Here is a 72,089-nt window from a genome sequence, read left to right on the forward strand (position 1 = left end):
TTAAATGTGTAAAATTTCTACCTCAATATAAAATGTTCCAATTCAGCTATATGTTTTGTAGCTTTAAAATTCCCATTTGGAGAGTTTTGAAGCACAATGTACACTGTTATTATCTTCTTGTAGACACTGCAGTTTTCGACCATGAGATAGATGTTTGATATTTTATTAGAAAGGTGAAAGACTAATCATGTACAAGTGTCACTGGGCTATGCCAAAGCTTTACTTGTTGTGAAGAAAATGGAAAAAGGTGAGAATTTAAACCTCTAACGTGGTCATTTTACCTACCATTTTATAACATTAAAAGATAACAAAAAATGTCAATCTAGATAACATGCTATGAAATAGCTGCAAGTGTTAGAAGAATGTAACAGTTTTATTGATAAGTTAAAACTATATAATGGTTTTACTGTTTTAAGGGGTGGCCAGGGCTTGATATTGGTGGAATATTAGAATAAATAGTTATTTTAAAAAGTGCTATAGGAAAAATATTATTTTTTTTTGAAAAGTGACATGTCCAAAGCGGATACTTTGGTGTAAAGATGCATTATCACAAAAAGTGCTATACATTTTCGTTAGTCACTTAATAACTTCAGAGGAGGCGTGTGAGTGGAAAGACCAATCAGAAGATGCAATGTTTCCATTTCAGTCTTTTGCATTTATTTATTTTCTTATACAGTGCATTGAATGTTTGTTTGTAGGTGTGAAGGATGATCATTGGATGTGTATCAAATTTGTACAGTTTCTTTGAATCATCTTGCTATAAACTGTTTTGGAGCTGCTTTCCATATACAAAGGCCACAGTGTTTCTCTAAGCTACACATTTCTACTTTATTTACTAAGTGGCAGATGGATTTCTCTGCGCTTTGCCAACGTTTTATTTTAATGCCAATTGAAGACAAAGCCCATCAGGTTTTGTTTTTATTAAAATTGGCATTTTAAAAAAATTAGAGGAAAGCACAGAGAATCGACGGTTCGTCAGAACTGAAACTAAATAAATAAACTCCAGGGTCTTTTTAGGTGGGTATAAAGATAAAATATGGCTATCCATCCAAGGACACAGATTTTGTAGAATATTGTAGTGTGTGCATTGTCATGAGACACTCAGGGTTCCATTGAGCATATTGGGGTTCCATTGAGCATATTCTCTTAATTCGGGCTATGACAGAGGGCCAAGTTAGCTCCTGGGACTGTATCTTACAAGTAGAGATGGTCACTGACCCCCATGTTTTGGTTTTGGTTTTGGATCTGGATTACCTTCGGGTTTTGGTTTTGGCAAAACCGCCCTTGCGTGTTTTGGTTTTGGTTTTGTTTGGTTTTGCTTTGCAATTTTGTTTAAAAATCAATATTTTTTGGCCTAAATTAACCCAATTTAGTGCTCCACCTGTTTCTTGGATAAATAGGGTAATTCTAAAGCTAATAAATTATGAAAAAAACAGTTTAATCTCTGGTAGGCCGTCCTTAATTCTGCACACAAACCTGATTGTCTTCCTCTCCATCTTAGCCTATTGGCAATGCAGCCATCGTCTTTGGGTGTATATTACACCCTATATTTATAGCTAAATATATAAAGAAATGGACAAAGGCAGTTTGGTTTCGGTCTGCATCAGCCCCCCCTTCCCCTCCACTTGTAGTAAAATAGAAAAAAAACAGCCGGTATAGACTTTACAATATGAAACGAAATGGACAAAGGTAGTTTGGTGGCTATCTATCAGCCCCCCTTCCCCCCTTCCTCCACTTGTAGTTAAATAGAAAAGAAGCAGCCTGCAAAGGCTGTACAATATAAAACGAAATGGACAAAGGTAGTTTGGTGGCTGTCTATCAGACCCCCCCTCCACTTGTAGTTAAATAGAAAAGAAGCAGCCTGCATAGACTGTACAATATACATAGAAATGGACAAAGGCAGTTTGGTGTCAGTCTGTATCAGACCCCCCCTCCACTTGTAGTTAAATAGAAAAAATTCAGCCGCTATAGACTGTAGAATATAAATAGAAATGGACAAAGGCAGTTTGGTGTCTGTCTGTGTATGACACCCTACCCTTATCGTGAAATTGACAAAACAGCAGCCTTTCAAGACTGTACGTGATATAGAAATGCCCCAAGTCCCTTTCCTATTTGAGGGTAGATTCAACCTACACTTATACTTATACTTATAAGTATACTTATTTTTTTTGGGTGTGTTTTTTTCCCTGATTTAAAAAGTCTATGTACTTGTACATAGGCTTTACCAGATGACGTACAGGGAAGACTACCATCAGGACTGGTGCCAGCACCTGCTAGCTGATCCTACTCATATGTGGACTGCTTTGAATCCATTTTAATGAGCCCAAAGCACTTGTAGTGCAAAATATTCAATAGATAGTGATGCTAGATAAGACTTTATGCAGCCAGAAAAATTGTTGTTTCACACTGGGGAATATGAGACACCCCAAACCACTTGTAGTGCAAAAAATTCAATAGATAGTGCTGCTAGATATTACTTTTTGCAGCCAGAAAAATTATTGTTTCACACAGGGGAATATGAGACACCCCAAAGCACTTGTAGTGCAAAATATTTAATAGATAGTGCTGCTAGATATGACTTTTTGCAGCCAGAAAAATTATTGTTTCACACTGGGGAATATGAGACATCCCAGAGCACTTGTAGTGCAAAATATTCAATAGATAGTGCTGCTAAATATGACTTTTTGCAGCCAGAAAAAATATTGTTTCACACTGGGGAATATGAGACACCCCAGAGCATTTGTAGTGCAAAATATTCAATAGATAGTGCGGCTAGATATGACTTTTTGCAGCCAGAAAAATTATTGTTTCACACTGGGGAATATGAGACACCCCAGAGCACTTGTAGTGCAAAATATTTAATAGATAGTGCTGCTAGATATGACTTTTTGCAGCCAGAAAAAGCTCGGCTCGGTACTCGGATACCTAAAGTTCGGGTGGGTTCGGTTCTCGGGGAACCGAGCCCACCCATCTCTACTCACAAGTGATGTACAGTCTGACTCTCAAGCCGATTAATTTATCGGCACACCTGGGCATCAGGAGGTGCAGCCCGCAGCCCACTAAGTGCTAAGGAATGGAAAGGATCTGTCCATTTTTAAATTTGGATCCACTGAATAATTTTGCAGAGCAGGCTTGATTCAGTTGAGAATTGGTGGACAAAAAATATCCTGCTTCTAGTAGAATAAATCCATTCACTGCCAATTTCAAATCTAGACAAATTGATTTGCTCAGCAGTATTATTATTACTAGAGGCAATCCAAATAGATTACTGTAATTACAATTGCATAGGAGTTTACAAGGGATTTTAGTGTCTAGGTACCTGTTTATTAGCAGCAGGACTATAGATAAATTCTACCACAAATGGTGCAATCCATGAGGGCCACCTGGTTGCACTACAATAATCTTATAATTAATGTGCCATGAGACTGGCAGTTTGTCTTGACAACATGCTCCATCTGTGTACATATATTCGGAATAGAAATTATTTATAAACTCAGCTACTAAGTAAACAACGGCCACCTAAGCCATTATAATTTTAAGGCTGAACGTGACGACGGTAGAGCAACAGACAACTACAATATTATGCACTGTATTGCAGTTTAGTAAAACAACATCTAGGTGTTGCACAAATTTAGTTAAAAAATACAACAACATACATTGCCTAATGATCGAATGTATCTCTCACGAAAGTCATCTAAAGTATTTGTAGAATTGTTTGCATGAAAGCTGTGTTTTGTGTTCCCTTTTAGCTAAATGCTTATGAATTGTCCTCAGTCTCTTGCAAATGTTTCACTTATGTCAAAATACAACTGCTTAGAAGATGACTTATTTAACCATCTGTCACACACAAGCTTTCTATTTCACATGCTTTTGTGATAAAATAAAAATACATGTGTTATGCATACAAAATATTTAATGTGGAGAGAAAAAACATATTTGAAAAGAGACAATATCTCAAATATGAATTTTCATGGTGAGATTGCAAGTGTACAACTACTCCTACACTGTCACCAGTAATGAGTTGCTAAAGAAGCTAGGTGTAGTTTAGATAAAGCTTGTTATTTCTTATCATGTCTGTAAAAGTGGGCCATGATGTGTGTTAATTTATACAACTGCACTAATGTAACCTTCATTTTCTGAGTATATTTGTTTTGTTATTTTAACAGTAAACAGCTACTTTGAAATATACTTTAATTTACATTTAAAAGGTATTTTGATAATATATGAACATCATATTAATAAACTTTCAGATAATGTATCACAGAGAGAAATAGTTAAAAAAAATACCCATACTGTGGGTTTCCTTGCTATAGTGCCACCAGACCAGGCTGGCAAAGCCTAGTGCTGGTAGTAGTAAAATCGGGGGGACCCTACGCTTTTTGTCCTGCCGATTTTTCTAGTACCAGCCTGGGCTGGTAGTACTACTGTTGGTTAAGCTATTTGGGTGGGGGGGCTATACCGTTTTTTCTTTTACACTTAGTTCCATTTTTTTTAACATGTACTACCATTTTAAATAGTGCTTTATATCGACATTTTGACTATCGACTTTACAACTCTGTAGGCATTTTACATGTCGACATTTTACTGAGTCGACCTAATGACTGTCGACATTTTGGTGTATACATTTTACTGTCAACATTGCAACTACATCCCATATGCCCATACTCATTTGCTTTTATATTTGTGTTTGTGTGTGTTTGTGTTACATCAATGTATTTTTTACACTACTTTTTCCATTTAAGTACGTTCAAAGCATTTCATTGCACTTGAAAAAGTCCATTGATCTCTATGGGATGTCATTGTGTACATACTCACTATGGTTTAACAGTTTAACCAGCAATAATTTCAATGGAGTTGTGAGTTACATGTTGAAACTTCATTTAAATTAATGGATTATGGAAATAAATGGGCCACAGATTTCACTAGAGATACACAGCATTAGCAGTTGTCCCACATCAATATAGATTTAATTATTCACTATGTGTGATCAAAGTAGTTCCAAGAACTCATTTACTGACAGTCATTAATATATTATCTAGCAAGGGAAACTACATTTGGTTGGCTGAGCAGTTAAGGGGAGTTATCACTCCAGGGGTCCCAATAGATTTTTATTCCCCCACTAAGCACATCTCAGCAGGGCTGAGAAGAAACCTAGCACATTTCATTGTTGGTTTGGCAATCATTTATTTTGCTCCCCTCCTAGATGCTCCAGCACTGCATTGGCCAGGATAGTGAAGGTTCACATTATTATAGGGGTGCCCCATGCTGTGAGTTTCCCTGTTTTAGTGGAACCTGGGACCAGCTATATAGCACTGGTTGTGGTTATCTATTTTGCAAGCAGAATTTTTCCCATTCATTTCAGTAGCCCATTCATGCCAATGGGTTTCTACATGCAGTACACACCATTGAAATGAATGAGCTATTGAAATGAATAGCAAAATCTCTGTGCAGCTTATGTCTGAATTTATTTACAGATAGATTTGAACTTGTCTAGCACATTTCAATCTTGGGTATACCGCATGTAAACCACATATGAAATGTATAGCATTTATATGCAATTCACATTCCGTTTGCATTTGCATTTTTTAAGCAAATCAAAGTTAGTGAGTAACCGACCAAAGGCAACTATTGCAAGATGAATATACTTATAACAGCTTTATTACAGCAAAATATTTTTTTTTCAATACAGTCATTGTTTAATATATGATAAGAACTTTTCTTTTGAAAAAGTACATTGTGGTGGATGAAATCGATCAGGAACTAATTTTGCAGAGCATTGTCGCGGCCATTTAAGAATCTCCTCTGTTTCAACCAGAGAAGATGCTGTGAAATTTAAAGTATCCGGTGAGTATATCAACATGGGAGCAGCAGTATTAACAAAAGGACCTTTCTATACCTTGAGGGAGACCCTCATTGAGATCGGGGGTCACCGCAGGAGAAGCTTAGTGGACAGGAGAAGATTAGTGGATGAGAGACCTAAGACTTGTTAGCGATCCGTGAGCCTTTGAACTGTTGCTGTGAAGCATGTGCACTAAATTACACCTCCTGCTTCCCAGATTGCTCGGTTATCTTGTGAATGTAACCAGCTTTAACAATTATTTTTTTTTTAAGTCAATTGATTTTTTTCGTATATGATCTCACATGCTCATAGGACATGAGTCATTTAGAGAATTCAGCACAAACACATCAGTCAGTTGATTGACTGACATATTGGGACTCCATCATTTTCTATAAATAATGCAACTTTAAACCATCTACTTGTCTGTTAAGATCATATTGTTATTTCAATGTTCTCTGTGCGTGTCTAGTACTATTGTGCCTATATAAGCTCTAGCTGCAGGTGTAGCAGTGTGAACCAGCTGCTGCCATGGTGGACAGGGGGCCCCTCCTCACCTCTGCCATTATCTTCTACCTTTCCATGAACATTCATTTGATCATTTGCATTAAATGATCATGTTTATGGGGTATGTTTTGGTCATGTTGCTTTCATTTTTTTACAGTTCTTTGCTGGAATATATTATGAGACTGCAGCATAGTTCTTTTTTTTATTGTATTTTTCTATTATTCCTGTTACATCTACTCTTTCCTCACCTTGTCAAATGACTGATTCATTGATATTTTCCTTTGCAAACACTCTTTTTCAACCATACTATTAATAATACTATATATTCTCACAACTTCAAGGTATACATGCTACATAGCTGGCATTGCAGGTATCTTCCAGAATTGTAGCCTTTTTACTTTTTGATAAACATCAGTTTTACTTAATTTTTTCTCCGTAGTTCATAGTAGTAGGTTTGGAATGAATGCTCTCATGATTCACTTTTAATACAAACTTCTTAGTAAAGCACTGATATAACACTTGTATCTGCTATCACCTTTCACACCTGGCAAATTGCCTATTACCTATTAATTTAGAGTTGGGATTATTCTGTCCATATAAAAAATTATGTAGCACACAAGGTACAATTACTTTGAACAACTTGGAACATCTGTGATACTATTTTATGCTGATATTGCAGTTAATATTGCTAGAGATTAGGGAGCACAGATGTTCAAAATTGGTCACTTGACTTAATTAGGTACTAGATTTGTAACTGTATAGTTTTTTTCCCTCTCACAAATTATTAAGCAAGCAATAAAAAGGTCTATGATTCTTTTCATTGTGTTTAATAAATTATTTAAATCAATTGGATAATTATACTGCCACCTGAAATATCTGCATTTATGTCAGTTCTACATTTAGACAGAATATAGCCATTGAACTTTAAGTTGAATAGCTAATTCTGATTGAATATTTTAAATATTTTAATGCAATTTATATCAGTGGAAAAGGGGAAATCTGCAGCGTAAATGCACTTCAGAGACGCATGTTTCTACTTAGGCGCAAGTGCATACGATTTAACAGAAATCTGCTTGAATAAGTTGGTGCAAAATCTGAGAAGCTGCAAAAGTTTCCAGTTTCAGATGGCTGAAAAAAGGGGCATTTAGAGAATAAAGAAGAGGTTTAAATCCAATTTTTCGGCAAAACTTTTTCACATCATGGTAGATTGTTTGAGCAAACTCTCAAATCACTGCTCTGTCTTATGGACAACAAAGAGATAACCTGGAGAGCTACAAACAAGAGCAAATAACACTCATTTAATAAGCATAAAAAATTGGACTTGAACTGTTTCTTTATTCTTTAAATGCACCTTTTTTTGTGTTCACTCAGGTTGTATTTTTCTTATATTCAATTTTATTTGAAGATCTGAAACAATTAAGTGTGACAAATATATGCAAATATAGAAGCAATCAGGAAGGGTGCAAAAACTTTCACCCCACTGTATATCTTTTACTTTAAGGACATTGGGCCTGATTCATTAAGGATCTTAACTTGAGAAACTTCTTATTTCAGTCTCATGGACAAAACCATGTTACAATGCAAGGGGTGCAAATTAGCATCCTGTTTTGCACATAAGTTAAATACTGACTGTTTTTTCATGTAGCACACAAATACTTAATAGCTTATTTGTGCACTGAAATTTAAAGTTGATATTTGTGTGCTACATGAAAAAACAGTATTTAACTTATGTGCAAAACAGAATACTAATTTGCACCCCTTGCATTGTAACATGGTTTTGTCCAAGAGACTGAAATAAGAAATAAGAATTTTCTCAATTAAAATCTCAAAAACTGAATTAATAATATTCCCACCCAAAAGCTTACTGCCTGACATTTCTATTTCTGTTGATAACATGACCAAAAATCCCACCCCGCAAGCTCGTTGCCTAGGTGTAATCCTTGATTCACAACTGTCGTTTATTCCCCACATCAACTCTATATCTAAATCATGTTACATACACCTAAAAAACATTTCCAGAATACGCACATATCTGACACAAGACACTGCAAAAACATTAATTCATGCACTCATCTCCCGCATCGACTATTGCAATTTCCTCCTTACTGGTCTTCCCAAGGTCAGACTTGAACCCCTATAATCTATTTTGCACGCAGCGGCTAGATTGATTTTCCTTACAACCGTTATTCCTCTGCTGAGCCACTCTGTCAGTCTCTACATTGGCTGCCTGTATTTCAACGAATCCAATATAAAATTCTTCTACTAACATACAAGGCCATCAACAAAATTGCACCGACATACATTTCCTCACTTGTCTCGAAATATCTCCCTACTCGACACCTCCGTTCTGCACATGATCTACGTCTCTCCTCCACTCTCATCACATCCTCCCATTCTCGGTTACAGGATTTTTTCCGGGCTGCACCCACTTTGTGGAATTCCCTCCCATGCACAGTAAGACTTTCCTCTAGTCTTCAAACCTTCAAGCGTTCACTAAAAACCCACCTCTTCAGACAAGGTTATGATATTCCTCAACCATCATCTTAATTTCCCTAAGATTACCCTATTACCATCCTCTACACTGCTAATGCAAGACAACAGCCCTCTGACCAACATTGCCACACACACAGCACACTCAGTACTTTTACCTTTGCAGTCTAGCTGGTCAATTGTGCAATATGATGTAGCACATGCCCTTGTGTTTCTAACTCCCAATGTGCCATAGATTGTAAGCTTGCGAGCAGGGTTCTCTTACCTCTCTGTCTGTATGTATTACCCAGTATTGTCTTATCAATGTTTGTTCCCAATTGTAAAGTGCTACGGAATTTGCTGGCGCTATATAAATAAATGTTGGTGATGATGATGATGATGAAGTTAAGATCCTTAATGAATCAGGCCCATTGTGAGGATATGTGGATATATTTGAATCACTCGGGCGACCACAGAGGCAGATACAACTTGACAACAGGTGAGTTACATATCAACACAGTAATAGCTTAACAGACAGACTAATGGTTTCTACTTCAATTAACTGCCCAATAGAAATATGGACCAGACAGAACACTGGACTTGCTAACTGTCCAGCTGGACATGTCCATTTAAGTGTTAAGCATGAAAAGTTACATCTGTTTATCAATTTTAAAATGAAATACCAATTAAAATAGATCTGAATTTCAGCCCCCTCCCCCATTTTTATTATATATCACAAAAGACATATCCCAGAGCCTCTGAAAGGCTGCTGATGTGAGAGCATAAAGGCTATTCCCCATAAAATATCTGATCAGTACAGAACTTTCACACTGCCAAGCACACTGCAAGCCAAACTCTAAACCAAAAAACTCCAAACTGTTGGAGTTTTTTGGTGCAGAGTTTGCCCCCTATTGGCCATTCCAGTGCAATGTAATATACAGAAGCTGTGCCTGTCATGGTACAATATCTGTTTTCAGCAAGGAAACCGAACTTCCCATAAGGCATAATGTTTTAAATAAAGTCAGGTTTATTGAGAAATGATGAGATATGCAAGTTCAACTCAAATGTCCTGGTGACACAGCGCTATATACAACACAGTACAGTGGCAATTTAGCAAGCAAACAATATTTCTATGCAACTAAGTATGTGAACATTACATTAAATGAAAGAAAACATATTAATAAGGAACAAAGTAGAGCTATATTGAACTAAAGTTGTCAGTAGACTATATCTGTATAATATAGTGTTTATTGTTGAACATGCACTAGAAAACTAAAAGCTATTTACCAATTGGTTCAGTTTAAATTTTGCATCTAATGGGTAGATTCATTTCAGTGTGAGGTGCTGCCGAACATCACATTGACGTTCGAATGCGCATATTGCTGCCTCTTTATGGTAAAAAATTTCCACTCATTTTTCTGTGCACCTCTCTGGGATGCAGGAAAAATGAGTGGCATTTCAATGGAAGCGATGTGTTAATTTTAATCCACGGACAGTTTTAGAGACACATCACGTTGAATTAAATCTCCACAGTAGTACAATTTAATAAGCCATGCCGAGACTCAATTTTGCAGTAGTATAATCATGAAGTAGGGCCTCCTATAGATTACTAACATGCGTTCTGTAGTTCAGGTTTTGATATATGTAGAAGTCCAATTTAGAGAATTACTCTGAATTTACATTTTACATTGTGTTTTCTGTTCTGCATATGGAAAATGAGAAGGTAAAAAAAATGAAATACATTGACAGCATGTTCAATAATGACTAATTTTTGGCTAAATAAACAATGAAAACAAGATTTTCAAAAATGCAAACCTGGTAATTCTCCTGAGATAACATTTTTAGAAAATTCTTTATAAAGTTCATGGACAAATGGACTGTTCTAAAACTCAAAGGATAAGAGTGAATAACTGAGAGGACCTTCGTTATTTTTGCATATTTTTCATTGAGCAGCCAATATACACTTAACTTCCCGTCGGGTAGTTAATGTGTCACAATTTGTTTATCATTTTCTTAAAATTTTAGAAAACAGGGGGAGGATTTATTTACAGCACGTATTCTTATTGGAGATTTAGCAACAGCAAACTAAAGAAAGGCTGAAAACTTATCCATGCAAATTGGCATGGCAGAAGATTTTTATTCTAGACTGTGATTTTGTTTACATTTCTACTTTTTACTAGTTTTGAGAAGTGTAAAACATTAACAATGTTGTATATGGGGGCAGCACACAACTGTGCAAACTATCAGAGAGAAACATGCTCACAAGAGGCTTATTCTTCTCACTGTATAATGCAATGTCAATGATAAGTGCTGGCATCACATTTTAGAACAGAAATATCCACCCATAACCTCAAGCCCTACTTCTAAATAAGCTTTGTTGTGCGTGAGAAAACTACTAAAACTACCCCTGGTTTTATTTATTTATCTCCTAGATTCAGAAGGGATGGGGCAAATGAAATGACCCCCAGAATAGTGCTGGAAGCCTTAACCATCCCTCATCTGGTGCCAGGCAGGGATGAGGGCAGAATATAATCCATTCCCATGTTTAATAAAAGTGGTGGGGGAAGGGGTGAATAAATAGACCCCAACCAGAAGTGGAACAAGTGAGCTGTGTGCCCCAGTGCAGGGAGGTGGGGAGGAGGGAACTGTGGCTCGCAACCTGCTGCATCTGCCATGCAACGAGCCCCATTATCTTCATGGGCCCCGGTGCACGGCACCAGCAAAACAAATGGTAGTTCCACCACAGCAAAGTATTGTGGACCCTACCCAACCCCTGCAGGTGTATGGTGATAAAAAGTGCAGATTATTGGTCCCAATCCTAATGCTGAACTGTGGACACTCTATTCCCTTTGTTGGTGCCATGTGGGGGGTGGAACCATAAACACTGGAGGAGACTTTGAATGTCAACGCCAGTGTTCTACCCATCCGCGTTTCAATTTGGGAATGAGTAAACATATGTAACTTGTGGTTCTTTAACTACTGTGAAATTAAGATCCCCAATAAATGAATTCTGCGAATTGTTGTACCACAACAGTTGTAGAACTACAGGTTGTCCTTCCAAATAAATAAATAAAACAAATTAATCATGAAATTAAAGAACAAAAATACTTCATTAAAAAAAAAAAATCTTTAATAAACCCCAAAGTACTTACCTATGTTCTATGTATAGTTTGTCAAGGTTCCCAGTATGAAGACCAGAGAGTAGTGTAAATTAAAACAGATTGTCTTTATTTTAAACAAGGTTAAGACAGATAAATACTAGAAATGGTAACACAGCCAGCACAAGTCCATAGATATCACAGGCAAGTAATGCAGAGTTTAATGAAATAAGTAATGCAATAGCAGCAGATATTGGGAGTAGTATTTGCAGCAGCAGCAGGATAAAAATAGATGAATTAAATAGTTAAATAGTTGAATTAAATATGTAGTCTGTAGCAGAACTGCACAATCACATGTTATGGCTGAAATGCTGGGAAATCCACAGGAGGTAACAGCAGACTCAGAATATGGCAGAATGCTCAGGGGAACAGTCTAGAAATAATAGGAGTTGTAGGCTTACTGTCTTTTAGTAGAGACTGGTGATATCCAGATGTACCACGGTAGGAGTGCATCGGATGATGCTCAGCAAGCCGGGGTCAGAAGCCAGGAACTCCACAACAGTACAAAGGGGCAAACAGGAGCAAGGTCAAACTAAGCCATGGTTAAGGTCACAGTTAAAAGGTGCAAAACAGTTAGGCAATAGAAGTCAGATACACGGTGATCAATGTGGTACAGAAAACAGGAGTGCAGGTAGTAAGAGCAGCAACTGCAAACAAATAATGATTTGGCACCAATCTGCTGGAAAGGCAATCTTAATAAAGAACAGACACGGGTGATCAGGATCCAAAGAATGAAATGATAAGAGCCTAACCCCTTGCAGGCAGGTTCTGGTATAGGTAAATAAGCATCCACAGGAAAGATGCTGAACTGCAGATGGAGGCAGATGGTGACAATATCAAATTGAATCCATCATTCTTAGTTTGCATCAGATGTAAAATAAATAAATAGTTCTCACCCTGCCCCTAAAATGTATAAATTACTGTCCCTAGTTTTTGTTTTTTGTTGATTTTAGTGGCAGTGGCAGATCAGGGTTAAATTATATTTTAGTATGTTGTTTGTAATCTAAAAAGTTAATAAACATTTTTAATTTAAAAGCAAATGTATAAATCCTTTTTCTGAATACAACATAGTCTAAGGGTAAAATAAGAACAAAACATACTCATGGTGTTTGGTGAATGTTTAATCAGAAGACATGATTGGTACCACAAACTGGCTTTTAGGTTACTGTGGGGGATGTTACTCCATCTTTTGGTTGTAGCCATAAACCTCCACAGCTCTGACTATGGAGAATATTATAAAAAGCAAACGGTAAATTACTAGAAGTGACTAGAATTGTCCCTGACGTAAAGATTCCCTGTACAGACTGTCAAGATTGACTTTAACTGGTCCCCCTGCTATAATGCCAACAACCCCGGCTGGTTTGCCTAGTGCTAGTTATGTGAAAATCGGGGGGACCCCACGCAAATTTGTTCCCGATTTGCGCGTAACCAGAAGTAGTCTGGCAGCACTAGGGTTAATAGTGGTCGGATGGGGGACCCCAGACATTTTTTTTTTTGCACATTTATTTATTTTTAAACTTTTTACAGCCGCCGGACCTGTGGCTGTATAAACAGACAGTGTAACAGTGATGTGTTTACTAATCACACAGCTAGGAACAGTGTGTTGTATCTAGCGATTTCTAATGCAAACTCAGGGCCATCTTAACAACATTATGGGCCCCCGGGCAAAGCAGTTCACCGGGGCCCCTAGATATAGATATATAGATGTATACAGATACAGATATAGATATAGATAGATAGAGATAGAGATAGATACATGTACTTGCTCAGTGACCCTTGTAGGTTTTTTTTGCAGGTTTTTTTCTTTTGCAGGAATATTTATTCTCATTAAGAACCGTGCCTATGGGGCCCTTTTGCCCGTGGGGCGCCCGGGCAGCTGCCCATCGTGCCCAATGGAAAAGATGGCCCTGAGCAAACTTGGGAGAGTTTACTTAATCGCAGCTTCATACATTTGAGACTTGTATAGCCAGAGTGACAAACAGTTGGGACTTTTTATCTATCGATTTTTGAAATAGCGATTCTGACAGAAACACATCACTGGTGATTTTGCATGAAATCTCAGGCTCATACATCAGCGAGTTACAACTCTCCCTAGAAAATCGCTGGATTTTCAAAATATCAGCTTGATACATTTACCCCCTGAAATACAATAAAACCAATAACAGAAATTCTAATATGAAAGGATAGCACTAGAAATTAATATTAGTTTTTTCATAGTTCCCAGCAGCCATCCTATAATATCTAGATCAATATTATGTTCAGACAAGTAATTAGTGAAAAAAACACAGCTTTGCAAATCATTGTATAACCCACCCCCCAATAACATCCCATGGGGATCTCCTAAGCAAACACATGCATTCACATATTGACCTGTTACACACAGTAACTCATTTAGCACACAAGACATCACAGTAAATTAATTCCACAAAGCACAGGGACCAGAAAAACTGCAGAGATGGACAGAAATAAGTGTCTCAGTAAATATATAGTTCAATAAATCCATATAATGTCATTCAGGTTTGCAAAACCTGAGAAACATTAGAAGCTCGGTAATTCCTCTGTTATCTCATGTTTTCTATACAAGGACAGTATGTACCTAATTGATATTAATGGTTAATACAAGTGTAAACTATGCATTGCAAAAAGAAAAGCTATATGTAAGGAAACATCACATTGGCAAAATTGCACAGTGTCTAGATGCTTTGAATTTTTATAATGCTAGTTATGTCTTGATGTAGGCGAGTATACCTCATTCCCAGACTATTATGTGAATCTATGATGCCTCTTTATCGCCACAAGTGCACCTGCCTCTCACTCCTTCTAGCTAGCTCAAACTCTTTGCACCCATCACTCTGTGGGTTAGAATGTGGCAATGAGCTCTTGCACATGCAGGTTGGATGTCAGAAATCACAGGTCTAACATTGCAGTTTCTATCAATTGTTAAAATCAATAGGTACCAGATCATCCATTAATAATGTCTGACACTTTTATAACTGCAATGACCGGACCCACTGCCTGGATTTCATTATACAGACGGTGGGCTCAGCCATTGCCGCTTTAAAAGCGCTATTTTCAGTCTGCCCATTACAAGTCATGGGATTTGTTACTGTACATAATTGTGAAAGTTGCATTTTACATGTGGAAGTAATTAAATCTGTTGTAAATAGTGCCTGTTTGTTATATGGTAAGTACATATTTTGAGCTTGTCGCTTTTATGGTAATCAGTATTTTGTGGTACTTCTAATCTGAGTTGGCACTTTAAAATGCAGATAAATCCTATCACACCAATACATTTAAAGTCGTGCCTACAATGGTTGGTATATGAAACTATTTGGGCCTAAATTATAAGTAATCATCCAACAACTGTTTGCTCATAAGATTATGGAACACTGAAACAAATCCTATCCATATATATATATATATATATATATATATATACCTTTAATAAATATATTGATGGCCATTTTTAGTGTGCCACATTAAGTCTACGATACACATAAATGTATATATATATATATATATATATATATATATATATATATATATATATCTACTATATAAATGCCTAGTGGCGTGTGTGAAAAAAAAAAAACAAGCTGCAGCGCCACCTGCTGGGCAGAGTTATACACTGACCTATATATTTCTTGAAGGAGAAGTAACAGTTGGGAGTGGTTGGTGGTTGCCGGGGGTGACAGTGGGGAGTTTTTAACACCTTAAGTAGCTTGATGAAGGATGTGGCGATGAAGATGAAGGATGAGGTGATGGAGAAAAATGATGAGGTGGTGACACGTGGACAAAACCACGTTAAAAAAGGACGCTTGCGTCGGGAAGTAACGCTCTTCCCCTGAGGAGGCCTGGGCTAGGCCCAAATGCATGACAAGAACCTTTTTAACACCTTAAGTAGCTTGATTTGACTAGAATACATTAGTATCATGCACTGGTTAACTTGTTATATATATATATATCATACAATTAATGAGGCAAACTATAAATGGCCATCAATATATTTATTAAACAATAATCGATTCCTACCAAATCACATTTTAGTTGATGGTTACATTAGCTAGTACCTTTGACTGGCAGTAGAAAATGACTTGTAGATAGTTACAAGTCACATAGGTGGAGGAAGAATGAATTCACAATGAAAGTCCAAGAGGGATACAAATACACTGCTTGTGAAGAGTTGCCGTTAAGTATTTTCATATTGTGTTTTCAATTTGTATCTAATTGTAAATTTGTACATTTAACGTTCAGCAATGGAGAAATAGTTACACTATGCAAAAACCATTTACAATACATGGAAATAAGCAAGCTCTTCTACTGAATATAAAACAGGTGTTGTGCTTGCAAAGTAATTAAGTAAACAGAAGCAGTAGGTGAAATAGAAGTGTTTTATTTTAGTATTGTTCAAAATATTAACAGTGCATTTTTGCTTACTTCTCTGAACAAGTGGTTTTAAATAAGGGTTTTGAAGATCTAGTGGGAAAACGTTTGCCATCTATTGCAAAATTTGGCATTCCAGAGAGAAATGGCGCCATCAAATATTAAAAGGTTTTTAAAGAATAGGTCTGGTTTTCAGGACATTTTTAACTTACACTTACATTTCAAGTATACATTTATCGGCCTACTATGTCTAAATATATATAAAATTTAACAAAGTTTAAAAGAAGTGGAACTACACAAACTAAAAAACAAAAACAATATAAAATTCAATAGATGACAACCTCAATAAGCTGCTAATGATATTATTGGTGCATGTTCATGAAAAAAAAACATTAATATGTTGTCCATTTTAGGAAATTTTTGGAAATCCCCCCTGCATGCCTCATGTTTCCATCAGTCATAATCCATAAAACGCCATAATCCAAAATACTATTGTTTCCTGCTCTAAACCCCTTATCATGCATAGTCCCTGCTCTGAATTTCCTTGGTCCCTACTCAAATATCATTCATCCTCGATTTACATGATGATTTAGCGAAGAGAGGTTTATAGTAGGATGCATGAGTGACATACTTCATGCTATAAGGGACTCTCCTGCATATTTCTATTATCCATCTTCACTGATTTTTAACTCATTGTCCTCCATGCTACAAATATTTATCCTTCATATAAGTTTTCTTCAAGCACATTTTCTTCAGTTCTCCACCATCTGCCCAATTCCACCTTTCTCCATTCTCTCTGAACCCTACTTTATCTAGAATTCAGTGATTTTCAGATGGTTTAAGGCATAAGACTAAAATAGGAGAGGAATCATTGTATGTTTTATATATATATATATATATATATATATATATATATATATATATATAAATTTATATATATATATATATATATATATATATATATACACAAGTTAATCCGTGCATGATACTCATGCATTCTAGTCAAATCAAGCTACTTAAGGTGTTAAAAAGGTTCTTGTCATGCATTTGGGCCATAGCCCAGGCCTCCTCAGGGGAAGAGCGTTACTTCCCGACGCAAGCGCCCTTTTTTAACGTGGTTTTGTCCACATATCACCACCTCATCATTCTTCTCCATCACCTCATCCTTCATTTTCATCGCCACATCTATCCAGATGTCTATCCAGACACAGGGATCTCTCTCAGCGGTCCTGAGTATCAAACTCCTCTCACTCTGTCACCCCTGGCAACCACCAACCACTCCCCACTGTCACCCCTGGCAACCACCAACCACTCCCAACTGTCACTTCTCCTTCAAGAAATATATATATATATATATTTTTTAAATCTTTATAAACACTTTTAACAATTAACAAATTAAATTAACAAATTAAAAACATCTTAGTATACCAAATTTCAGCCCTTTCTGAATTTTTTTTTCCACACACACTAAGAATTTAGTAGGTCAGTGTATAACTCCGCCCAGCAGGTGGCGCTGCAGCTTGGTTTTATTTTTTACACACACACAGACAGACTAACACACGTCACTAGGCATTTATATTCATGCATTTGGGCCTAGCCCAGGCCTCCTCAGGGGAAGAGCGTTTCTTCCCGACGCAAGCGCCCTTTTTTAACGTGGTTTTGTCCACATGTCACCACCTCATCATTTTTCTCCATCACCTCATCTTTCATCTTTATCGCCACATCCTTCATCAAGCTACTTAAGGTGTTAAAAACTCCCCACTGTCACCCCCGGCAACCACCAACCACTCCCAACTGTCACTTCTCCTTCAAGAAATATATAGGTCAGTGTATAACTCTGCCCAGCAGGTGGCGCTGCAGCTTGTTTTTTTTCACACACGCCACTAGGCATTTATATAGTAGATATATATACAGAGGGTGCTGTGGCACACAGCTTATTGTTGCTGTGGAGAGTTGGGTGGAATTTGTGCTGTGGTTATCCTTCGGTTGGCCATCTTGTGTCCACCCATTGCTGAGTAGAGTGTCTAATGTGTTTGGCTCTGACCATCTGGTCTGAGTCTAGTGAGGTATTCAGAGCAAAGCATTGGGAACTATTCCCTGGGATCTGGTCATGGCAGTTGATAGTCTAGGCTAGTGGTCAGTGATAGTAAAATTTTGGAATATCTTCTGTTTTAGTCAATGTGAAAGTTTAACATATATTGTGGTGTTTCAACATGCTTTATATTCACCAGTTTATGTGGCCTTTTGTAATAATTTTTTTTTATACTCTGTACCTTTTAATTTATAGTACTTATTTAACTACTATTCTATGCTACACTCTTGTATCATTACTCTCACCTCTATTCACATTATTATACCACTTAGCACATGATATACATACACCTATTCATTTTTAGACCTTTCCCTCAATTTTACACTCTTAACCATATCCTTGGTACCCTATTTTTATTGTCTACTTTATTCTGTTCTTTATAATGTTGTTCTATTTAATTACAATTTTGTAAGATATTTTTACCACTTCAAACTAGCCACAGACCACAGTATCACAACCGAGTATTCTAGAGTTCCCACAGTCAGTGGACAAGATGTCCAACCAAAAGGTTAACAACATGCACTAAATCCACCATAGCTCTAACTTCATGCTATCAATAAGCTAAGTTTCATCTTTTATTAGTCTTATTAGGTGAGGACCACCTTGTTTATAACATACATAACACTGTATAATAAAAAAGTGCAATCTCACTGCTACTGGTTATTTGTTGCGTACAAAGCGCACAATTACTCTCTGCATTCACAGAACTGGACCTTATGCCACAGAATGCAGCAGCTTTCAATTCATCTTTGAGCGCAAAGGCTGTGTTTTCAGGGCCGGAAGGGGGAGGGGAGTGGGCTTATGTGCTTTGATAATGTACAGTAAGGACGTGCCAAGCTCGAGTGCATGCAGCAGCATTCGATTCAGAATCTGGGCATCTGCAAGACACTTGTGTTTCAGCTGTATCTCTTGCTCCAGCTACAGGTCTAGTCCAAGTGCCAATTACAAGTGATGAAGGCTGTAAAAATGTATTCTATGTGCAGTAGACATTAATTTCATCCTAACAAATATATTTCATGTTTTGGTCAGTAATGACTGTATTAATAACAGGTGAAATTAATAAGACAGGTTTTTTTTGTCTGCGTTCTTTTGTGAGTTTAGATTCCCACATATGCATAGAACGTGTGTGTGTATGTATATATATATATATATATATATATATATATATATATATATATATATATGTATATATATCAAAGGTGAAAAGACAAAGGCGCTCAGTGTACAACAAAAGATCAAGTGAACAAACGTACAGTAGGCTGCTTCACTTCAATAACATTCCATTGCCTATGTAAGGCCTAGTATGGAATCTTTGGAATCAGAGGTGTAATTCACCTAGGGAGAGGATCTGGATTTCAGTGGGATATCCATGAGATAAGCTATTATACTATTTATATTTGGCACAAGGCCAATCTGAACACTTGGAATTTTGTTTGCTTATAATTAATAGTATCACACTATGTTTGGCGCTTTCTTCTTTTGTTTGTGTATATATATATATATATATATATATATATATATATATATATATATATATATATATATATATATATATATATGTGTGTGTGTGTGTGTGTAAAATTTTCAAATCAAGTATAAACTATCATAGCTCATTTTATGTCAACATTTCAGTATGTTGTCCTCACCATCAAACCAGTAACAATATATAAAAATAAGTGTGGAAATAAAAACATTCTCATTTAGGGAATATAGCCAAAAGGTACATTAAGCCTAAATGGGAACCAGAAATTGAATGACTACAAAAATAGAGGTCTTTACTCTTACTGTTAATAGTGTCAGTAAACATGGACACTTCTACAGATACTAAAAGGACTATGACGCAATGCCCATATATTCATACCGCTACTGATGATACATGTTCATACCATTCACAATGATCTTGTGCGGATGGTTTTGGTAAATTTTCCCCATTCAATTTCATTAAATATCCTAGCACATCTATTGCAAAGGTTTACAAAACATGCACTTCGGTGGTAGTCGGTCTCCCGACTACCACCACACCGACACTACTTACCCCTAGAGCGTCACCACAAAAGTGGTATTCCCGACATCTTCATCTGCCCGACTGTTGGAAATTAGAGAGATAGAGTGTCCGCCGTACAGAAATGATGAAACTGGTAAAAAGCGACAGTATTGTTAGAGCTGTTAAAGGGGCAATGGCAGTGCACGATGGCTGGATAATGCTTTTTTAATAAACCTTGTACATTGTCCAGCCGGCGTACTGCCATTGCCCATTTAACAGCACTAACAATACTGTTGCTTTTTACCAGTGACGTCATTCCTGTGCAACAGACACTCGATCTCTCTAATTTCTTCAAAGTCATGTTTTCCAACAATCTGGCAGGTGAAGATGTCGGGAGTGCCACATTCATGATGCCGCTGTAGGGGTAATTAGTGTCGGCGTTATCATAATTTAGTACCCAACCCATGCACTTATATAATTACTTACATAATAAGAAAAAATAACTGTGAATGTGAGTTACATTTAAAATAAATAAATAAAATGTAGTGAAAATAAGTAGACTAGGGATTTGGCATGCTATTGTGCTTTCTGTACAAGAGGTTTGAATGTCTTAGAATGTAATGTCAGCAAGGCATATGGTTAGATCCAGAAGTTTATTTGATCATTTTTCAAAGGTCAGTCAAAGTTTTGATAAGATCATTTGACCTTTGTCAGAATACATAATGCTTCATGGACATCTGCCAGAATGCAAAAATGAAATTGAATTATTGACTCACCTCTGAATGACAAAGCAATAAAGCACTTCCACTTTCATTGCCATCTGGATGCATCCAGCTGTTGTAGATACTGTTCAGATGTTTAGAATATAAATAAAGTTGGAGCTTTTTACTTAGTTTAATGCATGCATTCATTTGAATGTTTGGACACAGTCCAAAACTGTGATAAAAGGTATTCATTCAATAGATGTTAGTCATTTCTACAAAGTTTGAAATATAAAAAGCTTTGTTGCAGAGAAAATGTAGCACTACTTATCTTGCAGTTCAAAGAATTGTCAATTCTATGAGTATATTCCATTTGGTCAACCAACGATTATTTTATAGTTTACTTGTATAGAGAAATAGCAATAGGTAATATGTTATAAGTAAGGCATTAAAGAGAAATGGAAATCTTTCCAATGTAATTTTAAATAAATCCCTTTTCTAAAAAGCTTTTTTTTTAAATAAAGTTTTTTAGCTATTAGATTATTTTTTTTTACATTACATTATGTTACTTGGGTTTTGTTTCACATATTCAGTGATCTCAATTTAAAATAAAAACAAAATACTTTGTTGCATAGCCCAATCAGCCAGTGCCTGAAGGCAACAGATGTTAAGGAGGAGAAGATGATACAAGAAGAGGAATAGGAAGTTTTGAAAATGATGAAAAGGGAAAATGGTCTATTCTAAAGTACATTTTCATTATAGTCTCTAAGTATTATACATCTTCTAATCTCTTCTTTCTTTCCAATGTGCATATTACAATATTCAAGATCATTGAACTTTGTCTGCAGGGGCAAGCACTTTACTTGACTGAAGATCTTAATTAAGTGGAAACTGAAAATGCTAAGTAGAAAGTAAAATAGTTAATATAAACCAAGGCCCATAATATTGTACTTTAAAATTAATAAACTACTTTAAAGATACATTATATATGTAACTGTTGTGCCAATTTAAAGTCTAGATGGTGAGAGGAATTTAAGGCAGAACGGTAGCTATCTGGGGGATATGATATATATGGAAGTGTTACCACTGTTGTGAAGTCACTTTATGTGCCAAGTGTTATAATGATGTGCATGGATTTGCACATTGTGACAAATGTGACATGTTTTGTAAAAAAAGCAATTTGGTGTTCTGAGTTTACCTGCTTAATAGACCCAGTCCAGTCATGTCAGAAGTGACAGGGCTTGCATACAACCAGGGGCGGATTAAGACAATGGAGGCCCTGGGCTAAGGTAACTAAGAGTCTCCCCCCACCCCCCCCCCCCTCCCCCCATATATATACAGCACTTACCTGGTATTCTTTTCTTGCTGCAGCCTGCAGGCTCTTCTTCTTTCTGTTTGTCATGCTGTCAGTGCGGCCGCAGTGCACAGCCCGCTGCTTAGAGAGGAGATCTTGCATGACTATGAGTCATAGTCTCACGAGACCTCCTCTCTAGTTGCGCATTGTGCACCGCGGCCGCACTGATAGCAGGGTAGCTAACAGCATCAGATTTGCTGATGTGGAATTAGTGGCACTATATAAATAACTGATGATGATGATGTTAGCTGTGCCTGCCTAGCATGAATGGGAGGCTGCACCTGACCCAATCGCTGGCAGTATTACATAAAATTATTTGTTAGGGCCTCCCAGCTGCCCGAGGCCCCTGGGCTATAGCCTACAAAGACCAATAGGTTAATCCGGCTCTGTAGACAGCAGCTAAAAGAAAAGAAGAGAGAACATCCGTACAGAATGAACTTTAATATATATTGAAGTGAAATGATTATGTGAATTGATCTGCTCAGAAGTTTACTATCTATACACAGCTGCTCCTGACAACACATGAGCCTCTAGTCAATGGAGGAAGAGGGGGAGGAATAGAGTTGGGTTCAGCATCTGCACTGTGCTGCACACTGCAATAGACTGGCCTGCATCCCTGTATAGCTAGTGTGTATAGTTCTAAGTGTATCGTTACAAGTGTAAACAGTTTAAATTGCACAATTCAGAGTTATACCGGAGTTAAACAGGAGAACATTCTGCCTATTACCACAGCTACAGAAGGACAACAGTCAGTACTCACCTGAAACACCATAATCTATCCCTGATGTTTCCATCTCTCCCTGGCTACAAGCTTCAAACCACAAGAAGACTCTTTAGGACTCTGATATTATTTTCTTCTCAGCTCATGAAAGATTGTTTTATCTGTCAGTTCATTTTCCCTGCAACATGCCTTCTGTTTAATCAGCCTGCTGTACTACTTGCTCAGCCACTCCCTACCCATGCTACAGCTATTTCAACCTTTTATATCATCATTGTACTTTCAATTCTACTCAAGGCTTTGTCTGCAATCACAAGTAGAAAAAAATTAAACTAAATTGGAACCACTCTCCTTTCTTATGACTCTGCAAGAACTCAGGTATTCAATCACCTGTGCCTTATTAATCTCCATTCAACACTTCCACTCACTCTCCCACATGGCTCCCCACATTATTACTCCATGTTATTCCGACAATCCAGGATTAAACTCCATCTACTGCAGCCTCACTCTGCATTACTTCTCTGATTGCATAGGATATTGCAACTAGGTAATTCTTTTAATTACCTTAATTTTTGCTATTTTACTCATAAATCCCAATGCTTGACAAATTATTTTTCTTTCTCTCCTTTCATGGCATTATATTTAGGACTATATCATCCCTCACTCATCCTGCAACACACACCTCTGTCCATATTGCCTCTTCATTACTTCACTCACCTCTAATTAACACTCATGAACTCTTTTCCTATTTAAATTCAATAACTTCAACAGCCTCACCCTGTCGCCAGAAACTAAAAGGACACATCTTACAATCATCTTTCCTATTTTCCTTCCTCCCTGCTTCTATTAGCTGGTGATATATCACCTAATCCAGGTCCCCCTCACTTCTCCCACACACACATATATCTGAACACTACAGAAATCTATTAAACCTCAAATGCATCACCTGTCTCCCCTCTCTTCCAAAGTCCCTTAAATGTGCCCTTTGGAATGCACGCTCTGTTTGTAACTAAATTTCTTGAACACTTCTCTGCATGGCTCCCTCATTACTTATCCTCTGACATCCCCACCATCATCATGGTGGTGATTTCAACATCCCTATTTCCAATCCACGTTCCAATGCTGCTTCCAAACTACTCTCTCTAACATCCTCACTTGACCTCTCCCAGTGGATTGAATCCGCTACTCATCAGGATGGCCACTGTATTGATCTTGTATTCTCTAGACTATGCTTAGATTTCCTTAACACTCCTTTCCCCCTCTCGGATCATCACCTTATTAGCTACTCGCTCACCCCCAGTTCTTTACCTTCCCCAGTGTCAAACTCTTCCAAGTCTCCTCACAACCGCAGGAATATCATCATCATCATTTATTTATATAGCGCCAAAATATTCCGTAGCACTTTACAATTGGGGACAAACATTGTAAACTAATAAACAAACTGGGTAAAACGGTAAAACAGACAAAGAGGTGAGAATATCAACTCTATTGATCTTCAACAGTTTTCCACCTCTCTCCAACACCTTCACTCCCCAATTTCTACATTCTCCTCCCCTGATCGGGTAGTACTCCATTTTCACCAAACTCTGGCAACTGTTCTTGATCAAGTGGCTCCAGCGACTCTACATACTCCACATAGACTTTGCTTCCAACCGTGGCACACAAAAGTAACACGAACTCTACAACTCCTATAGAACTTCTCTGGACACTGCAAAACAAACATACTTCCAATCTTTCATCTATGCTCAGGCTTCTAACCCAAAATGCCTTTTTAACACATTTAAATCTCTTCTCAATCCTCCATCCCCAAACCTTCTGACTACTATCAGTGCCCGGGATCTTGCTTCCTATTTCAAGGACAAAATAGATAAGATCAGACATGAAACGGTATCATCTCCCTCGACAAGCAATCAGCTCAATTCCTTTCTCTTCATTTGATCCTACAAATGAAGAGGAAGTTTCTACTCTCTTCTCATCTTCCTACTCTACCTCCTGTTCTCTTGATCCCATACCCTCACAAATTGGTAGGTCCCTGTTTCCTGTGCTCATTCCACCTCTAACTAAAATCTGTAATCTCTCTCTCTACTGTTATTTTTCTATCACTATTCAAGCATGCAGTGATTACTCCTTTTCTAAAAGAACAAAATTCTGACCCAAAATCTCTCTCAAATTACCACCCCATCTCTCAGCTCCCATGCCCCTCCAAACTTATCAAGAGAATTGCCTACACTAGCCTCACACACATCAACCAATCTACTGGATTCTCTACTGTCAGAATTTCACTGTCTACACTCCACAGAGACTGCGCTGACCAAAGTTGTCAATGATTTGATCAAAGTAAAAAATAAAGACCATTACTCTCTTCTAATTCTCCTTGATCTCTCTGCTGCATGTGACACTGTTGACCACTCTCTCCTCATACAAATGCTACAATCCCTAGGTCTTGAAGGCACTGTCCTTTCCTGGTTGGACAGTATCATGTCTATGCGGATTATACACAAATCTATCTATCCTCTCCTGATCATTCACCATCTGTATTGTCTCGCATTGCTGACTGTCTTTCTGCCATTTCATCTTGGATGTCTTCTCGCCAACTCAAGCTCAATCTTTCAAAAATTTAATTAATAAAATTCCCATCCAAAAACAGAAGATTCCTGCCTGACATTTCTATTAGTGTTGATAACAAGACCATAAATCCCATCTGGAAAGCTTACTGCCTAGGTGTAATCCTTGACTCAAAGCTATCATTTATTCCCCACATTGACTCTATTTCTAAATCATGTTACATACATCTAAAGAACATTTCCAGAATACACACATATCTCACACAAGACACTGCAAAAACCTTAATTCATGCAATCATCATCTCCCGCATTGACTATTACAATTCCCTCCTTACTGATCTTCCCAAAATGAGACTTGAACCCCTACAATCTAATTTGCACACAGCGGCTAGATTGATTTTCCTTGCAAACCATTATTCCTCTGCTGAGCCATTCTGTCAGTCTCTACATTGGTTGCCTGTTTTTCAACTAATCCATTATAAAATTCTTCTACTAACATATAAGGCCGTCAAACAAAATTGCACCGACATAAATCTCCTCACTTGTCTCAAAATATCTCCCAACTCGACACCTCCGTTCTGCACAAGATCTGCGTCTCTCTTCCATTCTCATCACATCCTCCCATTCCTTGTTACAGGACTTTTATCAGGCTGCACACACTTTGTGGAATTCCCTCCCTCGCACAGTTAGACTTTCCTCTACTCTTCAAACCTTCAAGCATTCTGAAAACTCACCTTTTCAGATAAGCTTATAATATTCCTCAACCACCATCTTAATCTCCCTAGTTTACCCTATTACCACCCTCTACACAGCTAACATAAGACAACAACCCTCTGACCAACATTGCTGTATGACTGATCACACAGACTACTCAATACTTTTTACCTTTGCATTCTAGCTGGTCCAATGTGCAATATGATGTAGCCCATGCCCTTATGTTTCAAACTCCCATTGTCCCATAGATTGTAAGCTTGCGAGCAGGGACCCCTTACCTCTCGGTCTGTATGTATTACCCAGTATTGTTTTATTAATGTTTGTTTCCAATTGTAAAGCCCTATGGAATTTTCTGGCGCTGTATAAATAAATGTTGATGATTATGATATACTGAATGGCCACGGGTTGCCTATGCATAGCGTGTATATTTACCTTACAGCTTGTGATTACTTATGTATCTCACTCCTCCTGCCTCCTACCACAAAGGGCGCAATCCTATGCTGACATTCTCTGTAGAGCATGTGAGCAGCGTCTATAAGGTGGGCGGTAGAAGTGCCGTTATATCATATACCGACACACACCACCCCACTTTGAGCACTGTATGAAGCTACAGACAGCACCACTGCTTGAGTTATTTAATATATTTACAATATTTAAACAAGTAACACACTGGGAGAAATCAATAAAAGATCAATTCAGTGAGGGAGAGGTCTAAGTGTTCTGCCAGCAGTGTTTTTACATTGACTTTCAATCCCACACACAATTGAGTCAAAAGCCAAAAGGGGTTTACAAATTTCCAGAGCATGTGGACAAATTTATTGCTCATTGGGACATAACTAAAGAACTAGCAGGTCATATAAGCTGCAAAAATAAATAAAGGTGTCAAAAGATTGCAAACGTACATGAGTGGTAAATGGTAGATGATCTATTGATTGACATCAGTTCATTTTGTGTAATACCTAACCCCCTCTAGTGGGTTCATTTTCCTGAACAAGACCAGCAAAATATATTAAAATTAACAAATCCTGCTAGAAAAAAAAGTTTATCAATCTTTAATATGTGATTGACAGGACAGATTTAACTTTTTGCTGTCTCAGTTTAGCTCGCACATATTTCATATGTCTTTAGTTTTAAAATTGCAAGGGTACAAACATTCAGCAGCCAACCAGATATACAACAAAAGCATTTCAGAACACAAATGTGTCGATGGTGTTGTGGAAAGTGACTTGTCCATGTGACCGCGGCAGAGCCATGATGAGTGGAGTGGATTTATCATCATCATTAATTTGTAAGGAGTCTCCGATTGCAGGTTAGGGAGTGGAATGGGGTCATGGACTGAAAGTTTGATAGCGGAAGAATCAAGGTCACTAAGCAGCATAAAGTAATGATGTAATGAGACTGAGACTCTTGTCAAACTGATGAAGAAAGGTATTAAGTTCACCTCTACACTACATAACGTTCATAACCTGCTATTTTCTTAGAAGCTCAGGGATGCTTTGCTTTATTTTAGGGAAATTAATTGATTGTTTTTATTCGTGTTCATTAGGACTCAATATATTTGAAGTTATAGACTGTCAGACGAATAAGCAATTGGATTCTTTTTCTGCTAATCACAATATTCTAATTATATAAATGGGGATGGGGGTGATAATTATATTTTACCTTAAATAATACTGCTGTTGATCATCTCACACTGAGATTTTTTGTTCAAATAGCGTCTATGTCAACTTAACCAGCTTCACCATTTAATTCCTCATCAAATCTATACAATGGTAACATTTTTGCTAACTCTATCTTACGCTGGGTGCAAATTACAGAAAATTACTGCAGAGGCTTTCTGTAATGATTTTACTAACCATTGAACCATCCCAAATAGCATGCATATTTATTTGTACACGCCTAAATGATCTGTGATCTCTCATAACCATCTACTGAAAATATTGTGACTCTTCACACACTACAGATGTCTGCCTACACTGCTGGCTGTGAGTACATACACACTACCACATTTGCCCAACATCGTTCCATCGTTGATTATGATTTTTAGGAAGTTTATGAAACCAAATCAAATAATACAATGTGCTTTGGTACAATAAAACATGATCGTGGGAACATTCACAATGATGCAATATCTGACCAAAAAATCGTTTATTGTGTGATTGGCACAATAATTGGATGAAAATCCTGCAATGTGTATTCAGGCTTCATATAGACTTTCAAAATTATAGACCAGCTATTAGTGTAAAATATCTATTGAATTATTATGATTGGGCACGAAAGGAAAAAAAGAGACATATACAGGTATTGTCACATGGCGCTCATTCAGCTTGCACAACCGAGAACCAAGACACTCACCTGCTCCCCATTGAAGTATACTTCAGCTGGCATCCTAGCTTTGGCTCTGCGCATGCGCAGACCCTAAGCCTTTGTGTCCTCTGTATGTTTTCCATTGGTTCTCTGTTCTGGCTCCAAACTTGAAAAGGCACTTCCCCCTTCTCCTCAGTGCCTGTTGATTAAGTTACTTGCCTGATTAGACTCTGTCTTCTATATGTTTACTTGGATCCTCATCGCCTCCTTGTCCTGATACCTTGCTGGCTGGATCATTCACGCTGCTCCTGTCTCTGTTGTGCTGCTGTACTACGGGCTATACTGCACCTGCCTCTGTTACCTTGTTGGCTGGACCGTTCACGCTGCACCTGTCTTCGCTGTGTTGCTGTACTATGGGCTGTACCGCTCAAGCCGCACCCGCCTCTGTTACCTTGCTGGCTGGACTGTTCACACTGCACCTGTCTCCGCTGTGCTGCTTTACTATGGGCTATACTGCTCAAGCTGCATCTGCCTCTGTTACCTTGCTGGCTGGGCTGTTCACGCTGCACCTGTCTCCGCTGAGCTGCTATACTACGGGCTCAACCGTCTAAGCTGCACTTGTCTCCATTACTCTGCTAGCTGGACTGTTCACGCTGCACCTATCCTTATTGCTTCGCTATACTATGGGCTGTATTGCTCAAGCTGCACTTGTCTACATTACCCTGCTGGCTGTACTGTTCACACTGCACCTATCCTTATTGTGTTGCTATACTACGGGCTGTATTGCTCAAGCTGCACTTGTCTCCATTACCCTGCTGGCTGGACTCTTCACACTGCACCTATCTATATTGTGCTGCTACACTACAGGCTGTACTGCTCAAGATACACTAGTCTTCATTAACCTGCTAGTTGAATTGTTCACTCTGCATCTGTCATCACTCCACTATTTGACTGAAGAGCTTACGCTCCACCTGTATCCATCAGTCTCCCCTGGCCCTCCGGCCAAAAAGTTTACATTCCATCTACTTCCATTGTGTCTCTTCATAACATCTTATTATTTAATCCCCTAGGGTCTCGTCTGACACTCCTGGTAGGGGCCACGACCTGCGGGCGGACGTCGCTAAGTCCAAATCACCTTGCGGTGATCACTAGTGAATACCGTCCGTCCGTTAGACTCCGCTCACTGCTGGGAGTAGCGCAAAGATTGGGAGATCCAAGAATCCAGTGTACGAAACTGTGACAGTAATTATATATATATATATATATATATATATATATATATACATATATATATATATATATATATATATATATATATACATATATAAATACATAATCACTTAACAGTCTACTAACTTTTAAGTGATCAAATTATGTATGCTATATTACAGATATTTATTGTTTTATGTACACTTAATTAGTGGAGCATTTAACATATGAAAGGATTGGAAAGGTAATTTTCGTGGTAAGCATTGTAATGTTAGAAGGTTGTCTAATCTTCATACGTACCATGACTGATCAAAGTGGCTAATGAAAAAAATCTAATACTTTCTAGAGGTATAACTACTTATTATAACCACAACAGCATGAAACTAAAGATTGCCTGTGGCATAATTGCGACCTCTTTGAATTTTTTTTTTACTCCATTCCTTAGAAAAACCCTTTAGTTAATGTCAAACTCAATGGAGCAATCATTCCATATTCTTCCTGTGCATAAGCAAAATTATTTTCAGAGAAATCAATCCTGGATAAAGGGCTTGGAATTCACCTCTATCAAAAGGAAGATTACATCCCTGAAGCTTTCAATATTTAATTAAATCTAAAATTAACTTAAATGTTACAGTTTTCCAAGCTTTATAATAATTACAATGAAAAGTTTTTTAAAAAAATTGTATAATAAAATTGTAAGCTTGAAATCTCTTCCATCCTTTGATCTAACATTCTATCTGTCAGCTATGTAACCAGGGTTACAAGACAACTCTGGCTGGGCTAACATTTTAAAATTAAAAGGACAGTTTTAACCCTTCTCTGTAGAGAAATTTAAGCACTTGAGAAACAAATGTGAACAGCCATAAGATCAGGCAGGAAGACGTTATTGATGGAAGTTATTGAAGGTTGACAAGTAAGTTTCACCTGCAGGACAAGCACATTCTGAAAGACAAAAGATATGCAAAGGTATACTACAGGGTTCAGTAGATAAATCAGAAACTCCACAAAAAATCAGCCAACACTAAAATATCATAGCATTGGTAAAGGAAAAAAATAATTTATTAACTAACATCCAGCACAAGTGAAAAATATAAATTGAAATAGCCTTACTGGAATCTGAAGAAATAGAAGAAGGGGTTGCATGACAGTATGTGTGTGTGAGTGCCCTACAAATTAAACAAGTGACAAGATGGACTAAATTACAAAAGCGGAGCTATTTATTAATTACCATAATATAGGAATGGTATTATATATAACATGTACAAATCTAGGAAACTGGAATAAAATAGTGTAGTGGTATTGGTAATAATCAATAAAATGTTTATAGTTGTAATGACAGAAAAAATGAATGTTTCTTTAAATATTGAAAATGAGCAGTAAGTTGCTGAAAGGGAGAAGCAACAAGCCTGGGCAGTCTGAATGAGTCATGCTGATAGACATGCAACCCCAACCCATGTGGAGTGGGCTCCCTCCACACCTATAGACCAGCCAATGAGGAGCCAGCAACTTGACAAGAGCTGAAGAAAGAAGAAACAACTGATTCAGATGAGTGAGAAGCTGAGAGGAGTGAGGACCAGGCAGATAGCAGGGAATAGTTCTGAGAGAGAAAATGCCAAATAACTATAAAAGGGCAGGAACAAAGGCAGAGAGGAAGTGAAGAGTGGATAGACAGAGGGTGAGATGAGGATAGACTGGGAGAAGGGAATAAGCAATGTGGAGCAGTTAGAGAAATAAAGTACAGCGTTGAGAAGGGATAAAGAACAGGTGAAAATCAGTCACAGAGGAGGTGATACATGAGAGAAACATTGATAAAAGAGAAAGAAATAGGAAACATTATAAGAAGAGAAACATATTTAACAAGGTGTCGTCGCTGGCAATAAGATTTGCTGGATTTCACAACTAACAAATTTATCCTGCTAATTCTGAATTCAGCAAACAGGTAACTCCAACTGACCCTACATCTACAAACATTTTAGTCATGAAGGACAAATCCTGGGCAGGTGAAACATTTTAGAATAAGCAATCTTATGTTGCAGACAGTGTATATTTGTAGTTCACTATTGGGGACAATAATTGGAATTGTATTAATCAGAGACAAATGACAAACTATAGCACTGAACTGAACTGAAACTGAACATTTAGAATCTATAAAAATTAGTATTCGTAATTGAAGGGGATTGAATTCTATGAAGTTAAGTTGTATTATAATGATTTTATATGCAGTGATGGATCAAGCCATGTGGCTACCTGTGGGAGATACATATGGCGTATGTAGCTCCCACAGTCACCCCACAATAACACGGTCACCTTGCTTCTTTTTAAAAAATATGATATAACTAAGTGACTTTCATGTTTACCAAATCTCTAATCAACGTTTTATAGTTATATTATTTATAATAGTATACTGCTACCATTAACCAATTTCCTCTACTCCCTACTGACAGTTCAAATTCAATCACTACGAGTAGGCAGATCCAATCACTTTGGATACGTTTAAGTCTTTACATCTCAGAAGAAGCCTCCAGTCCCAAATGTTGCCAATAAATTGTAATTCCTGTCCCAATAAAATTGGAATATATGTGCGTATAGACTCAATGTTTGTGTGTATAGCTGCAGAACTAAAGGGATAATTTATGTAAAAACAATCTAGTCAATCAAGTGTGTGCCTCTGCCCCTCGTCCTTTTGTGTGTATATCTCTGTCTCCTTTTTGTATGTCTGTTCCTTTTCTCCACTCTTTGTGTCTGTCTCTTATTTTGTATGTTCACCTTTCTTCCCATTAGTCTGTCTGCGTCTCCTCGCTTTGTGTGTATCTGTCTCTGCATTGTGGGTGCAATCTATTGTTTCTATCTCTGCCTTTGTGTGTCTGTCTGTATCCCTTTATCTCACTCTTCAGATCTCTCTCCTCCCCATCTTCTACTTTTTGCCCCCACCACTCACTTTTCCACTATGCCCCTCACAACCCACGTTCTCTTGCCATGCAGCCTGACTAATAATATGCCTTCTTAGTAATATAAAACTAGTACTGTGCCCCTTTAGAAGTATATGATGATTTTTTTCATTTTGCGGCATAGAACAGAATCCGACTTAGGTCCAAATCCACCGCTTTTGAAAATTGTGTAATCTAAACAATGTAAAGAATGCTGTGTGTACTATAGTACCATTTTTTTTATCTCTAGCCAAAGACCATAAGTTCCTCTCCCTTACTATTCACAAATGCAATGCCTCAAGATGTAGCTAAAGATGTCTATTTTCTCTAATAATAGATAAAAAGAGCATTTCTTTATAGTGAAGTTCCATAAAAGCATGTTTTTGAATATAGTAACAAGGCAAAATATTTAATTTCAGCAACATCTGTTCATGCAAGTTAATGTTTGTGTTGCCTCTCTCTAATGCTAGCCACCCAAAGTATATTAAAGTTCAGTTTGTGATCATGACAATTTGGTCACACATGGATGGTTTCAGAGTCAGACCAAATGGCCAGACTGGAAAGTGTTCTTTCTGCTTCCAGGCCAGAATATATACCCACACATAAACCGATGGAAGTTATCAGGTGACCAAGTGCAATACTATCATATATTTATTAAAATTTGTGGTTACACACATTACAGTGTTAGCCCAGTTTGGTCTTAAATGCCCAAATTGACTCATCAGATTTGGTCTTGCGTAGTTTGAATTATTATGGTCTTGGTTGTGTTGTCAGTAGAAAATGGTATCCTACGTCTAGATTTACTAAACTGCGGGTTTGAAACAGAGGAGATATTGCCTTTAGCAACCAATCAGATTCTAGCTGCCATTTATTTAGTATATTCAACAAAATGACAGCTAGAATCTGAGTGGCTGCTGTAGGCAACATCTACACTTTTTCAAACGCACAGTTTAGTAAATCTACCCTCTAGAGTTTGTCCAGATGGCAATCACACAAAAAATATGTATATAGCATCATCTTAGATTGTATTGAAGCAAAGCCAGCATTGTTTCTCCTTCCTTTTTATAAAGGAAAATGTCAGGTAAAAGCTTCAAAACTCTATAAACTGTAATTGCAGTCAAATCAAGTAATCTAGCAATGCCAAATGAAAGTTCTAGGTTTATACGTATATGTGTTTTAAAGCTATGAGTTTTATGTCTGTAGAGATTAATTGTGCTGTTTGAAAGCATTTTTCTTAGTCTACTTCAAGAAAACAGTGCTTATATCCTCTGTAACACAACAGTCAAAATACTGTCTTTTGATATCAAGCCCAAACCTAAAAAAACTTGATCGGCAGCAAGGCTTATTGAAAATGACTAAATTAATATGTGATTAGAACAATTACAGCAGATGAAATTGTTTATTTAAAATGGAAATATTGATCTACATGATACATTCCCTAAAGTTGAATTCACAGAAAGTTATAGAGAGCCCAAACTATATTTTGCTAGATCTTTACCATCTAATGATGCTGGTGGGATGACACAAGGGAGCAGCACCTGCTGGCATAGGGGGAGGGGGGGGACAGGGCAGGGGGTAGGAGGGCGGGCGGGCACAGCCTAGTGCAGGGGATTTTAAAAGTTGAATATACACTTTATTGATGCTGTGAAATCATTACTACATTTTGCTCAATTCCTAATTTCTTATTTGATTCACTCTCTTTGTCTAGCTATATTAATTCAAAATCTGAAGTACATTATCTTATTCATTTTTTCACTTCACTTGGGTCTCAAGCCACATATAATAATGGTTATATATGTCTTTATCTTATCTTGCTTAGACTGTTAGAACCTTCTTCTGGTAACTATACTTACCATTTTTCTCCTTTCCAATTAGTTTGCAAAGCCAAAGACTAGAAGCTCTCACTGTGCTCATCTGAGCTATATGTATGAAAAAATGTATTCAATGAACAGCCCTCATATATTTAAATAACATGATTTAATGTTTCATTATGTAATGTAAAATATATAAGTGAAAATAAAATACTCTGATACATAAGTATTAGTTCATATGATTAATGAAGTCATTCCATTGTCAAACTGACTCCAGTAAAAAGAACTGCAGTGACTTGCTGATAAGTGTTCAATGAATGTTTAACCACAGTTTTATATATTTTAATTAACATATTGTATACAAGTTAACCCGTGCATGATACTCATGCATTCTAGTCAAATCAAGCTACTTAAGGTGTTAAAAAGGTTCTTGTCATCTACATCGCCACACACACACACGCCGCTAGGCTTTTATATATTAGATAATGCTAAGAATTTAGTAGGCCAGTGTAGTATATAACTCCGCCCAGCAGGTGGCGCTGCAGCTTGAGCACTCTGTCACCCGGTAGTTTTTTACACACACACACACACACACACACACTAACACACGCTGCTAGGCTTTTATATATTAGATTGACTAGCAATAACAATGTGATCACAGATATATTTACTCATATAAACACAGATCTGTGGAACTTTGACAGTCATGTGTCACCTGTTGCTTGTAATTCCACCATCCCCTTGCCATGCTCACCTGCACTAACTATATTTGAGCTATGTTTCAGGCAGTTTAGAGTCAGCATTGAGGCCATGATGCTTATCAAAAGCTAGATGATCAGTGCTGGAGAATTATAGACTACTGTGTTCCAGACATAAATTATATATATATATATATATATATATATATATATATATATATATATATATGTGTATATATCTATATATATAATATATACATATATATATATATTTAAAGAAATAAAAGTTGAGGCCACAAGTAGTAAACACAGGCACATGCGGCATCACAGGGAGACTAGAGTTCGCTGAAATGGACTAGGACATGCTGGTGCTAATCACGCCTTCTGAATGTTCTGGTCATGCCTCTACCCATTTAAACATTTGGAAACCACTCTCCACAAGTTCTACATTTGCCTCTATTAAAAGTCTATATGTGCATCCATCACATTTTCAATAGAGTTCACTAAGTAATATTTTAAGATTTTCTCCCCAGAAAAGCAGGGGTGTCATCTGCACATGTGCTAGCTTTAAGGCAGAGCGGGGGCCTCAGAGGGCATCTACCTGGAATTGCGGGGCCCCACTCATCTCCGATCCCCATAGTGACCACACTCCCTCCTGTATCCCATGTAGTTCCACCAATGTACTTGTTACTTATACAGTGTCAATTTCACTTATACAGCTGTTTCATATCTCGCACTTAACTTGACTCACTTTTTCAGATGCACCAGGTGAGCAGCATGCAGGTGGAATAGATGGGAAGGATTATTGCAGTAATCTGGTCCTGGCAGCAGCAACTCTTGAAACAGACTCCAGTCGACAGTCAACTTGTACTTGCACAGCTCAACTTTCACCATGTCAAGTAGATTCCACCCTGCATTAATAGCCACCATAAATAAGAATGCACCACCACATAAAATTAATAAGACTCAACGGTCCCCACGTTTAATAAAGAGCCACAACATAACATTGATAACCCCCATCAATCCCTACATTTAGTAAAGAGCCAACACATAACAAAAATACCCTCATACCAGCCTCCAACAAGCATTAATACATACCCACATCAGTCTTCACATAGCATTAATACAACCCTCAACATCAGCCCTCATATAGCATTAATATACCCGATATTAACTCCCACATTAGCTTCCACGTGTTATTACTATACACTGCTCATAACATTACTACACTACTCACGTAGCATTACTAATTCTCTACCACACCACATACCATTATTTTGCATTCCCCACATAGCATTAATACAACCCCAGATAAAATTGATACACCCCTAAGATAACATTAGTATACTCTACCCAAGACAAATGGGGTTGAGGGTTGGAGATCTAGTAAAGTGGAGAAGGACAGGCTGGGGAAGTCAGAGGAAAGAACGGATGTCTGATTTGTGGTCCAGGGCTGGTCTTCGGGGAGGGAAGCAGAGGATGATTGGGGCCTGCCCCATTTATACCAGGACCAATCCTTATAATCCCCAAAATGAGAGTGATCCAGCTCTACTACTTCCCTGTACTGGAGTACAGTAAAGCAGTATACTGCTTTCCTGTTCTCTAGTACAGGGAAGTAGTAGAGCTACATCACCCTCATGTCGTGGATTATCAAGGTTCGTATTATTAGTAATATTAGTATTCTAGTGCACCGACTGGTAATTTGAATGCATTGAAATGCAGACTAAATAACTGAGTAGTAGGCTACAATCCTAGAGACCTAGTTATAGGGCTGAACTTTCAATGAATCTTACTGTGTTTGTTTCTCTAAAAATTATATGATTCACATGGAAAAATCATTGGAAAGAGAATAAAAGTAATTTTGATTCAAGAAAACTTACCAACCTACATCTAAATAAAAAAAAAACCCTATCAGGCTTCAGAGAGCAGTCAGAACTTGGAAATCGTAAACCATTTCCAAGTGTTCTGCCAGTAGGAAAACTAATACATGCAAGCAAGGATACAAACTATACAGAGCTTTCTTCAAACCTCCTAATATACCGCTGCACATATTCATTATTTCATCATTCTGTCTACAATCAGCATCTACTCTGTCAGCTAAGGATACTATTTATCTAAAAATGTTAAGATATATGAGCGAAAAAATACATGTTTTTAGGAGGAATGAGAAGAATATAATTGTGATTGTTAATTTATTAGGATAATAAAGTGGTGTTATAAGCACATTAAAAATTAAACATTGCTCACAGTTTATTCTGTTGTAATAATGTTTTTATGATTTTATTTACAATACTTTTTTGTTGTGATAATTACGTTTTGTACCAAGAATACTTTAACTGAAACTTGGAAGTTGCAACTCTGCTTGAGAATGTCACAAATCAAAAAATGTTAAACTTAAAATTCAGTTTTTGTTTGTGTTTAATAAGATATGCAGCAATATATAACTCTACTTTCCCGGGATCAGGGGATCCCTCAGATCAAGCAGGTCGTCCAATGACTCCAGCTGTCCAGTTACATGTTTCTCTATTTTACTAATGGAGACCTTTTTCAAACATGCAACAATATTTTCACTGCCCCTCCTATGTAAACTTCCCATTTTCAAGAATGGGGTATTCACAGAGAAGTGCATCACTAGACCACTGGAGCCCTCAGGATGACCTATATTTTCTTAGTCAACTCCACCCAAAATGACATATTGGGTGGAGTTCTTCTTTAATCAGTTTATGGGATAGATTTACTAAACCTTCTAAAATGGAAAAGCGGAGGTGTTGCACATCGCAACCAATCAGATCCTAGCTATCATTTCCCTAGAATGTACTAAATAAATAGTAGCTAGGATCTAGTTGCTATGGGCAATATCTCCACTTACCTTTTTGAAGGTTTAGTAAATCCCCCCTATAAGTTAATAGAGATGTTCACAAATTTATTTTTGCAATTCATATGTATCTTTTGATAATAATATGGTTTGCAAACATTGTCTCATCAAAGTACAACATTAAAAGCTGTAGTGGCTGTTTACCAAGTCCTATTGCAATGGATATGGGAAAGCAAGAGGATGTTAAAAATTAGACTATGACCTTTTCAAACTCACAATGGAATCTCCAGTACACATGTAGGTATGTTATAAACCAGTTTAATATGTAATATCCTTTCTATATGCATTTCTTTATCATCATGCAAGTTTATTTGGTAAACCATAATACTCTATAATACTATTTGTCTATTTTTGCAAGCCAGTGTGTTCCGAAATGACCATTATTGACCAGCAAATTGTAAGCAATTAGAAAGTGATTTGCTCACATAAATTTGTTCTTAGGAATTGGTTTAAACACCACTATCTTCTGGTAATCACTATTATATTAGTCATATGGCTAGTAATAATGTTATCTGCAAATACAAAACAGCAGGGGAAGGGAACACATAGACAAACATGAATGTAATCTATAGCATAAACAATACTGTACAGTTAAATTTAGAGATGACCAATCCCTACCACTACCACCACCACAATTACTGCTACCTCCACAAGCTTCCAGTTTTCCTTCCTAATACTTTCAATTACAAAAACATTCAGCCTAAATCAAGATAACTTGAAACGCTTATAAAACAGGCAAATCTGTATGTGCCTATTGTTTCAAATAGATAGTTAGTTTGAATCTATTTTTGTCATCCTTTTGTGCTACTTAAACCAGTGGGCCGATTTATGAACTAATAGTAGTGAACAGGTTCTTCTTCTGGGAGTTAACTTTATGATGCAAATTGATCAAGTCAACTGAGATCTCTTCTAATCCTGACGCTTAGTGCACTATGCTTTGTAAACATGATTTATTTATCAATGGATATTGCTAAGTTTGTTGCAATAGACGTGTAGCTGTTCTCATGTGTTTGTATTATAAAAAATGAATCAGTGGGAATCTTTTGATGTTTTTTCCATTATTTAGCTATCTCCACCAACCATGCCAAACTAATATTGTTAATTGACTATACATTAGGAATTTTAATTGGAATATTCCGAGTGTGAACATTATCCTCTCTGTTCATAACTGGAACATGGGAAATATTTTCAGCTTTTAATACCATTAACAGTAACATTTACTGTGAAAATATTTGATATATAACTTTAAAAAAATAAACATGATGGTGGAGACATGTCAGCGTTGTTTATATTGCATTATACTATGATGGTAAAATGTTCTTCTCCATGTGAAACAATGCAAAGTAAGAAATGATGCTATTAACCTCTGTAACCTTTTAAGTATATTGTGCAAACATATGACAAATACATCTAATTAAAACCTCCTTGGATACATAATTACTAGTAATTGACTTTTCATACTAGAAAATACCTTGGATAATTAAGATAGAAATATGATGAATATTCTAATGTATAATGATGCAATGCATCACAATGATGAAAAAAAGTTGACTTTTTTGTTTCTTTACACACAGAATTGCGCATTAAGGAACCTATACCGTTTATAGTGCACTCTCTGAAACCATTTCTATTATAGTAAATTGTACACAACTTTCAGGGAATAAGTTGGTTCTACATACTCAAGGACATAGTTTAGCTATTAATTTAGTTTCAGCAGAATTCAGCAAGTTGCCATGAGAGCTATTAGTAATCTTTTCAATGGTTGAAAAGTGTTCAATAAGCTCTCTTGCACAGTGCCACCTTCCACCTGTCATGTGGCAATGTAATATATCAGTCAACAGTAGAGGAGGCATCAGACATATGATAAAGTGTGGGGTTAGTACGCTTGATACTCTTCCTTTTTCAATTTTAAAGGGAATTTCAACCATTTGTTTTGCAATACCCTTTTTATATGTAACTTCATTTAACTGTAAGACAATTACCTTCTAATTGCAGATCAGTGCTGACTAATTCAGGGTTCTGGAAATAAGCTGCTGTTACAGCTTTTGCCAAGGTTTGTAGATCTTGCTTCCAAATACTTCTTGGCCACCAATACTATAAATGTGGTTCCATAAAGGGTTCATTACAAGTTCCAACATTATAATCACTGTTCTGGCCAACAGATTGAACAATGTAGCCATGATCTCTGGAAACGTATTTTCTGAAACCTCATAGTAGCAGTCTTCATATTATGATAATAACAAACTGAACATATAAACATCATTATTATAAAAGATGCATTTTACCCCATAAAAAAATGTTTCATTTGGCTTTGTTAATTTTTGAGATGTGTACTAATTGGCTACAAAAAATATTCTCAATTCAGCCAGATTTTAATCATCTCTCTTAATTCAGCCCTGGTTGTGTCTTAATCTATGTGCCAGTGTCTAATGCATTGAGTGTATCTCAAAAGCCTTCCCTGGAGACAGACACCAAGAAGAAAATGTGAATGTTTTGATGGGCAGTGGACATTCTAATGCATTAGTTGACTGTAGGCAGTAGGCTTTTTTAACCCTCTTTACATCTCAATTATTTTTATAGTACAAACTTTTAGCTAATCAAATCAGCAGAATACTCACAGTAAAGCAGCATAGAATATTTCAGGGTGTAATGTTGTGGGAGGCAGTGACCTGCACATTCATGTTAGTTACAGGGCCAATATTAGGATGTGGGTAGGGGGAAAGAGACAAGCAGGAAGTCACAGACTGGCAGTGGAAAGAGCAAAGTTCTCCAAAAGCCCAGTGTAGTGATGTAAACTGATGTGGGACAATTGTCATGACATATACATACAGCTGGTTTTCATACATACAGCTTGTTTATAAAATTTGTTGCAAAGGAAAAACATTATAATTGAACAATTTTGTTCAAAATTAATTTTTTTTAAAACTTCCAATTTTATGTTGTCCAGCACAACCTTCACAAACTGATTTTCCAGCTGAAAAGCATGTATATTCACAAAAATTTGCCCAAACATAAAGTTTACCTCTAGTTATAACATGAATAATACATTCAGTTGGAATATGCATATACCATATAATCCTTACAGCAATTTCATAGCCTATAATACCCTTAAAATATATGCCAGAGGCTATTTTAGCCTATATTTTTCAGCCAGGCCTTACAGGATTAGCAAAATTTTCAGATATGAAGCGTACTGGTAATATAGATTGGTTATAATTTCCATGGCATTCCACTGCAGATAAAAAAATAAAAGTTTAATAGAAAATTGCTTCCCTGTTCTATTTCAGAAAGTTGAAGCCAGATCTCACATCTTTAGGACAGTGTTCTAATTAGATTCTGATACAGGCCAAAAAGCTGACATTTCAGCAGTTAAGCTGCTATGAAATCACTGGCTTGACGCTGTGTATGCATCTATCAAACCATAAAGTGAACACTCTGCTGGATTAGATAGAGAAGCATGACCTTGTTAACATAGTATTATGCTTTAAAACAGTAAAAACAAGCATGATGGACATATTTAGTTAAAAAATATGTCCACTTTTAAACATGTAGCTTTTATTAAATATATACATATACAATGCATATTTTCTTATATAATATGTTGCTGTATTTTAGAACATACAGCACTGCCTAGCCTGTTGTGGGGTAATATTGCTGAGTGTGCCTGCTTTGGGTAATAGATGTTTCTTTGCTGGCTTTCAGCTTTCTTACCCATCTCTTCTACTTCAAACTCCATTTGTGTTACCTTCTTTGCTGCTGTTAATGCTGTACATTTCAAAGAATGGCTGTCACAATCTTATGCTGGAAGCAGCTTGAACATGTTCTCAGAAGATAGATAGTGCTTAGTACTGCTATTAGATGCATGCATGTAATGACCTATGGGAGCTGTAATTTTCTGTCACAATTGCTCCAATTAGTGCACACAGTGCTGTGATATCACTAATATCATTGCAGAATTGCTTTTTGGAAATAGGCAAAACCACAAACAGATATTTGGATTCACTGAAGTGTCTGTAAACAGTATTTATGGGCTCACAATAGTAAAACAAAAATATACACAGCTTTGTTTGGCATACATTAATGCAACCAGGCTGGCTTATACTGAGCAGCCAAGTGCTGAGGTTACTATGTTCAATCTGTCAATGAGAGCACTTCACATACAGTCCAAGCCAATAAAAAGCATTAGCATGGACATGAAACTGTAAGTGATATTATGTTTGAGGTTGTTGTGAGGCTCACCAGCTTCCAAAGTTATCATCAAAGAAGGTGACTCTCTAAAGGAGCCATTTGGATGAAAAAATCTGGAAAATAGACTTAATACATGGGTGGATAACCAAACACAATAAAACATGCGTCTAAGTCAGCTGATAATAACTGAAAATGCAAAAAACACTTTCAATCATATTCAAGCAGACATTTGTAACATTGACTGCCAGTAGTGGTAGGATTGATAGATTTAAACAGTGCAGTATCCTCCATAACATATGTATCTCTGTTGAAGTGGCTAGTGGAGACAGCAAGGCACACCAGGATTTTCTTGCAACATTTAAAGCCAAAATTGAAAATGATCATTACCCTCCTGAGCTTGTCTTCAATATAGATAAAAGAGCCAATTTTGGAAAAGAATGCCTGCTCATTCTTTCAACTCTCATGCATCCTAGTTAAAGCCTTGGAGGCAATGCTAAAGATGACTTTACGTTAAAGCCCATGTTTGTGTATCACTCAGAAATACCATGAGCAATTAAAGAAACTTTAAAGTCAAGTTTTCACTGATTTGGAAGCATTTTTGTTTCACATTGTTGTCCATTAGTGAAGTGGTATTATGAGGAGCATGAACTTGAACCTAAAGCATTGCTGGTTCTTGATAATGCCCCAGGCCAATTTGAAAAATGTGACACCCTTTGGACCTGCATTCTTGTAGAAGTGGTTTACCTTCCATCCAACACCACTTTAATACTCCAACCCATGGATCAAGGAGTAATATTGAATTTTTACCTTTACTACACATTCAAGCAACTCATAAAAGAAACAGATGGTCAAGACAAAAAAAACATCAGGCAATTGGGAAAAGCTGTAGACATGTAGATGAAGTAACTACAAATTGCATGAACAAAGTGTAGAAAAACTATGGCCAGGAGCATGCAACAATTTCCTAGGATTTCAGGTGGAATCAGTCAGACAAAACATTGTCGAACTGGCCAATGAAGCGCGATTAGAGGATCTTAATGATGGTGAGACACATGGAAAAGAGGAAACACCTTACGCAGAATTCTTCAGTACTAGCATAACCACAATCACAAAAATCACTGCCCTCTCCTCAGCCGAACGGGTCCTCTGAATCTGCACAAATAGTCTCCTAACAATAGTAAGTGTAGATTTGCCAGGCATAAACCCTGTCTCATCTGGGTGGACAATCTTGTGAATGAACCCATTAAGCCGTATGGATAGAATTTTAGCCAGAATCTTGGCATCTGTGGTAATCAGGGAGATAAGGCGATATGAACCCGGATACAAAAGATCTTTATCAGGCTTCAACATAAGGATGACTATGACTTCAGACATAGAGGGGGGAGTGAATCATACTCCAGTAACTGATTAAAGGTCTCTAACAGCCTAAGGACAAGGTATTCTTTGTATTGTTTGTATACGTCTATCGGGATACCATCAATGTCCGTAGTTTGTGGTTGGGAAATGAAGAAATGGCTGCCGCAATTTCCTCCTCAGTAAAGGGGGAATCCAAGAGGTCAACCGCTCCTTGGGACAGCCTTGGGAATCTTACACCGCTAAGGTAGGTTCTAAGTTGAGTAGGCGTGTATCGAGCCTTCATGGAATATAGGTTACTATAGTATTCATAGAACACTCCTGCGGTTTTGACCCCTGTATATTGTTTAATATTATATTTGTCAATGATGGCTGGGATTGACCTATTGGATATTTCATCTCCCGCTAGACAATTCAAGAAGCTCCCTCCCAAGTCGGCTTGGAAATACTGATTGTTTCTGGAGAAGAGAAGCCTTTGACTTTGCTTGTCATATAGAAATTTAGTCCAATCAGGTTGTGCTTGAAGCCAGTTTAGTTTATCCTCAAGAGCACGAGAAGCAACGTATAGGATCGCTAGGTCTTGACATCTCTGCTTCAGTTCTTCTTCTTTTTGCTTGTTAAGTTTTTTAATACTCGCTATCTCCTTTATAAACGTACCTCTCATAAAGGCCTTGAACGAGTCCCAAACATCCACCAGACCCAGATCGTTAATAAGTTTACCAAAGACATTGAGCCCACTGGGTAATGACCGAGGGTCTTCACGCCACCTAGCTATGAATACATCTATTACATTATTGAAGTCTCCTAGACATAGCACTGGTGTGTCCGGAGCTGTGGCAACAAATGCGGCACACTTACACCCTCTTCTCTGAGGATGTGATGGCCAACAGAACCTGTTGGAGAGATTGGGATCAGTCTCCATTGCAGCATCCACTTCCACAGGAGGCAGGGAATATTGAGAGACAAGGGGCGGTTCAGAATTCATCCTGGAGCTCTGAGATGAATTGATTTTTCGAGCATTTTTCTCCATTTTAACCATTGTCGCAGTAGAGTTGTTTGGCTTACCAATGTTACAAATCCCAAAGCTGCGTTGTGGTATCAAATCGCTTTCTATTAAATCTCAATCACAGTGTTGCAGGCTACCTCTAACAGAATGTAACAAGTCCCAGACTTCAAACCCCAGGGCTGTAGGTACAAATTCGTAAAGTGAATACAGTGAACAAGTCCCAAATTACAGACCCCGGTGCTGTAAGTATATATTATTGTGTTTGGTAACAGAGTATATTCCGGTGTATAGATGACTGTGCTGTTGATATAATATCTTGTGCTTGTCACAAGAATGACAGGTGCTAGATTGCTAGGCTGACCTTTACCTGTGTACAGTGTAGGAATTACTAAAGATATGCATGTGTCCCGAGCTACAGACCTCAGTGTTGTATTTAGTATTGTGTGCTTCATACAATAGTATTTCACAATTAACCAATACTTATGCGTATTTGGTAAACTGAACAAGTTTCTTCCAGCAGATCAGGTATATGCTAGACAACAAGTAAGTATCCTTATTGTCAGTGATGTATCTCCTCAGTCTTGAACAGATGATTTTACTACAAGTGTGAGCAATTGAATGTCTTTGAATATAGATGTGCAGTAGTAAAATACTGACAAGGTGGAGTCACCTCTATTTTTAACATGCATAGGAGATATATAAGCTAAACATTACAGCTCAAATACAGTGCTTAGCACTGTTACAGGCATTCAAATAATAAAGGGGTCAGTCACTTTAGAGGTTGATGAGGAAGTCATTGTGATGTTGAGGCATATAGGGAGGTACACAGAAGGACTTGTGCCAGATGTAGGAGACAAATATGTATGGCTTCAAAATGGTGACAAGTGGCAGTTATGTTGCCTAACTTTTCTCTTCCCTCAATCTCAACCGATTTGTCACTGTAAAGTCTTAAAGGGACAAAATTCAGGTGCCAAAACTCTTAACTCTTAATGAGTTGTAGTTGGCATATAGGGAGGTATACAGGAGGACTTGTGCCAGATGAAGGAGACAAACATGTATGGCCTCAAAATGGTGGCAAGTGGCAGTTATTATGCAAGCTCAATTTTTTTTTTTTACACAAAATCAGGCAAACAGGTGAAAACAGTTATCAGGTATGTGTTGGATAATTTCGCCAGTGAAAATTAACTGGGCTTACTCAGGTGCATAAAGATGGGGAAGTATACACTGCAATGACTTGTAGTTCATATTGGAGTATTGGAGAGGGGGGGGGGCACGGCAAGTCCTCGGATGACACTGTCAGTCAGTCAGGGGGGAAGACCTATGTCTGAATCTTCCACTCTTAGTTTGCCCAGCCCGATTGAAGAGGAACTCACCCTCCATGCACTTGGTCTTCCACCGCTCAGCCAGCCTTACAGGGATCACTTATACACAACAAGCCTCTCCCTTGCTGCCCCACACTGGAGGAGATCTATGCCACAGATGGTGGACAAAATAAGGAATAAACAGCCGGAGGCTGACCGCTGAACCTTCGCCCACAATATATCAGACTTTGGAGGCCACAGAGGTAGGATAACATAATAATTGATCAGATGTAGCAGGACCACTATGAAGTGCACGTCTTACTCCATAGCTAGTTAGGCCAGGCTGCATGGATTCAAAATTGTATTTCTGCCCACAACTTTACAAAAAAGCAGGGGCGATGGAGGGGGTAGCAATACTATTAAACAAAAGACGCTATAATATTAAAGATGTTGTGACAGGATGGGCTGCCTATGCCACTCTGTCTGTTGTGGCTGGGAACTGACTGGGCTTACTTTGCCACCGTTCCCTTTCGTTATCCCAAATGCGCCCGCTAACCGCAGTAGGAGGGGCTTACAAATGCTGTCACCACTGGACTCCTTCGCGGCATCCAGAACCGCGTTCCTCCTGGGTAACTGTCGTAGCTAGAGTACCCCCTTGTTGGCGTACCTAAAGAAGTTGCCAAGCAGGTCTTTGAAGCAAGTGATGTTTATTTGCTCAAGTGGCCTGATAAGGGTAGTTCACACTGGTTTAAGCTGCCAGTGATCAAGAGGTCACAAGAAACAAGATTATACATTTCAGTACAATCTAGTGCTGTTTTTTTTTTTTTTTTAATTCTTTATTTTAAATGGTCAGTCAACAAAAGGTATATACGATATGAAGTCAAAAGTTTGTAATGTATACATGAAAGTACATTAACATTGTAATGGAGTCTAAAGAAAACGTCTTTCGACAACTTGAAAAATATATTGACCATATTTTCATTTTTTGCTTTTGTATAAATGTAAGAGACAATAATGGAAAAAGTAGAATGGGGGGGGAGGGGTGAAGGAAAATTAGGAGGGAAAGGGAAGGGAAGACCACAAAGGTTGATGCATGAGTGTAAACGGAAAGAAGGTAAAAATATGAATGTTAGAGGATCAGGAGATGGCAGGACAGGAGCAGAGTCCTGCCCGCCGCACATGGGTCACAACGGAGTCGTTAAAGGCCAGAGGGGAACGAGCGTTCTGCGAACTGCCAAGGAGCCCACACTTGCTTGAAAGCGTAACCTCTATCGTGGACTAGTGCTGTTTTATACAATTTTGGACACAGCCTCACAGGGAATAAACCAGCCACCTGAAGTCTGAGTTATTTTTAGTATCAGGATGCAAACATGGATTTAAATGCAATTCATATTTAACAATTGACACTTATCTGTGATATCCTACATCATGTGCTGTTTACAATATTAGGTTTCTGTCTGTCTAACAAGACATGCACACATGTAACGATCCCCTGCCGGGCCTTGAGCCAAAGCAGGCATTTGAAATTTCACATCAAAAGACTAAGTTGGCATTTCCTGCTAGCAGCCAAACAGACTCCCTCCCCTCATATGCCTAATTGGAGATTTCCTCTAGCAAAGTTACAAAACGCCAAACAAGACATTTCCTATACCAAAATACACACAATATAAAAAATAAGTACATTTGCAATTACATAAATAAGCGCCCTGCGCAATTTCCTTTAATTAAATTTATACCATGAGTTATTTATAAGTGATCCAGTCACAGATGTGTTAATCAATACTGGGGTTATATATATTCTTATGTATTTGCAAATTAATGGAGAACAATTCACAGACTTGAACATTTATGCCCCTAATATGCCTAATCGCAGATTTTTTTATTCAAATATCCAGTCTTCTGCTTCAAAGAGATACCCCCAACCTTAATGTTGCAGGAGACCTTAATACAGTTGATAACCCTTGGTTGGAAAAGTCATCTATTCCTGCTTCTTATTTAGATTCCAGATGGGACAGTATCCATTATCTTAAAAATAGTCATGGATTAATATATCCTTGGAGGATTTATAATACTACTGAGAGATCATATACTTTCCAATCTAGGGTTCATCATACGCTTTCATGAATTGACTACTTGATGGTGGCCAACTTGTTGATCCCAGGAGTAAGATCTTCTCAAATCGGAAGTATCTTGATTTTCGGTTCATGCCCTGTCTTACTAACTTTTAACTTGCGTTTTGATATCTCAACTCACCGACATTGGAAGTTTCCATAGTATTTGAGTATTTGGCTCAATCAGATGACTTTGTAGAATATCTTAACCATAAATTAATGGAATTTGGAGATGATAACTTAGGTCACTGGGATGACTCAGTGTTGTTTTCGGAGACCTCCACGTTGATTTTGAGCGGTCATACCATTGCGTATTTAGCTAAGCAGCAAAGAAATTATCAAGCCAAATACGACCTTCTCTATGAAGTTGCAAAAGGGGCATTTGAGGCATATACTTGTTGTCCATCAGCTTCTTTTTTTGATTTTTATATGAAGGAGAGAAGGTTTGTGGAAGATCTATTGGCCGTTAATGCAAAAATCTAGGTTAAAATATTCTAAACATAGATATATGGATGGGGCAATAAGATAGGGAAGGTTTTAGCGAATATGACTAAATCTCATCATTAAAAGCAATATGTAGACGCAATCAAGGATCCAGCTTCAGGTAATAGATATGTTGCATCTTCTGAAATTGTTTCTCAGTTCTGTTCTCTTTATGAAACTTTGCATACTGCTGATAAGAATCTTACCCCACCATCACCTGCTTTAACAGTCTGCTAAACTGCCTAAACCTACTGATTTCCAATGGAATGTTTTGAATATGGAAATTACAGAGCAAGAAATTGATAGGGTTATCAAATCTTTGCCTTGTAAAAAATCGCCTGGGCTGGATGGGGAATACTATTAAATCTTATGTCCTAACATACTTTTGTCCTTGTGCACTCTTTATATTAAAATACATATTGACCAACTTCCTTTTCAGCATTTTATTGAAGCTTATACAAATTTTGTTCTTAAGCCTAATAAAGATCCAGAAGTAATTTCCTCCTATTGTCCTAATAATTTCTTAAACCAAGATTAAAATTGTTGCGAAATGGCGAATAGGCTACAAGGCATCCTTCCTGATTTGCTTACCATTCATCAGTTGGGGTTTACCTGGGGTAGGCACTCTGAGCGAGGGCTACGGACGGCTATTGCTGCTATAGTTCAATCTATGCATGCACATAAAGGGATGCATAGGATGATATTTTATTAAGTTTGGATGCTTAAAAAGCATTTGATAAAGTATCATCCATGCATTTACAACTTATATTTGTATACCGGGAGTTTGGTAGGGTCCACTGTCGCCTTTGCTCTTTAATTTGCTGATGGACCCCCTCCTGCGTACCCTGACAGTGATGCCCGACTTTCATAGTATGTATTTGGGGTCTGAGGAGGTAAAATTGGTGGCTTTTGCCTATGATCTCTTATTGTTTATCTGAGATCCACATCTCTCTTTCACTTTAATAGTAGATAAGATTGCAGAGTTTGGAAAAGTTTTTGTTTTTGCGATAATAAGGGAAAATCTGTGGAAATGGTATTAGGTGCGGTTACAAAACAAACATAGGGTAGAGCTTTCCAGCTTACATGGGCAGCTCTTCGCTTACCTATTGGGGTACCCAGTTTCCTACAAATATATCTCATTTGTATTCTGTGAATATTAGTCCTATTATTAAAGACATTATTGCTCAACTTCGAGGATGGAATCATCTTACCTTTCATATTCAGGTTGAGCAAATTTAATAAAAAGTACTATCTTTCCACACTTATTCCCATTGTTGCCGCCACCAAAATGTTGATAAATTGGGAATTTTCCCTTTTAATTTTTAAACTAAAAGGTCTTGTATTGGTTTATCCAATTTACAGCAGCCTCTTTCGAGAGGTGGAATTAATTTTCCTGATGTGAAATGATATAATTATGCTGGAATCTTCAGGTATGTTTGTGAATGACTCCATGCCTGAAATTTTTATGTTAACCTAGAGGCTGATAGCTCTTTTGTGATTTCTGGGACCTTGCTTTCTTTTCTGCATTTATCTAGACAAGATTTTTTAGAGGAATAGATTGATAACCTTTTACTATTTACTGCATTGTAAGTTTGAAAGGCTGTTTGCATTAAATTTGGCCTAAATTGTACTTACTCTTTATATTTGCAATTTTTGAATAATCCATGTTTTCAAGAGCCGTATACTCATTTATTTATGGTAGAGGAAGGGTATTCATAATATTGGATCATTGGTGGACCTGAATTTACTATAGCCCCCCAGTTAGTACCAAATTTGAGTTAGTTTATACTCATATTTTTGCTGTATACCAAGCTCAACATTATATTTCCATCGTTCTTAAGTATTTTTCTCCTCAAAACTGGTCTAATAATTTAGACATGTTAGTCTCAAAGGCCTATGTTATAAACTTTTACAAGCAATGTTCGATTCTATGGAAAGTTGCTCAGGTCTGTCTTACTGGACTGACCTTTTTCCTCAGGTAACTAGGGAAATAATTCTTACTGTTTTGGTATATTCTACTAAAACCCTAAGATCTTTTATGGAGGCTATTTATCCTATTTATTGATTACAATGTATTTATTTTGTTTATTATTATAGTGATTTTTTTTTTAGATGTATTTTGTATTTTTTCAATAAAAAAATAATAAAAATAATACTAGACAATGTTCATTAAGAACTATGATTGTACAATATTGCGTATTTTTTACTCCCACCAATCACATATATCTCAAATTTAATCTTTTGTTATCAGACATGCATGTCCATTTGTAATAATAGAATAACCTTGCATATCTGTTTTGCATAGCACTCCACCTCCGAGGAACTCATCCTCATAGTTAAGCAGGGTCTGCCTTTATTTATATATGCAGAGTACTAGTCATAATAATTTTATTATATAAACCCTTATAGACACTTATATTAAGGGTATAATGTCATGAGTCACCAGTGAAGTTGTGTGTCAGAGATCCATTATACTGTATGCCGTGCTGCATGCTGTTCATGGGGTCACCAATTTGTTCCGTGACTTCCAAGCCATGTATGTCATTGTTGTCTGTGTGGACAACACAGACAATACCCTAGAATTTAACAAGAGAAAACTCTGATGTGGATATTCACTATAAACTGTAGAACTAGGTACTATTACCCACCATCTGTCTATTCTTAACAGAAGTATGACTTATTCTCAAAGAACCAATGAGGAATAAAATATATCTAATCATGTGGGAAGCAGCTAATGCACATTATGCTTTCCTGACATTAACCATAAGGACCAACAATGCAAGTCTTCCCAAGCATAGACTGGTAGATGGCAGAGGATAATTGCCTGTTGTGGTATGGATATGGATGACACAGGTGCAAACAGATGCAACCATCATTGTCCCCAATTTATTCCAGTTATCTTGAGGTTTACCGAATTAAAGCAACTGTGACTACATCCGGTGACAGAATTATCGTGGGTACCAAAGGTGCAGCAGCTATGGCTTGCAGGTGAGGGGGGCCTGGCAATGCTGTGTCAAGACCCCCTGTCCCCAAACCCCACTTGAGGCACCTGCTCTGCTCTCTAAAGAGCAGAACGTAGGCCTCCTCATCTGGCACATGCACAAATAGTAGAGCATTCCTACTTTGCTTTGAGAAGGTAGAGTGGCATTGATGGGCCTGGTTTTGCCATTGTTATATTCATACAATATAATACAAAAAGCCACAAACCAAAATGTACCAAACCAATGACAGCATAATTCGCTTATCTGAGCTTAATAGCGTCTCATACAGGTCTCTGCATCTGTACAATAACACATATCTTGACTCCTGTCTGAATCTGTGAACTGTATATTACAGTATAAATTTGTGAATAGTACAAAATGTCTTTACAAGTTGTGTTCTTATTGCAGTGGTTTTTGATAAAGCAGAAATAATCCTGGCTTAGAAATATATCAGCGTGCATTTAACACTAGCAGGAACGATTCCTTGTAACATATAACTCATAGAAAACAGTCCTTTATAAATGACCAAATAAATGAGTTGGACTGTAATTCAGGTAATATACATTTTTGCAATGCTAGCTTACGTATACTTCATGATCTTATACACTATGTAATTAAGGCAACATTAACATTAATTGCCCCACTCAAACATGATCTTAAACTGAACCGTGATTTATGTGAGAGAGATGTAGATTTAATTTCATGCTGCTGGTGAAAGGGCTATTCAACTAATCATCTCAGCCAAAAGAAGAATGACCCTGATATTTATGTCACAATTACACAAAGTTGAATATTAGTGTAGTCATTGGGTAAGGATTTCAAATGGAATAAATATGAACAAAATAAAAAAAAAATACAATGAAAAAGCAGAAAGTGATTTCTAAGAATAGTTAAATTAAAAATAATTACCTTTGGAAACATAAAGAAAATATTAATTAATGAAGTCTATAAAAATGTATTGGTCTATTACCTTTCAATGTCATTTACCCTAATTGACCAAGCAATATAGCAATTCAAAATTATTTTTAAATCTTCCCATGCACTATTTTACTAATCTCTAAGCAAATAGTCAGGGACATTCCACCCATAAGGCAGTATGAAAATTTCATGTTCTAGGAATATTAGAGATTTGGCTGGAACCTCACTTCTTGACCTGCAACCTGCTTGTTCCCCCTCCCCTGAGACACCAGTTGCTGCCACACACTGAAATAACTAACTGCAGAAAGAAGCCTGATGACTTGAGCACCTCTCCACTTTATTGCAATCAGTTTATTTGGATCAAGGCGACTTCCTGTGTGAGGGGTAGTGAGAGGTAAGGAAGTTTTCTCCATCTTCTGCCTCAGGGGTGGTGGCAACTACCACCACAAGCATCACAACGGGGTGGAACAATCCTGCAGATAGCACCAATCAGCTATAATCTCTCAGAAAATATTTTTCATGATCTTGTTTTGCAGACTAGACTAATTTATGCAAATGGTGAGTTGGTTGCTATGGGCTATAGCACAAGTGTACTGTTTCAAAGTGTTACAAAATTATGCGTGTGATATATTTGTTACAATGTTTACATAAATTTTAAATTGTTCATACTTTATGATTGTCACTGATACAATGTATTATACAGAACTGATTTGGGACTATAAACTATATATTTAACTATAACTCATAGTATTCATGTATATGTTTCCCAGCTGTAGATAGAAAGATTATGTGCAAATTCTGTATCGTCTAACAATACACTAATTATCACATATTTCTTCCATTATTCCTTTGACTGTAAATGGTTTATAATGAATTACTTATTTCAAGAAGCACCATATGCTTGTAGAACAGCTATCAGCTGATCAAAGCCTAGAAGAGGATGAAGCCTTTATTAGTAGGACACTAAAACTATATTGGTCATCTGTATTCTATTTCTAGAGATTAATATAGAGCACAGTGGAACATATGCAGTTTTGTTTTTGCTATTCCTCGGAAACGGAAGGCAATGTTGGGGCCTATTTATCAAGCATTAAACCATATGGAAACAGCTGTTTTTACATAATATAGGCATACTTAAGTATGTAAGCAATTTAACAAATGCTTAGTGCAGGAGATATATCTCCTGCATTAGGGAAAGCACCGCACCAAACCACAGTCCCCATAATTTTAAATGACCACAGTCCCCATAATTTTAAATGGGGACTGCGGTCTGGTTAAATTTATTAAGCTCCAAAAAGCTTAGCTGAAGATGAAGTTAGCCATTCAATCATATGGAGAAAGTATCATAGGAGAGGAATCTTCATATCCTTCTCCGGCATCCTTTGTGCTCTCCCGTTTTAACGGAACTGACCCTTGCGAATGCGCAACCCTAGCCAGAGATCTTGAATTTTGCAACATTTCTCTCTGAAGTTTAAAAATTCCAAAACATTATAATGAATTAACATTTTTCTATCTAATAATGGAAATTTGCTGTAGAAGCATGTACACTAAATACCAATGGAGCTTTGTTTACACTTTGTCATAATTATGCTGCAGAGAAAAAATTATTACATTATGTCTGTATACATTTATCATTGAAATAATCTAGAACATCTTCTTTAAAATTAACGCAGAGCCTGCAAATCACAGAAAACTTAAATACAAAGCAAAAACAAATAAATGAGGATGATCATGGTAAAGTTTCAGGCACTGACATTGTAATATCACTCCTGGCGGTAAATGTATCAAGCTGCGATTTTTTTCGGCGATCAACAGTGTTTTACTGAAAAAACTGATTTTTGGAATTTTTGGCCACTTATTTTGCTCTTTTTAGTGTCAATATAGAGGTTAGGGGCCTGATCCATTAAGGATCTTAAATAAAGAAGTATCTTATTTAAGTCTCCTGGACAAAACCATGTTACAATGCAAGGGGTGAAAACTAGTTTTCTGTTTTGCACATAAGTTAAATACTGACTGTTTTTTCATGTAGCACACAAATACTTGATAGCTTATTTGTACACTGAAATTTAAAGTTGATATTTGTGTGCTACATGATAAAACAGTCAGTATTTAACTTATGTGCAAAACAGAAAACTAGTTTCAACCCCTTGCATTGTAACATGGTTTTGCCCAGGAGACATAAATAAGATACTTCTTAATTTAAGATCCTTAATTAATCAGGCCCTAGATTCTCATTTTTGTTCAAATAAAAATCTATAATTTCCCTAATTTGTCAAACAGTGTGCTCTTTTTTAAGATTATGATTTAGGTAGTTCTTTCATTATATCATTATGCCACTGAGACTTGTATCCTCTTACAGATCAGTGTTAATAAGTGCTTTTACCATGTCCCTAGCACGTTCCTTAATTTATAAATATAAAAATATAAACAAGCATTGTGTCCTTCTAAAGAGTGAAAACCAGCTACCAGACTTGTTATCAAAGAGCTGGTGCTTCTGTTATAAAGGGATAAGGATAAAAACAGCATGTTTCCAACTCCTAGATGTAATCAAATCCACATTTAAAAGTACTGCGTCTCTTACAGACCCACATTAATGCTGGGGGTTTTGTAGCGATTGATGGGGGACCCATGTGGCAATGTTTTTTTGTTCTACACTGGCTATAACTGGCCACTATCACTGTTATTTACCATCACAAAATGATTAACAATATATTTTCTTATCACTATAGCAAACGAAGAGGTCATGTGATATATGCTTACATACTGATTAATTTTTATTTTCAGCCCAGAATTCACAAATATTATTTGGTGCCTCCAAATCAGTGACATGTGGACAAACTTGGGACACAGTGAATTTTGGCAGAGTTTGGCATATTATCTCAGTCATCTCTAGTAGTCGTGACTTAGATACTGGAGAGTACTTATAGTTTCAAAATATATATTAAAAGTAGCACAGCTGAAATTAACAATGAGCCATGTTTTATTCATACATTTTTCAATTATCATCATTTATTTGACTATGAAATCATCTGTTTTGAACTACATTGTTCGATTTAGAAAGCACAGTGTATAAGAAGTCCTTTCTTTATGAAATAGCATAACATCCAAGTTACTGGTAGTTTGTCAAACGCCGCTCAGTCAGCAGGCTCAGTATTTGTACAAAAGCATAAAATGTTTCCTATGGCGTGCAAAAGCAAAGAAAATTAATTAATTCATAGACCGCATTTTCTATATAACAGCTATAGAAAAGTAATATTTTCACATATCTGATTTCTATGCAGTTTTTGTATTTCTTACGAAGCAGAAAGGTGTGTATTCATATTTGAACAACAGATGTAATTCACTGTTCTGTTACCTAAAATGAACTATTTATGATAAGGCTTAGACAGAGTTTAATTTTCTATTGCCAGTGCCAAGGTTGCAAAGTAATGTGCTTAATTTAAAAAAAGAATACGAGCTGAATTTATTGGAAAATACCCTAAAACATGTAATTAAAAATATGTAATAAAAGGACAAGCCAAAATATAAAATCAAAGAAAATTATCAACTTTCTGTTACATATGCCTCTCAGGAAATCACATATTATGAAGAAACGCTGATGTTTACATTGGAATCTTATTTCTACTGTGTCTCAAATTGTTGGATTAACACTAAGCTACACTCATTTATATATAGCTCCAAATGTATAACTATACAACTTGGGATATTTGCGATTATTAGCTTTTATTTATTATGCGCTACAAAAGGTCTGCAGTGCCGTACATGAAAAAAAGACAACAATAATCCATAACACATTACATAATACATGAAAAAAACAATACAAAAACCAGACATACCGAATAAATAAAAAATACACAGATAATATGGGAATACTGATCAAATTATTTATAGGACAGTGAGTAACACGAAGAAAGAGGGCTCATGAGGGCTTGTGAGAGCTTCCATCCTAAAGAGAGGGGGAAGACACACAGAGGGTAGTACCAAGTGGAGGAGTGGCAGTGATAGCCAAGACAAGGGAGTTAGGAGGATGGCTGATAGGCTTGAATAAAGAAATGAGTCTTAAGGGCACACTTGAACCCTTGAAGATTAGAGGCTAATTTGATAGGGTATGGAAGATTGTTCCACAGACTTTTGCTATTCTTTTTTTATTCATTTAGCTAACAATTTTAGCTCTTGGTTATGTTTTTGTGGGATGTTAACTGCTCCTGTGGTTTCACTGATTAGAGAATTTTGTTTAATGTACGCTGCTTTATACTTCAGCAACACATTCAGTTTTGGGTTTGCTTGAAAGGAGAGAAACACAGTAAACTTTGTAACTAAAAGTTAGAAATGAGTGGGTCGGATTTGGAGAAACCCGACAGATCTGAGTTTTGGGGTTCTAGTGAGAACCAAAATATGACTTGCTCTAAAATTTGATCTCAAAACGAGGCAAAACGTAATTTTTGAGTTGTGGATCGATATCTTTCAGAAATATCCCTCCCTCCTTTACTGATCTGCCATTTTAGCAGAGAGGGTGTAAAGAGGGTGGTGGCTGCAAGACTGTGTTCCGAAAATCGCATTTAGACCAGAGACTACAGAGTTAGACAGGGCAAAAAGGGAATTTACTTAGAAACAGTACAAAAGCTGTAATTATTTTAATGAAGTTTATTTCTGTAGAGATCAGTCAGCTAGAATAGTTTGATGATCAATTGGGTGTCACTCTGTCAGAGAGTTAGCATACTGGCTACTGGTCCTTATTATACTATATATTATGTAGTACTATTAAGATCATTCAGAACTAGTATTTAGTGGAGAAAAACAGGGTGCTGTAGCTGTATGACTTTTAGCACTGAAGCACCACCCAAAAAAATAAATTTATTTCTTTATTTTAAAGTGTTTCTAGTTAAAGCAATCTTGTGAGGGGCAGTGTCAGTGACATCTTTATTAAGCAGGTGAAAAATAGAGATAAGCACACCCCAAGAAACAAATGAATTTCTTTCTTTTAAAATACAAAGTGTTTCCAGTGAAAAAAAATTGTGATTGGAGTCTCAGCGACATCTTTATTAAGCGGACAAAATATAGTGTCTTGTTTGAGAGAGAGCAGCGGCACCTCCAAAAATCACATATCTTTCTTAATTACTTCCTTTTAAAATCCAAAGTGTGTTTTTCATTTTGTAAGGGACTGTTTCAGTGACATTTTCTTTATTAAGCAGAGAAAAAATAGGGCGTTGCTTGAGTGTGAGCAGCACCCCCCCAAAAAACAAACATATTTCTGTTCAAAAATGAATGTCTTGTACTTCAAAGAGATAAAGAGGAAGAGGATTATGATTATGCTTAAGTAAGGCAGACTCTGTGGTCCCACCTCATGGCCATGGAATTTAGAATTCTGGTTGTCATTACCAACAGATGGTGCAAAAAAGAGTGGTGTCCTGTGACTCTTCACATATTTAGGTCCATTTTTACTGATGGTGTATACTTCAGCTTTATATACCTTACCACTACCAAAGTCAGAATCTACTTTGTCATTAACATTGGTAGCAGAGGTCTGGATAGTCTTTAAAACTTTTGCTTTGCTAGTCACTACTTGACTTTTATCCAAAATATCTTTGATTTTTCCCTCTCTCTGTCTGTCTATGTGTGTGTATGTTAGGGAATTTAGACTATAGGCTTCAATGGGGCAGGGACTGATGTGAGTGAGTTCTCTGTACAGCTCTGCGGAATTAGTAATGCTATATAAATAGCTGCTGCTGATGATGATTATAGTATTTGTCATATGTGCACAACTCTCTAGAAAGTTCTTCTTTTTCCTCATTAGATAACTTTTTTCAAATATTCGATCTTTGTATATTTGTCCTTTTAATTTAATGATTAGAATGATGAATATTTCTTTAATTTCTTTTTTCACTGTACTTTAGACATGAAATTTTCATCAAAAACACACATTTCCTCAAAACTTAGGTGCAGGAATGTTTTCACAGCTCACAACATTCTCTTCACTGGGGTCCTTTTCTTTGTTATTAGACACCATATTTTCACAGAGAAGATACTGGTCAGCTGGTATTAAAGCTTCCTCTTCACTTTATTTTAAACGTCATGGGTGTTTCATAGCTTTTGATATAATCACCATACATGAAGACATTAGATTCTCTAGAGCTGGGGTCAGCAACCCACGTCTGGCACACAGACTATTTCTGTCTGGAACGCAGAGCTACGCAGCTGTCTCACTAAAGAAGCTGATGATGGCCGAAACAGAACTCCTGCACATACATGAACTGGGGGCATAACTATAAGGCATAATATGAACTGGGGACACAACTATGAGGGATAATATAAACTGGGGGCATAACTATGAGGAATAAAAGTGGGTAGCACAGTTTGCAGGTATAACATGATCTGGAACACAACTATGTGGAATAACATGAACTGGGAGAACTATTGTGAGGCAGTACGACTATTTGTTGGTTCCATTACTATTAATATTATCATGATATTAATGTTACAATATAAGCATTAATTAAATTATATATATATATATATATATATATATATATATATATATATATATAGTGATGTAATCAGGGGAACAGGTACCATCACCTGCGGTAGATGGCTTTGAACAGCAGCAATAAATCACAGAAATGCAGGACTTCTGGTACAACTGACCTCAGCCACTTTTATTGGGCATGTGCAAATAAACAAAACATAAACAAAAGTGTTGCTTGTTCGGTACTAACTAAACATTTCTTAGAGATTCTCTCTTAATTCTGAGAACTTGAGTCCCAGACTTAAATGCCAAATAAAGAATATTTGCTCACCCTTAGCAGCTGCTCTCAGGAGGCATCCAGTCTCCTCCCCACGTCTGAGTGACAGAGTGATCAGGGCTGCAACCTTTTACAGGCCCCACACAGGTGCAACTCTTAATTAGTCTGCTGTGAATCATACTCTGGGAAGCTTTTCCCCACAAAGCTAAACAAACTCCCTGCTGTTAGCATATACAAGGCAGGAGACCTTTAACAATTATCTCTGTGAATTAGCATTAATCCAGTGACTTTGTGACAATATATATATGTCACGATCTGCCTCCGGCTGCACAGCAGCATCTTCCATTGAGATACTGCTTGTTTTCTGCAGCTGCAGTCTGCTAAGTACTATGCTTGAAGTTTGCTTTTGTGTGCATCTGGCCTGCAGTACCCCTCAACCACCAGAGGTGCTGCTGTCTCAATATTACAAACACCACCTCACTAGCAGGAGTTACCTCATTCCCCAATCAGCACCCACACCTGTTCACTGCCTTTATATGTCTGCCTCTTCCAGTAATCTGTGGCAGTTCATTGTTGTCTTTCCTGTTGTTGCTGACTCTTCTGAGTATCCTGTGTCTGACTCCCTGGTATTGACCCCAGCTTGTTCCTCGGCTTTGCTGCTTATCTCCTGACCCTGACCCTGGCTCCATTCTTGACTACGCTCCAGCTCATTCACAGGTACCTTTGTGACTCTCCTGGCTTTGACCCCTTGGCTTGTTTAACCCTTCTTTACTCTGTCACCCACGGATCGATCCAGTGCCTCGTACCTCCTGGCAAGACCTCAAGCTCATGCCTCATGCCTTGCGCCTCCTTGCAAGATCTCAAACCCTGCTTATCATGGTCTATCTTGTACCTTGTGCCTCCTGAATAATCCAGGTTTTTTTTGCTTCTCCAGTCTCTGAGTTAGGTCTATTATCCAGCTTATCTGCACTGCCTATTCAAGCTGTGTTCCCATTTGTGACATTCTGAGATATTCAGCCATATTACCAGAGTGTCCTGCTCTGCTATCCAAGTGGCTACCTATTCGTAGAACATCGCACCTTCTCTTCCAGTCTCCTGCTGCAGCTACTTGAATCCTGGTGTTTTCCTGCTGCAGTTCTTTGTACCTTCTGATCCAGTTTTAAGCTGCAGCTACCTGGACCTTGGTGTTTTCCTGCTTCAGTTCATTGCACCCTCTGATCCAGTTTCCTACTGTCGCTACCTGGACTCTGCTGTTTACCTGCTGCAGCTTATCTAACCACCTGATCCAGTCTCCTGCTTGCTGCTATGCAGACTTTTGTGTACACCTCTCGCAGATCTTCTTCTTTGCAGTGTGTGTGTGTGTGTGTACACAGTGGTCGAAGTGGAAATTTAGTAGTGCTGGTATGGAAAATATAAGTGAATGGAATTTGATAGTTTTACAATCCAATCACTTGAAAAATGGGCGACAAAGCAACCCCCTGTATACCAGAACTTGGTGGCCACAAAAAATAAAATACATATATATATATATATATATATATATATATATATATATATATATATATATATACACATACACACACACACAATACTGTGCAAAAAAATTAAGCAGGTGTGAAAAAAATGATGGGAATACTATCAAAATAGGAGTGTTAATAATTCATTTTTATCAATTAACAAAATGCACAGTGAATGAACAGAGAACTCTAAATCAATATAGTCAGGGTGTATGATTAACCAATCATACCAAACAGGTGATAGTGATCATCAATTTCACATGTAGGTTGAAACACCGTCATTAACAGAAACAGAAAATAATATAAATATAAAACTATAAAAATAAAATTAAATATAAAATATATATATATATATATATATAAAAATAATAAAAATCAAAGGAAATATTAAAAATTCATTATATTTTAAATGTTTATTGAGTGGTCAATGTTTATTTTTTTATTAATTTTTTATATTTATATTTATATTTATTTTATAATATTTTTACTTCTTGCTTACTTCATTCAAATCTATTCATTATCTTGTTTTTAGTATACAATATTTGATAATTTATATCTAATTATCAATGGAACAATGAAATATGACATATGATTATTATTCTTTATGATCATTCCTTTTTTTACTCTGTTATAGCATTAACAGTGCATAGAAACAGACAAGGAGTCCTGCCAGGTATACCGAAGGACCGGAGAGTCCTGGATATTAGAAGAGGATCCAACATCATCCCATCCTGTCACAATCACCAGCAAGGTGCCTAATAAGAGAGAGGTTATCATCAACAATGACCAGTCTGTTTCATCGGTAAGCTAAACCATATCGGTTGCTAAAGACCTTTGTCATATCTGTGCTTTCTATGGGTTAATTACATCAGAACTAAGTCTCAACAAGATAAACATTTTTTGAGGACATTACAAGAGAACTCAAAGTTTCTTTGAGATACTGTTTTTGACGGTATTATAAGTGAAATTCAAAAAATCACTACCAAGTTTATGATTTTTGACATTATACAGAGGTTTTACTGGATACTCTGTCTATGCATTCTTTCCTATAGTGTTTTTAGCTTTGATATTTGTTCTATTTATTTTTGTTTCTTTTTTTTCTTTTTGGCTTTGTTTTACTTATTTTTGTTTTATTTAAATTTTGTTCGGCTTTGTTTATTCAATCTGAATTATTTTATCGGCATAACCTTTGAACCATACACATTTGTGCTGAATTATTGCCATTGCCGCCATCTATTCGTTATATATATTTTTCTTGTATACACACCTGCAATATCATAAGAGGACTTGTACACACTCCAATCATTCTTTTCCATATATTACACAGAACACCTGACTTAAATCCTTAAAAGATCAATATTGATGCACTAGGCATATTCCCTCATCTGATTAGCCACATGCCTCCAAAGTTTTATTGTTTTGGGTGTGGTCAGATTTAGCGCTGACCAATGCTATTCTTCATTTAGTGGATTCAGGGTCTTTTGGCCATCAACTCATTTGATTCAGAATTTAGTTGTTTTAGCTGCGTCTCATTTTGCCTTCTCCGCCATCAATTTATTCTAATTAAACTGTGACCTAATTCTTGCCAAATTTACACCTGTGTCTGTGTCTGACTCATTAATTATGATTTACAGTATTACATTTTTAACATGTTGGAAGGTTTATTTTATAGTGGAAAGAATCATCAGCAATATGCAGTTTAACATGATTTTACCTATTTTTCACAATTTTTAATTAAATCAAGATCCAGAACCAAAACATGAAATTTTTTTAAAACCAAAACCAAAACACGAGGGTTTGCGTACATCTCTACTTAACGTAGATTACTCTTCTAATACCTTAAGACTTGTGTACAAAATCACATTCCATCAAGGTCAGGGCCATCTTTTCCATTGGGCACGGTGGGCAGCTGCCCGGGGGCCCCACAGGCAAGGGGGCCCCATAAGCACATCTCTTAATGAGAATAAATAATCCTGCAAAAGAAATAAACCTGCAAAAAAAACTACAATGGTCACTGAGCAAGTACATCTATCTATCTCTATCTCTATCTATCTATATCTGTATCTGTATACATCTATATATCTATATCTATTTCTAGGGGCCCCGGTGCACTGCTTTGCCCGGGGGCCCATAATGTTGTTAAGATGGCCCTGATCAAGGTAAAGCTAAATTTGTAGGTAGTGTCCCTAAAAAGCATGTGACTCAACTCGAATGTACTCATTAATCTGAATATTTAAAATTGCCAATAATTATCACTGAGAGGCAGTCTGAGCGAGAGGCACATCACAAACTTGCAGGCCTCATTTCATGCTGCTATGCCTGCTTTTATGTTCTGCACACACTTAGAATCCTGCCTCTCTGCTCAGATGGCTTTTCATCTTGTGTAATGTGCTAAGGTGACAAAAGTCATCCCACAGATCTGCTTACTTTCCCTTTTAGATCTCTATTCTCATTAATCTGAACTTTTCCTGATTTCTTAAAAAATACAGCTTGTGTGACGCTAATAAGGGTGGTAATTATGTCAGGAAAGTAAGGGGACACAAGGGCTGTCTTCTTTTCTATTTTTAATCTATTTTAAAAATGCAAATGTATTATTTTGCTTAAGGCTTCCAACTTTTGCTAAATAGTTTGCTTTATCATGCTTCTTCTGTTTTTGTTTTTATTGGGTATGACACAGTTTAGCTTTATTATGTACAGATGCCATTGTAGCCATAGAACAAAAAGGCAAAGAAAATAAACAACTTTGCTTATATAATAGAATAAAAGCTTTGGTGAAAAAACCAGAAGAAAGCCTAGATGATAAAGCAAATAATTTATTAACGGTTGCATTCGGTCATGGACAAACCAGCACATTAAATTTGATTAAGAAAAAACCCTAATCGATAAGTATATTAGTGTTGTGCTCTTGCCACTACAATAAATAAAGTAATTACATGCACATTGTTAAACATATATCTTTTTGTATTGCAAAAAGTCTCTAATGTAACATCCAAAGTGATGAACAGCGTAACGTTTCCACCCCTTAAGGGCAATTTAAATATTAGGCGCATTTTTCTACCACACTGATGGCTTCATTTAGAGATGAAAATAATTATATGTCCCATTTGTGTACTACAAAGATGAGTCTGCACACGTGCGTTTACATATCTGTATTCAACTTGCACACATCTTAAGATTCCCACGATGTTAACTCTATCAAGTAGATGTGTCCTAAGCAAAGATCTGACAATCATCATCATCAACATCATCATAATCATCATCTCCAAACCTTCCAACTAATTTATGTAAGTGCAAAATGTATATCTTGTAGCTAACGTAATTCAAGATCCATTTAACTCAAAATAAGGCGCATCTCAAAGAGGCATGGTTAACTTGCATGTGCACACCCTTACTGTACTGCTCTGTATGCCAGCCATGCACTAAAATGCATATTTATGTGGGCAAATGAAACCTCAGGCCCTGAGGCTATAGGTCAATATACTGTACATAGAGACTACCTCTATGTGCACCTTCATCAAGAGAAATTCTGTGGGCAAAGGCTGTCTTCTCGCTCATAAAGGTAAATGCAGGCCATTACAGAGACACAAAGGTGGGCAAAGGAGGGTTAAATGGCTTATCTGCTCCATGATACTGTTTTGACTTGTTGCAAATGACACTCACTTAGTATATTTGTTAGTATGTGTCCCTTTAATAATAGGTCCAGCATACAGCTATCACTATTGGTCTTTGTTTTGAATAAAGCTTCTACAGGCAGCAATAATGACACTGTCAGTTATATGCATAGAGTAAACTAATTCATAATAAAATAAACAATATAAGCCAGACATATATATTATTTCCAGCTGAAATATGTTGACATTACAATGACATTGATTTCATGCTATTATACATATTCCCAAAATATGTGGGCAAAATTGTTCTCTAAGAATTGCTGTTCTTCATCGGAAACAATTTCAGCAGTGACACCTGAGGGTATATTTACTAAACTGTGGGTTTGAGAAAGTGTAGATGTTGCTTATAGCAACCAATTAGATTCTATCATTTATTTAGTACATTAGTACATCATTTACTTAGTACATTTAGTACATTCTACAAAATGACAGCAAGAATCTGATTGGTTGCTATAGGCAACATCTCAACTTTGTCAAACCTGCAGTTTATTAAATATGTCCCCTGCAGTGATATACTACAGAGGAAAAATAAATATATATATAACAGTGCAATATGTTTTAATGACACACATTATATGCTTTGGAAATGCAAAGATAAAACACCACATCTTCACACATTTTGTATTTTGTAGCATTTTTTTTTTCTGTTGAATCACAGTGATGTCAAACTTAATTGAAATGTTTTGTTTTTCATTTAGAAGAACATTAGCAATTTGGCAGTCAGGCAAAATGACTGAGCGACAAAGATCAATTCAGTATTAATGTTTGGAGATGGTCCGACAATAAAAGACTTGCAGATTGTGTCTGTTTGTTTATGATGTACGCCAACATCATAGCATAATTTTAACTCGGCAAAAAAGGAAACAATATTGGTTTACTTAGTCCTTAAATACACCAGCATAGAAAATAATTCTTAATATTTAGGATAAAGTATCTTTGACATTTTAAAATATTGTTGTGGTTCAATTAAATAAAAGGCTGTCTGAGAAGAAGATTAACATTACCTAGCAACAACATGTTTTCAACATGTGTTTTAAATAGTTACCCATTATATCAACAATATTGTTGTACAATTAATGTCACTAGCAATTTGTTCAACTATGATGTCACTTATAACATAGCATTATTACTGATTACCTTACGTGTACCCTATGACGTAGATTCCAAAGGGAAAAGAATATAGAGGATGCACTAATGCTCTGGTATTAGTGATACCATGAAGAGATATATTGCACTTAACTTTTATTAGCTGTTGGTTACAGCGAAATATAAATCAATTATCCTTAAAAACAACTGTGTCCTTTAAAATCCACTGGCTGGACTAAAACATCTAATTTATTAATGAGGATAACACTAGCAGTAGGACAAGATAGAAAAGCTCATTGTTTATATAAATAGTTTCACAATGGAAATATAACACCTGCTACATATATAATTGTATTTGCTAAGCTGTGATCTTCCAATGGCTAAATCTAAATTGTATGTACTGAGAAGCACGATTTTTCTAACACCATTGGCTGGCTCTAATTTGGACCAATGAATATATCTGTTTGAAGATTCATACCACTGACTATAGCTATGTCAATATGGTTGTTGTGGCATATACTATGATGACTGCCTATATATGGCCTCTACTGATCTATAGGGCTGATAAATCCATGATATTAAGATTACAGCCAATATCCGTCTCTTATAGACAGTAACTTTGATAACTGCCTATATATAGCCCCTGCTGATGTCAAGAGCTAATATTTATTAGGATCCTGGACTATCTTAATAGTGTTAGGATTACAGCCAATAACCGTCTCTTATCCTTGCTGCTATACAGCATTGGAGCTTGTGAGGCTAATAGGTCTGCAATCTATTTATAGCTCAATTATAAAAGAACGTGTCTTGCTAACTTCCTGTCTGTCACTCCCACTAATCTCGGTCTAATGGAGCAAACAGATTCTAGGTTACTGAATATCCTCTTATTGTTTAGTTGATGAAGGAACAGCCAGCGGAACGCCGACGCGCGTTTCACTGTATGCTTAGTCGTGGCAACCTGTACCCTGTGACAACGGTAAGGAAAATAATTGAATAGGTTATTACATGGAGTTATTTAAATACCACCTATGGAGATGTTGTTTTTTTCAATATAAGTTATTCAAGATCATTGAATACACACATATTTGATAGTTGTGTCTTGAAGCTAACCTTTATTTATTTAGCAGTAGCAAAATGGACCTCAAATGGTTTGTTAAAACAAAAAGCCTCACCTAAGTTAGGGGTGCTTATTAACTTTATTCCATGCTTGATTATGAGGTGACTTGCTAGTGCTAATGAGCCCAAACAAATCTTGCAGAGTAAAATGTTTCTTGCTTTAGGTTTTCTATAGATTATGGCAGTGTTTCCCAAATTCAGTCCTCAAATTCAGTCCTAACAGAGCAGGTTTTCCAGGTCACAAGGGAAATAATTAGCGTGACCACTGGATCTTTAAAAATGTGTCAGTCAGGGCCACCTTAACTACTTTATGGGTCGCCGGGCAATGCAGTGCACCGGGCCCCTAAATTTTTTTTTAATTATATATATATATATATATATATATATATATATATATATATTTATAGTGTGTATGTGTGTGTGTAAAAAAAAAATATATGTATGTAAAAAAAAAAGTGATTATATATAATCACTTTTTTTTTTACATACATATATATTTTTTTTACACACACACATACACACTATAAAAATATATATATATATATATATATATATATAGGGGGCTGCATTTACTTACCTTAAGTCCGATCCCCTTCTCTTCTTTTTTCCGCGCCGCTGAGTCTCTTCTGCGCTCTTCCGTGCTGTGCTCGCAGTGAATGCTGGGCGTGACATCACGCCCAGCATTCACTGCGAGTACAGCACGGAAGAGGGGACCAGGGAGGGAGCCGGATCGCCGCTAATGTGACTACAAGGTAAGCATTTTCATTTTTATTTTTTTTAAAAGATTTTTTTTACAGCGCTGCCTCGGACGGGCCCCCTTGCCCGAAGGGGCCCCCGGGCACCTGCCCATTGTGCCCAATGGGAGAGACGGCCCTGGTGTCAGTCAGTAATGAATACACCTGTGCTCCAGCAAAGAGATATGAAAAACATGCTCTGTTAGAGATCCTTGAGGACTTGGTTTGGGAAACACTGCAGTAGGGGCCTGAGTCATTAAGGAGAGCAAAGCGAAAAAAAGGAGTAAGTCTTCTCCTGGACAAACCATGTTACAATGCAAGGGATGTAAATTAGTTTATTATTTTGCACATAAATAAAATATGGCTGTTTTTTCCGGTAGCACACAAATACTTGATAGCTTTATTTTTATACTGACATTTAAATTTGATCTATGACATGCCCTACCCCAACTATAAATCTGACCACCTACATCAGTAATGGACAAAAGAAGGTCCTAGAGCCACATGTGGCCCTCAGAGCCTTCACCTGCAGCCAGGGGCGGGCTGGCCCGGGGGGGCAGTGGGTCGCCGGCTGCCCCCCGGATGCAATATACAACCTCTTCACCGGCGGCCGCATCTAATGACATGAGATGCAGCCACGTCAGCGCACAGGCGGCCGCATTAGGTGACAGGCGATGCGGCCGCGTCATCAATGACTCGTCCGCATCCCGTTCCATGTGATGCGGCCACCTGTGTGCCCCCGGGCTTCCCTCTCCCAGCCCGTGCCTGCCTGCAGTCCCCCAGATCCTTCCTGCTTTATTCTCTAATGTGTTTATTATAGCTTCAAATACTTGCTTAAAATGCCTTCTGACGTCTCTTTGATTGAAAGTATCGTTTAAAAATAATAAGTGACTAGAAATGCACATTAAACAGTAAAATATGTAATTAAAATATTTTGATTGTTTTTTTTATTTTGGTTAAGAAGAGGGGAATGAGGAAGAAGGGAAAGAAAGGGGAGGTGGAGGAAGTAAGGGAACATCTGGGGCAATGACGTGTCAGTGGAACATATTAATTTAAGATATAATTCAATTAAGTTTTAATTGAAGCAATAGGATAGGAAACATAATTAAATTGAGTCAATTGAGACCAAATTTTAAGGAAGGAGGCAAATAAATTCTTCAGGATGTTGGTCATATGTTCAATTTCGTAAATATAGCACATTCTTTTCCTAAAGGCCACCATGGTGAGTGGATTCTGGCTCTTCCAAGACCTGGCTAACAGACAGGTAGCTGGACATAAGATGTGTCTGGTAAACCTATTAAGGTGTTTCGGAATCTCAGGAAAAGAAAGTAGGAATAATATGTGTTTTGGTTAGAAAAGTAGGTCAGTAGTTGTTAAAGTAATGACAAGGCTTCTAACCCCCGACCAGAATTTCTGTATAGCAGTACAGGACCATCAATTATGTAAGAATGTACCCGTTTTATGATAGTCTCTCCAACAAAGGTAAAAAGAGCTATAAAATAATTTATAAAGCCTGGTCAGGACTAGGTACCAATGGTAAATGAGCTTGTATGTATTTTCTTTGACTATGAGGATTTGGATAAAACCTCCTATATGTCTGATCAGTCATCATCATCCAGATCCTCAACAAAATCTCTTTCTCAGTTGTTTTAATGTGGAGATTTTTGATAATCACTCACATTAAGCATTGAGTGATATAGAGCAGAAATTTGGAATAGAAGCTGCTAAGACAATATTGTTCAACGGAGGAGACAGTAGTAGACAGTGGAAAGCATTAGTTTGGAGGTCATAGTATTCTTGAAGATCTGCAAATGAGGGAAATAATCCACTTATCATCAGCTCATTGAAAAATCTTAGACCGGTCAATGACCAAAAGGGTTAAGAAGAGGGGAATGAGGAATGAGCATTGGGACTGAGACCCGAGGGGTTGTACCAAAGAGGTATGAGAGGAAATGACGAGGAGGCCAATGTGTAGATTCTATTAGAGCTAGCCCATATTGCAATGGACAAATAGATAAATTGATGTCAGTAGCCTTGTGTGTCCAAGCAGAGAATTGGGATTGTAGGGTCAATGATGTTGCTAGAGAAGAGAGTGCATCAAATTCAATGTTGACCCAAACTCTAAAACCTGGGGGAGAGCTTTAGAGCATGTAAAATTACACTTGTTTTTTTATCAGCACAAATAAATGCTGTAAACATCTGTTGAAGGGAGGTAAAAGTCCAGAAGGGGATATTTGAGGGCAATGTTTGCAATAGACATAATAATCTTGGAAGGATATTATTTTTTAAATAAATTGATGCAGCCAATCCAATATATGAATAATCTGTTTCAAGTAGCCAAGAAGAGATATTTCTCTTCCTTGAAGAGAGAGTCTACTTTTTTGGTAATAAAAATACATAAGTACTTAAACTTTATTTTTATTTTTTTTAATAAAAAATGTTTCAAATGTTGTTTTTAGAAATTTGGTCCGTGCCATAGACCTATATCTTTAGCACAGGATGAAACATGTTGACTAACTACAGATCTGTCAGGCGCCATACCAGCACTCACCATCAGTGCCAGGGACGGACGTCTTCTCTGCCATCAACGCGGTCCATTGCTAGGCAGCTGTTCGTCTTGAGTCTCCATTTCCTAGCAACGGGACTCTTCTCTGTACTTCCTGTTGGGAGTCAGCTGTTCAGGCCACCTCCTCCACTACGATCAATCAGGGATAGGGTACCTCTATTTAAACCTGCCTCTGACACTAGTTAGAAGCCAGAGTATCTAGGTCTTCCTTTGTTCCAGCATTCCAGCCTGTCTCCCTGCTCTCTTACTTATCTCCTGTGCCCCGACCCGGCTATCCCTGGTTTTGCTTCTGGATCTCCCTTTGGCCTGATTGTTCCCGCTGTATCTGACCTTAGGCTTGCTGACTCCGAATTGCATTACTCCTTGATACCACGTTTGCCAGTACGGTTTGACCTCTGCCTGCACGACTACCTCTGTTTACTATCCACTTCGCTGACAGCTAACTTGGAGGGCCACGACCTTGCAGCAGACTCCAAACTCCTTTGCGGGGTCCTTGCGAAGACTGGGACGTGTTTAGACTCCGCGCCTCCTAGCTTAGCAGCGCAAATATCAGCAAGTGGCCTTCAGTCCCTGTGATTCGTGACAAGATCCTAACAGTACCTCTTAACACCCTTATTAAGATTCCCCAGCACTTTCTGAGATGCTGGGGAGTTGCATCCATAACACCTCAAAAGAGAATTCCCTGTTCTGCAGTGAAACGCATCAGCGCATATGCATTCCACAAACATAAAAAGCTGAAGTTCGGGTTTTGAAACACATTTTGCATTCCAAACAGAGGTGAACCATCTGCAAAGCATCCCAATGCCAAAAGGACAACTGGATTTGCCAGTAACAAGCCTAATAAAAATTGTCAGTGCACTGTCCTCATTTACACCTGACCATAACAAACACCACCTTTAACATTACCTACATTACCAATATACCCACAACATTTAGACATAACATACAATACACCATCTAAATATAGGAGGTAGAGTAATACTGATCAAGAACACTTACACTATAACTAGCGTAGACCAAAATATAGAGATTTAGCACTAATAAAGTAGTATTAATCAAACCCTTAGGTGGGGCCAACAAAAAGTGTCTGGGAAATTGAGGTCTGCGTATATTCAACTGTTGAACTGTAAAATATACATGTGCACCTGATGATACACCATTCAGATGTGTGATTTTATTAGTCTTATCCTGTTATACATACACTTTATTTCCTCATCTGTACATACTTTTCACAAATTGGAGTCAGAAGACAAAACATTTAGTTTGTCACAGTGGTCACTCTTATTCTTGAAACAAGTGACATATATTTATTTTTATATTAACAGTTCTATGTCTCTTATTGTTTTAAACAGTTTTGCAGAGCCAAACATGAAATCTCTTATATAATAAATGTTTATAGTGTTTTGTATAACTTTATTACATTCTCCAAGACATATTCCCTTATATCCACATTACATCCACATATATTGATTCAGTTCTATTATATTACTCCAGACATATTTTCATTTGTTTATTGTCTAGTTAGAATATTGACAAAATTCACCAGTTGTAAAATAGCCATATTATATCGGGAGATCCACATCTATCCATTATAGGAAGATATTAATTACATCCTCTATAGAGAGAAAATTAAACCTTTTTGTGTTAAAGGTTACTGATCTTATACAATATCTCAGTAATTAACAATTATTGCTCTCAAAATGGTTCACAATTTAACAGGAAATATTTGTCCACCAGGGGGCATATAACAATTATTTTCTTCTTAAAATCAGATTTATATCAATAATCTTTTTACTAAATAAAAATAATTTGTCCTTATAAATAAACAGTACAATCTATATTCATCACCACATCTGTGATAATCCGTTATTCCAGATTGCTACAGGCAAAGGAGTCCACATTTACAATAAGTTCCCCTTGTATAGATAAGTGCTGCTTATACTACAGCATGGGGCTCTCCTTAAATTAGGAATCAGACAACTAATGTCTATTTCATTTCACACTTCCGCTA

The sequence above is a fragment of the Mixophyes fleayi genome, chromosome 9 (assembly GCF_038048845.1).
Source record: "Mixophyes fleayi isolate aMixFle1 chromosome 9, aMixFle1.hap1, whole genome shotgun sequence".
In the NCBI taxonomy this organism is placed as follows: domain Eukaryota; kingdom Metazoa; phylum Chordata; class Amphibia; order Anura; family Limnodynastidae; genus Mixophyes; species Mixophyes fleayi.